Below are 70,298 nucleotides of genomic sequence, written 5' to 3'. Positions count from 1 at the left end.
TCTCCTCACTTCCCTCCTCTCTCTGGCGCAGCCCAACACAGCCCAGCAGCAGCCCAACCCTCAACCCACCTCAGCCCAGGAAACCCCCAGGGGTTTTTGGCAAAAATGCCATCTCCCCCGCGGCTCCAAGCAGGTGCCTGGCACCTCGCCGGCCCTCCGATCCCGCCACCGCGCTGCGATGCGCGCCGCCGCTCTACGGCGGCTATAAAGCCTCTGCGCCGCCGCCAAGAGGAACCCTAGCCCTGCCCCTCTCCGCTTCTTCCTCCTCTGGCTCTCTTCCGTACACGCCCGAGCCGGAACCCTAGCTGCAGGCCGCCGTCGATTCCCGCAGCTCCGGCCACCCCCGAGCTCCACCGAGGTTCCCACGAGCTCCGCCACACCGCGGCGCCCCTCCTCGCTGAAGCGCACAAGCCGGGAAGGCCCCAGCACCGCGAATCGGCTTCTTCTTCCCGAGCTCCGACCGCCGGTAACCGGCTCGTCGCCGGCGATAAGGACCTCCTCCGGCCTCGTCGGCGCTTCCGTTAGCTCCGCGGTGAGCTTCTCGTCCTCCAGGACCCCTCGGCCGTCTTCCTCCCCCTCTGTAGCATCGCCGCCACGAGCGCCCGAGCCCGCCGCCGCCAGTAGTCGTCGCCGGCCAAGCTCCGGCTGCCATACGAGAGCGGCGCCACCGCGAGGGTGCTCAGCGCAGAGCCGCGCACCTAGCGCGCCCCTCGGCGCCTCCAGGGGAGCCCCGTAGCTCCTCCTGCGCTTGCTCACCGGCGCGCCGGCCACCGTGGTTGACCACCATGGTGGACTCCGGTGGGGCCCGCCCCTTTCTCTTTTTATTTTTATTATTTTCAGAAATTAATAAATCCATGACATGTGGGGCCCATTGTCAGAATTTTAATAATTTCCGTAAATATTTAGAAAAAGAATAAAACCCTGACATGTGGGTCCAACCTGTCAGGCTTTTAATAATTTCTGGAATTTTCAGAAATGATTTAAAATGAATAAAACGTGTAAAATTCATAACTTATTCATTTTAAGTCAGAAAAATATGTATAATATATGAAATTTTCAGAAAAATGAGATCTACAATTTGGTTACAAAATCATGCATTGTTAAACAACTTTGAACCCTAGTTGTTTTAGAAGAACATAATCAACCCTTCTGAGGTTTCCGGAACTGCTAACCCTAGTTCGCCGAAACCCAGTTAAATTGATGATGTCTTAGGGTTATTTCAGTACTTAATTAACATGTCATCTCATCATACTTGTATGCGCATTGCATCGATGCCATGTGTTGATTGTTTCTTTACCTTTCCGGTGTTTGCTTCTTCGCGATCGATAGAGCAAGTGCCCGAAACGATGAAGATCGACAATGACGCAACTCAATACTTGTCCATCGACGAACAAGTCAAGCATGGGATCTTCGAAGATCCACATTGGTTTGTCAGGGACAAAGGCAAGCCCTAACCTGGTTCATATTATGGTTTCAAAATGCTTTTACTTCTGGTTCCTACATATTGCATTCGATTCCAATATGTTTTATCGGGAGATATAGTTATCCTATGTGTGTTGCATTTACCATCCTTGTAGCCTAAATACTCTGATCCACTGCTCCCAGCAAGACTAGGTTTGAGCTATGTGTGCATCGCTAGAGCCATTATATCGAATATGCTTAGCCATGCTTAGTTAACGAATTCTGATCCATCCGGTTGATGAATCAGAGCTGCGAATAAACCTAGTAAGACAGGATGACGTGGTAGGATCAGTGATGATAATAAACTTGTTAAAGGCTTGGATGGGCCGCCACATGGGGAAGTGGTGATTTGACTCGTTCTCGCCGATACTAGGACCTGAGTTCTCGCCTTCGGAACCAAGACTGAGCGTACAACCACACGGGGCCCATGGGAAACCCTTGGCCTGAACTTGCCTAGCTTACCCATGAGTCAATTAGTTTGCGAGTTCCATTTGGCATTCTGCATGGCGAAGGCGTGGAAAAGGTTTTCAAAGGTGCATCATACAGGGATGTGGCTAGGGTGAAGGATGCTGGAGGCATTGAACTGGATCCCCTGCACACAATAACCGGGACCGCCTCGGAGAATGGCTACCTACGATGACGGAGTTCCCCAGTTAGATTGACTCATGGAATAGGCGAAGCAACGGAAAGGTTTTGGTCGACCACCCTCTGCCGGCACACCAAGGAAGTGTGTAACGTACGGCGCTAAGAGTCGGTCGGCGCGTGTGGGTAAAGTTGTACACCCCTGCAGGGTAAATCTTTTCGAAAAGCCGTGTCCACGGTTACGGACGACTTGGTGATGGATTCTGTGATCATAGACAACTTAAACCTAATCGTAAAACTTGGAATCAATGTGTGATAAGGATCCCTCCTCAGGGTATCGAGGGGGTGCTCCTAGTTGTTAGGTTCAGCTAATGATGAAGATTCGGTGGATTCAATATGATGATCATTAGAGCTAGAGATATCGCTCTCTTATCCTCTTTTAAAATGATCTGAATAGACGAGCTTCTGATCCCTCTTGTTTTACAAAGGAAAACTGGCTTTCCGCAAAATAAGCTCCACATAAAGCCTCGCATACCAGCTTTGCTAAAAGGTTGTACTAAGTCTTGCTGAGTCCCTGTACTCAGCTTTGCATGCTTTGTTTCAGACGAAGACTCTCCAACAGATGAAGGTTTCTAGGTCGACATCGACGAGTAGCTTGGGATTCCCAGGTGGCAGCCTGGAATCTATGGGCTAGGACGTCGCCGTTATGCTCCTGGCCTCTTAGGCCTTTTGTTATCTTGCTATTTAGAATAGCATAACTTCGCTTCCGTTGATTGATGAATTGTCAGGTCAGTGACCTCTGCTTGTAATACTTTGGTTTTTCGCTCAGCTATGAGCTTGTATTACTCTTTGAGTCGTAGAGTCACTGTTGTGTTACCGATTCTCACCCTGTAGGCCCTAGAGATCTAGGTTAGGCTTATGCCAGATGGTGATCTGGGTTTGTCTAGCCTACGACCCCCGGGGTTGCCACAGGTTTTGGTATCAGAGCAGGACTGCCTGTAGGAAACACTTTCTATTGGTCGATGTTGAGTCTAGTGTTTGCGAAAACTATTTGAAAGCTAAAAGTATTTGCGAAAATCTTATTAGGATTCTTTTTACTCCTTATCTGGTATCGCTCTAATTCAGAGTCACCTTACATTGTGTTGATTTGAAAAAGTTTTACCATCTCTTCTGGTCTTTCAAAACTTAGGTGCCTCAAGGGCAGGTCGTTTCTTAACCAGTTGACCTAGTGTTGAGTTCTCTAAACTCTTGTGTGTTCTTTGTATCTCCTTTGTTTTGTTTCAATCGAGAGATTCCTTTCCATCATGATCTCTCTACTTTGTGGGTTCCACATAATTCTGTTCTAGGCTTCGAGGTTTCCTTTCACCTTGTATGCCTCCTTTTTATTTGCTTGGGTACTTCTAAAGCTAGGTATGGCTTCTTGAAAGTTATCTTGTGTTTACTACCTCATAGTGACCTCTGTAACACTCAGATGGTAGTTACTCATTTCTCCGTGTTTTAACCCTTGGACTTGAACCGAAGGTCCCGGATTGTGCTGGGTTCTCTTAGTGTGAATCTCAGTACATGATGCTGACCTTTAACCCAAGATCCATTCCATTGACCCCTGTTGTCCATGGTCAAACCATACATCAGGATGTCTAAATCCATTTATCTTCCAAGCTTGTGGTTATTGTCGTGATTGAATTACGGCAACAAAAGATCTTTCCTATCATTAGCTATGACAGAGGTTCTTTTATGGAACCAAACGGATCACGACAAGAGTGCTCTTTGTGAGTCTCACATATATGTCTGTGACTCTGCCACGCCTCCCTTTTCCGCATGAGTTTTGGAAGAGTGTTATCTTGTGCATCTACATCTCAGGATTTCCGATCCTGTTCATGTCCCTCCTCTTAGTTGCTTTCTGACCTTTGTCTGCTAGTTAGCAGCCAAGTTGTAATTGTGCATTGGAATCTCCTAGTGCATGTTACTCTTGTAGTCTTCCAAGACATTTCACTCCGAGATGTCAGGAGAAACAAACTCCAGTACCTCGTCCATTTCTAGGACCCGATCAAAGTGTTGTCATCCGCAGGATGTGAGGTTTATGCACCTTCTGTTCTGTTCTACCTTAGAGTATCACACTCTTTTATATCTATAGGTCGTGCTAAGTCTCATGGCCTTATTGATGAAGTGATGCTCTTGCATATCTTTACTCAACCTTCCTTCGAGTTGTCCGTGCTTGGGAATGTTGGGGTGTTTGTATTATTGTGGCCATCCGAGATTCTCAGTAATTCTCATTGCTTTGAAATCCAAGGACATTTGTGTCATTCTTAGCATGATTGTTAACCAATCACTAAGCAAAGTTTGACTGTGCTCCCTAGTTTGTTATCTAGACACACCTTCTTTGGTCAAAGAGTTAGGTTCACGCCGAAGCTCTCAAGACCACCTCAGTTGCTTTGAAAAGCAAGCTTCCCTCTCGAACTTAGTGATATATCGGTGGTTCGTGATATTCTGATTATCTGTCCATAAGTATCGCCATGTTGACACATGACCGTGTGGTCAAGTTCGTGAGTATGTTGGTTCTCTGAACCGCTACTTCTCCAAGAAACCATACTAGATATACTGGACTAGTTGGTTGAGCTTAAACAACAACTTGGAGAGTTGTAAGACAAGAGCTCTATCCGACTTGATTCTTCTTAAAATGAATGTCTAGTTTTGACCGTGTTGAAGTCAGGAAGTATCTCCTTTGTGGATATGCTATCTTCCCCATCTTTGATTTGAGCTTGGGTTATCGTCAAATCAAACTCAGTTCCAAGGACTATTTTGACGATGTTTATACTCATGGTGTTTCTCTTGAGTACATCTTCATGTCCTTTGGCCTGACCAATACTTTTGCCTTGTTCATGCGACATACGAGTCTCTCATTGGAGTATTTTGATAAGTTTGTTGTTTAGCCCATCGATAACATTCTTATTTTCTCCATGCCTAAAGAGGTTCATATTGAACAGTTGGCAGTAATGTTGGAAACTTTTAAGAACCATCTTTGTGTTATCACGAAGTATGTGTTCTGGATGTTGGAAGTGATCTTCTCTAATCCATGTGCATTTGCTGAAAGATGTCGCCGTGGATCTGAGTAGAGTTTCCTTTGTTTTCCTCGGGAATCATCGCAAGTCAGTCATGCATGTGCGGAATATTCTTGAGATGGCAGGTTGTTACCTCCATTTTCTTGAAAAGTTCATATATGCACAGTAAGCCACTGACTGGTTTGTTCAAGAAAGAGAAGAATCTTAAGAACTTCAATATCTTCTTTGATGTCCCCACAAGAACTCAACTGTGTTACGCAATCTAGCTCAATCTTTTGGGAGCTTGACATTGTAGTCTATATCTTGAGAATCTAGCGACTTTACCTTGGTGGTAACTATTGCAAATTTCAATCTGGACATGCCGAGTCTGAAATATTGTTACACCTAACCTAAGCTGAATCTCAAGCGGCAATGATGGTTAGTGTTTCTCAAGGATTCATGACATAGGTCTCTTTGTAAATCTGGCAAGATTGATGTTGTGGTTAACACAATTAGTCGGAAGGTCTAATGTCATAATCTCTTGAATCATCAAGAATAACCACTCTTCATAAGGATCTTGTGCGACTTATTCTAGGAGTTGCCCTTATGTCTTTTCAATCCGAAAGTCCGACCTTCACTTGATGACTTATTGAAGGCTATTCCGAAGCCTGATATTGGTGTCTATAACATCAATGAGAACTTTAGAAGCACAATTGTTAAATGTTTCTCGGTCAATCCCTCGAAACCATTTCTCCTATGACAACAACTCCGTTAGGACAAAGTTTCACCCCGGTGATCCTTGCTACGTTGTTCCACGATGCTTTTTCCCTTCCTTTGGATTTTACTTGAAGCTCTCTTAAATTCACACGTTGTGTGAATTCGTCAGTCATATGTGACCCCAGTACTTTTGAGCAAGCCTTAACCGAATGGCAATCCTCTATTCACATTCGAAGTTCAAAATCCTGGGAGAAGTATCCTTCCTTAGGATGCCAAATATCCGTTGTCTATTCGTACAAGTACCATGAAGTAATATCATGAACCTTGGCACTTTAGTAACCAGTGTTCTTCTCCTTCCTTTGGTTTGTACCCGAAGTTCTAATCAATTCACACGTTGTGTGAATTCGTCAGTTATCTAGGCCCCAACCTTTTTAGTAGCCAACAAATCGTTTCATGTATCTTGCCCGAAGAGTGACTATGATTTTGAAATCCAAAGTTGCTCTCGTTGGATAATCATCCATGCTTCTACGAGTCACCCTCCCTAAGAGTGTCTCGTTATGGTATCAAAGGCATTTTAACTCCTCGCTACCTTGTCCTTCGTATTCTTTTAAAGCGTGGAGAAATTTCCTACCAAAATTTGAAACTTCTTTCATCTCCTCCGTTACCTTGACGTGTTTCATGTTTCTCAACTCAAGAGTTGTTTCTAAGCACTCCTTCCATGAGTTGACCATGAGATACTCGATCTTTCTGAAGATCCGCCGTCCAGTGTCGTTCCCTCTTTCCTTTAGGGTGAAGAAAGCCAAATGAAGATCTCTTCATGGTCTTATGGACCAACTTCTTCATGATGTCGTGGATCAACCTCTTCAACAAGGAAGATTGTCGTGGTACCGACAAGATCGTTGAAGACCGGTGTAGTCCTTGTTACCTTCTCTATTCCTACCTTGGAATCTCGGGACGAGATTCTTTTAAGGGGGATAGATCTGTAATACCCCTCTTTTAGCTAAAACTAATTAGGGTTTGATTGTGCATCATGAGCATCATTGTTTTCCTAAGAAAAATGCATTGAAGTGAAATATTTGAAAACCCTGATGTTGGTTTGATTCCCCCTCTCTTTCAAATGCTCAAAATGTTCTTAAATTTTCCAAACTTAAATATGTGGCTCATTTGCATTATGTAAAGAAGGCCATGATTATTTTGGAAGTTTGAAAATAGTTTGCATTTTCAAACAGATTTCAAATTGCAAAAGAATTTTGGAAACAAAATAAAACAGAATTTTGGAAAAGAGAGAGAAGAGAAGACCAATCCCTATTTGTGTTGCAGCCCATCTCCTCACTTCCCTCCTCTCTCTGGCGCAGCCCAACACAGCCCAGCAGCAGCCCAACCCTCAACCCACCTCAGCCCAGGAAACCCCCAGGGGTTTTTGGCAAAAATGCCATCTCCCCCGCGGCTCCAAGCAGGTGCCTGGCACCTCGCCGGCCCTCCGATCCCGCCACCGCGCTGCGATGCGCGCCGCCGCTCTACGGCGGCTATAAAGCCTCTGCGCCGCCGCCAAGAGGAACCCTAGCCCTGCCCCTCTCCGCTTCTTCCTCCTCTGGCTCTCTTCCGTACACGCCCGAGCCGGAACCCTAGCTGCAGGCCGCCGTCGATTCCCGCAGCTCCGGCCACCCCCGAGCTCCACCGAGGTTCCCACGAGCTCCGCCACACCGCGGCGCCCCTCCTCGCTGAAGCGCACAAGCCGGGAAGGCCCCAGCACCGCGAATCGGCTTCTTCTTCCCGAGCTCCGACCGCCGGTAACCGGCTCGTCGCCGGCGATAAGGACCTCCTCCGGCCTCGTCGGCGCTTCCGTTAGCTCCGCGGTGAGCTTCTCGTCCTCCAGGACCCCTCGGCCGTCTTCCTCCCCCTCTGTAGCATCGCCGCCACGAGCGCCCGAGCCCGCCGCCGCCAGTCGTCGTCGCCGGCCAAGCTCCGGCTGCCATACGAGAGCGGCGCCACCGCGAGGGTGCTCAGCGCAGAGCCGCGCACCTAGCGCGCCCCTCGGCGCCTCCAGGGGAGCCCCGTAGCTCCTCCTGCGCTTGCTCACACCGGCGCGCCTGCCACCGTGGTTGACCACCATGGTGGACTCCGGTGGGGCCCGCCCCTTTCTCTTTTTATTTTTATTATTTTCAGAAATTAATAAATCCATGACATGTGGGGCCCATTGTCAGAATTTTAATAATTTCCGTAAATATTTAGAAAAAGAATAAAACCCTGACATGTGGGTCCAACCTGTCAGGCTTTTAATAATTTCTGGAATTTTCAGAAATGATTTAAAATGAATAAAACGTGTAAAATTCATAACTTATTCATTTTAAGTCAGAAAAATATGTATAATATATGAAATTTTCAGAAAAATGAGATCTACAATTTGGTTACAAAATCATGCATTGTTAAACAACTTTGAACCCTAGTTGTTTTAGAAGAACATAATCAACCCTTCTGAGGTTTCCGGAACTGCTAACCCTAGTTCGCCGAAACCCGGCTTAAATTGATGATGTCTTAGGGTTATTTCAGTACTTAATTAACATGTCATCTCATCATACTTGTATGCGCATTGCATCGATGCCATGTGTTGATTGTTTCTTTACCTTTCCGGTGTTTGCTTCTTCGCGATCGATAGAGCAAGTGCCCGAAACGATGAAGATCGACAATGACGCAACTCAATACTTGTCCATCGACGAACAAGTCAAGCATGGGATCTTCGAAGATCCACATTGGTTTGTCAGGGACAAAGGCAAGCCCTAACCTGGTTCATATTATGGTTTCAAAATGCTTTTACTTCTGGTTCCTACATATTGCATTCGATTCCAATATGTTTTATCGGGAGATATAGTTATCCTATGTGTGTTGCATTTACCATCCTTGTAGCCTAAATACTCTGATCCACTGCTCCCAGCAAGACTAGGTTTGAGCTATGTGTGCATCGCTAGAGCCATTATATCGAATATGCTTAGCCATGCTTAGTTAACGAATTCTGATCCATCCGGTTGATGAATCAGAGCTGCGAATAAACCTAGTAAGACAGGATGACGTGGTAGGATCAGTGATGATAATAAACTTGTTAAAGGCTTGGATGGGCCGCCACATGGGGAAGTGGTGATTTGACTCGTTCTCGCCGATACTAGGACCTGAGTTCTCGCCTTCGGAACCAAGACTGAGCGTACAACCACACGGGGCCCATGGGAAACCCTTGGCCTGAACTTGCCTAGCTTACCCATGAGTCAATTAGTTTGCGAGTTCCATTTGGCATTCTGCATGGCGAAGGCGTGGAAAAGGTTTTCAAAGGTGCATCATACAGGGATGTGGCTAGGGTGAAGGATGCTGGAGGCATTGAATCGGATCCCTGCACACAATAACCGGGACCGCCTCGGAGAATGGCTACCTACGATGACGGAGTTCCCCAGTTAGATTGACTCATGGAATAGGCGAAGCAACGGAAAGGTTTTGGTCGACCACCCTCTGCCGGCACACCAAGGAAGTGTGTAACGTACGGCGCTAAGAGTCGGTCGGCGCGTGTGGGTAAAGTTGTACACCCCTGCAGGGTAAATCTTTTCGAAAAGCCGTGTCCACGGTTACGGACGACTTGGTGATGGATTCTGTGATCATAGACAACTTAAACCTAATCGTAAAACTTGGAATCAATGTGTGATAAGGATCCCTCCTCAGGGTATCGAGGGGGTGCTCCTAGTTGTTAGGTTCAGCTAATGATGAAGATTCGGTGGATTCAATATGATGATCATTAGAGCTAGAGATATCGCTCTCTTATCCTCTTTTAAAATGATCTGAATAGACGAGCTTCTGATCCCTCTTGTTTTACAAAGGAAAACTGGCTTTCCGCAAAATAAGCTCCACATAAAGCCTCGCATACCAGCTTTGCTAAAAGGTTGTACTAAGTCTTGCTGAGTCCCTGTACTCAGCTTTGCATGCTTTGTTTCAGACGAAGACTCTCCAACAGATGAAGGTTTCTAGGTCGACATCGACGAGTAGCTTGGGATTCCCAGGTGGCAGCCTGGAATCTATGGGCTAGGACGTCGCCGTTATGCTCCTGGCCTCTTAGGCCTTTTGTTATCTTGCTATTTAGAATAGCATAACTTCGCTTCCGTTGATTGATGAATTGTCAGGTCAGTGACCTCTGCTTGTAATACTTTGGTTTTTCGCTCAGCTATGAGCTTGTATTACTCTTTGAGTCGTAGAGTCACTGTTGTGTTACCGATTCTCACCCTGTAGGCCCTAGAGATCTAGGTTAGGCTTATGCCAGATGGTGATCTGGGTTTGTCTAGCCTACGACCCCCGGGGTTGCCACAGGTTTTGGTATCAGAGCAGGACTGCCTGTAGGAAACACTTTCTATTGGTCGATGTTGAGTCTAGTGTTTGCGAAAACTATTTGAAAGCTAAAAGTATTTGCGAAAATCTTATTAGGATTCTTTTTACTCCTTATCTGGTATCGCTCTAATTCAGAGTCACCTTACATTGTGTTGATTTGAAAAAGTTTTACCATCTCTTTCGGTCTTTCAAAACTTAGGTGCCTCAAGGGCAGGTCGTTTCTTAACCAGTTGACCTAGTGTTGAGTTCTCTAAACTCTTGTGTGTTCTTTGTATCTCCTTTGTTTTGTTTCAATCGAGAGATTCCTTTCCATCATGATCTCTCTACTTTGTGGGTTCCACATAATTCTGTTCTAGGCTTCGAGGTTTCCTTTCACCTTGTATGCCTCCTTTTTATTTGCTTGGGTACTTCTAAAGCTAGGTATGGCTTCTTGAAAGTTACCTTGTGTTTACTACCTCATAGTGACCTCTGTAACACTCAGATGGTAGTTACTCATTTCTCCGTGTTTTAACCCTTGGACTTGAACCGAAGGTCCCGGATTGTGCTGGGTTCTCTTAGTGTGAATCTCAGTACATGATGCTGACCTTTAACCCAAGATCCATTCCATTGACCCCTGTTGTCCATGGTCAAACCATACATCAGGATGTCTAAATCCATTTATCTTCCAAGCTTGTGGTTATTGTCGTGATTGAATTACGGCAACAAAAGATCTTTCCTATCATTAGCTATGACAGAGGTTCTTTTATGGAACCAAACGGATCACGACAAGAGTGCTCTTTGTGAGTCTCACATATATGTCTGTGACTCTGCCACGCCTCCCTTTTCCGCATGAGTTTTGGAAGAGTGTTATCTTGTGCATCTACATCTCAGGATTTCCGATCCTGTTCATGTCCCTCCTCTTAGTTGCTTTCTGACCTTTGTCTGCTAGTTAGCAGCCAAGTTGTAATTGTGCATTGGAATCTCCTAGTGCATGTTACTCTTGTAGTCTTCCAAGACATTTCACTCCGAGATGTCAGGAGAAACAAACTCCAGTACCTCGTCCATTTCTAGGACCCGATCAAAGTGTTGTCATCCGCAGGATGTGAGGTTTATGCACCTTCTGTTCTGTTCTACCTTAGAGTATCACACTCTTTTATATCTATAGGTCGTGCTAAGTCTCATGGCCTTATTGATGAAGTGATGCTCTTGCATATCTTTACTCAACCTTCCTTCGAGTTGTCCGTGCTTGGGAATGTTGGGGTGTTTGTATTATTGTGGCCATCCGAGATTCTCAGTAATTCTCATTGCTTTGAAATCCAAGGACATTTGTGTCATTCGTAGCATGATTGTTAACCAATCACTAAGCAAAGTTTGACTGTGCTCCCTAGTTTGTTATCTAGACACACCTTCTTTGGTCAAAGAGTTAGGTTCACACCGAAGCTCTCAAGACCACCTCAGTTGCTTTGAAAAGCAAGCTTCCCTCTCGAACTTAGTGATATATCGGTGGTTCGTGATATTCTGATTATCTGTCCATAAGTATCGCCATGTTGACACATGACCGTGTGGTCAAGTTCGTGAGTATGTTGGTTCTCTGAACCACTACTTCTCCAAGAAACCATACTAGATATACTGGACTAGTTGGTTGAGCTTAAACAACAACTTGGAGAGTTGTAAGACAAGAGCTCTATCCGACTTGATTCTTCTTAAAATGAATGTCTAGTTTTGACCGTGTTGAAGTCAGGAAGTATCTCCTTTGTGGATATGCTATCTTCCCCATCTTTGATTTGAGCTTGGGTTATCGTCAAATCAAACTCAGTTCCAAGGACTATTTTGACGATGTTTATACTCATGGTGTTTCTCTTGAGTACATCTTCATGTCCTTTGGCCTGACCAATACTTTTGCCTTGTTCATGCGACATACGAGTCTCTCATTGGAGTATTTTGATAAGTTTGTTGTTTAGCCCATCGATAACATTCTTATTTTCTCCATGCCTAAAGAGGTTCATATTGAACAGTTGGCAGTAATGTTGGAAACTTTTAAGAACCATCTTTGTGTTATCACGAAGTATGTGTTCTGGATGTTGGAAGTGATCTTCTCTAATCCATGTGCATTTGCTGAAAGATGTCGCCGTGGATCTGAGTAGAGTTTCCTTTGTTTTCCTCGGGAATCATCGCAAGTCAGTCATGCATGTGCGGAATATTCTTGAGATGGCAGGTTGTTACCTCCATTTTCTTGAAAAGTTCATATATGCACAGTAAGCCACTGACTGGTTTGTTCAAGAAAGAGAAGAATCTTAAGAACTTCAATATCTTCTTTGATGTCCCCACAAGAACTCAACTGTGTTACGCAATCTAGCTCAATCTTTTGGGAGCTTGACATTGTAGTCTATATCTTGAGAATCTAGCGACTTTACCTTGGTGGTAACTATTGCAAATTTCAATCTGGACATGCCGAGTCTGAAATATTGTTACACCTAACCTAAGCTGAATCTCAAGCGGCAATGATGGTTAGTGTTTCTCAAGGATTCATGACATAGGTCTCTTTGTAAATCTGGCAAGATTGATGTTGTGGTTAACACAATTAGTCGGAAGGTCTAATGTCATAATCTCTTGAATCATCAAGAATAACCACTCTTCATAAGGATCTTGTGCGACTTATTCTAGGAGTTGCCCTTATGTCTTTTCAATCCGAAAGTCCGACCTTCACTTGATGACTTATTGAAGGCTATTCCGAAGCCTGATATTGGTGTCTATAACATCAATGAGAACTTTAGAAGCACAATTGTTAAATGTTTCTCGGTCAATCCCTCGAAACCATTTCTCCTATGACAACAACTCCGTTAGGACAAAGTTTCAGTCCCCGGTGATCCTTGCTACGTTGTTCCACGATGCTTTTTCCCTTCCTTTGGATTTTACTTGAAGCTCTCTTAAATTCACACGTTGTGTGAATTCGTCAGTCATATGTGACCCCAGTACTTTTGAGCAAGCCTTAACCGAATGGCAATCCTCTATTCACATTCGAAGTTCAAAATCCTGGGAGAAGTATCCTTCCTTAGGATGCCAAATATCCGTTGTCTATTCGTACAAGTACCATGAAGTAATATCATGAACCTTGGCACTTTAGTAACCAGTGTTCTTCTCCTTCCTTTGGTTTGTACCCGAAGTTCTAATCAATTCACACGTTGTGTGAATTCGTCAGTTATCTAGGCCCCAACCTTTTTAGTAGCCAACAAATCGTTTCATGTATCTTGCCCGAAGAGTGACTATGATTTTGAAATCCAAAGTTGCTCTCGTTGGATAATCATCCATGCTTCTACGAGTCACCCTCCCTAAGAGTGTCTCGTTATGGTATCAAAGGCATTTTAACTCCTCGCTACCTTGTCCTTCGTATTCTTTTAAAGCGTGGAGAAATTTCCTACCAAAATTTGAAACTTCTTTCGTCTCCTCCGTTACCTTGACGTGTTTCATGTTTCTCAACTCAAGAGTTGTTTCTAAGCACTCCTTCCATGAGTTGACCATGAGATACTCGATCTTTCTGAAGATCCGCCGTCCAGTGTCGTTCCCTCTTTCCTTTAGGGTGAAGAAAGCCAAATGAAGATCTCTTCATGGTCTTATGGACCAACTTCTTCATGATGTCGTGGATCAACCTCTTCAACAAGGAAGATTGTCGTGGTACCGACAAGATCGTTGAAGACCGGTGTAGTCCTTGTTACCTTCTCTATTCCTACCTTGGAATCTCGGGACGAGATTCTTTTAAGGGGGATAGATCTGTAATACCCCTCTTTTAGCTAAAACTAATTAGGGTTTGATTGTGCATCATGAGCATCATTGTTTTCCTAAGAAAAATGCATTGAAGTGAAATATTTGAAAACCCTGATGTTGGTTTGATTCCCCCTCTCTTTCAAATGCTCAAAATGTTCTTAAATTTTCCAAACTTAAATATGTGGCTCATTTGCATTATGTAAAGAAGGCCATGATTATTTTGGAAGTTTGAAAATAGTTTGCATTTTCAAACAGATTTCAAATTGCAAAAGAATTTTGGAAACAAAATAAAACAGAATTTTGGAAAAGAGAGAGAAGAGAAGACCAATCCCTATTTGTGTTGCAGCCCATCTCCTCACTTCCCTCCTCTCTCTGGCGCAGCCCAACACAGCCCAAGAAGCAGCCCAACCCTCAACCCACCACCGCCCCGGAAACCCCCAGGGGTTTTTGGCAAAAATGCCATCTCCCCCGCGGCTCCAAGCAGGTGCCTGGCACCTCGCCGGCCCTCCGATCCCGCCACCGCGCTGCGATGCGCGCCGCCGCTCTACGGCGGCTATAAAGCCTCTGCGCCGCCGCCAAGAGGAACCCTAGCCCTGCCCCTCTCCGCTTCTTCCTCCTCTGGCTCTCTTCCGTACACGCCCGAGCCGGAACCCTAGCTGCAGGCCGCCGTCGATTCCCGCAGCTCCGGCCACCCCCGAGCTCCACCGAGGTTCCCACGAGCTCCGCCACACCGCGGCGCCCCTCCTCGCTGAAGCGCACAAGCCGGGAAGGCCCCAGCACCGCGAATCGGCTTCTTCTTCCCGAGCTCCGACCGCCGGTAACCGGCTCGTCGCCGGCGATAAGGACCTCCTCCGGCCTCGTCGGCGCTTCCGTTAGCTCCGCGGTGAGCTTCTCGTCCTCCAGGACCCCTCGGCCGTCTTCCTCCCCCTCTGTAGCATCGCCGCCACGAGCGCCGAGCCCGCCGCCGCGGTCGTCGTCGCCGGCCAAGCTCCGGCCGCCATACGAGAGCGGCGCCACCGCGAGGGTGCTCGGCCGCAGAGCCGCGCACCTAGCGCGCCCCTCGGCGCCTCCAGGGAGCCCCCGTAGCTCCTCCTGCGCTTGCTCACCGGCGCGCCGGCCACCGTGGTTGACCACCATGGTGGACTCCGGTGGGGCCCGCCCCTTTCTCTTTTTATTTTTATTATTTTCAGAAATTAATAAATCCATGACATGTGGGGCCCATTGTCAGAATTTTAATAATTTCCGTAAATATTTAGAAAAAGAATAAAACCCTGACATGTGGGTCCAACCTGTCAGGCTTTTAATAATTTCTGGAATTTTCAGAAATGATTTAAAATGAATAAAACGTGTAAAATTCATAACTTATTCATTTTAAATCAGAAAAATATGTATAATATATGAAAATTTTCAGAAAAATGAGATCTACAATTTGGTTACAAAATCATGCATTGTTAAACAACTTTGAACCCTAGTTGTTTTAGAAGAACATAATCAACCCTTCTGAGGTTTCCGGAACTGCTAACCCTAGTTCGCCGAAACCCAGTTAAATTGATGATGTCTTAGGGTTATTTCAGTACTTAATTAACATGTCATCTCATCATACTTGTATGCGCATTGCATCGATGCCATGTGTTGATTGTTTCTTTACCTTTCCGGTGTTTGCTTCTTCGCGATCGATAGAGCAAGTGCTCGAAACGATGAAGATCGACAATGACGCAACTCAATACTTGTCCATCGACGAACAAGTCAAGCATGGGATCTTCGAAGATCCACATTGGTTTGTCAGGGACAAAGGCAAGCCCTAACCTGGTTCATATTATGGTTTCGAAATGCTTTTACTTCTGGTTCCTACATATTGCATTCGATTCCAATATGTTTTATCGGCAGATATAGTTATCCTATGTGTGTTGCATTTACCATCCTTGTAGCCTAAATACTCTGATCCACTGCTCCCAGCAAAAGTAGGTTTGAGCTATGTGTGCATCGCTAGAGCCATTATATCGAATATGCTTAGCCATGCTTAGTTAACGAATTCTGATCCATCCGGTTGATGAATCAGAGCTGCGAATAAACCTAGTAAGACAGGATGACGTGGTAGGATCAGTGATGATAATAAACTTGTTAAAGGCTTGGATGGGCCGCCACATGGGGAAGTGGTGATTTGACTCGTTCTCGCCGATACTAGGACCTGAGTTCTCGCCTTCGGAACCAAGACTGAGCGTACAACCACACGGGGCCCATGGGAACCCCTTGGCCTGAACTTGCCTAGCTTACCCATGAGTCAATTAGTTTGCGAGTTCCATTTGGCATTCTGCATGGCGAAGGCGTGGAAAAAGTTTTCAAAGGTGCATCATACAGGGATGTGGCTAGGGTGAAGGATGCTGGAGGCATTGAACTGGATCCCCTGCACACAATAACCGGGACCGCCTCGGAGAATGGCTACCTACGATGACGGAGTTCCCCAGTTAGATTGACTCATGGAATAGGCGAAGCAACGGAAAGGTTTTGGTCGACCACCCTCTGCCGGCACACCAAGGAAGTGTGTAACGTACGGCGCTAAGAGTCGATCGGCGCGTGTGGGTAAAGTTGTACACCCCTGCAGGGTAAATCTTTTCGAAAAGCCGTGTCCACGGTTACGGACGACTTGGTGATGGATTCTGTGATCATAGACAACTTTAACCTAATCGTAAAACTTGGAATCAATGTGTGATAAGGATCCCTCCTCAGGGTATCGAGGGGGTGCTCCTAGTTGTTAGGTTCAGCTGATGATGAAGATTCGGTGGATTCAATATGATGATCAGTAGAGCTAGAGATATCGCTCTCTTATCCTCTTTTAAAATGATCTGAATAGACGAGCTTCTGATCCCTCTTGTTTTACAAAGGAAAACTGGCTTTCCGCAAAATAAGCTCCACATAAAGCCTCGCATACCAGCTTTGCTAAAAGGTTGTACTAAGTCTTGCTGAGTCCCTGTACTCAGCTTTGCATGCTTTGTTTCAGACGAAGACTCTCCAACAGATGAAGGTTTCTAGGTCGACATCGACGAGTAGCTTGGGATTCCCAGGTGGCAGCCTGGAATCTATGGGCTGGGACGTCGCCGTTATGCTCCTGGCCTCTTAGGCCTTTTGTTATCTTGCTATTTAGAATAGCATAACTTCGCTTCCGTTGATTGATGAATTGTCAGGTCAGTGACCTCTGCTTGTAATACTTTGGTTTTTCGCTCAGCTATAAGCTTGTATTACTCTTTGAGTCGTAGAGTCACTGTTGTGTTACCGATTCTCACCCTGTAGGCCCTAGAGATCTAGGTTAGGCTTATGCCAGATGGTGATCTGGGTTTGTCTAGCCTACGACCCCCGGGGTTGCCACATAGAGGCTCTGGCCAAGTTGATACTTGTAACTCCAAGAGGGGGTATTTATGCTAGATTGTGGGTTCATGCCTCCATTGAATCTGGGACAGTGACAGAAAGTTCTAAGGTTGTGGATGTGATGTTGCCACTAGGGATAAAACATCAATGCTTTGTCTAAGGATATTTGTATTGTTTACATTATGCACAGTACTTAATGCATTTGTCTGTTGTTTGCAACTTAATACTGGAAGGGGTGCGGATGCTAACCCGAAGGTGGACTTTTTAGGCATAGATGCATGCTGGATGGCGGTCTATGTTCTTTTTCGTAATGCCCTAAGTAAATCTCATAGTAGTCATCATGATATGTATGTGCATTGTTATGCCCTCTCTATTTGTCAATTGCCCAACTGTAATTTGTTCACCCAACATGTTATTTATCTTATTGGAGAGACACCACTAGTGAACTATGGACCCCGGTCCATTCTTTTACATCTGAAATACAACCTACTGCAATCATTGTTCTCTTTTGTTTTCTGCAAGCAAACATCATTTTCCACACCATACGTTTAATCCTTTGTTTTCAGCAAGCCGGTGAGATTGACAACCTCACTGTTAAGTTGGGGCAAAGTAGTTTGATTGTGTTGTGCAGGTTCCACGTTGGCACCGGAATCCCTGGTGTTGCGCCGCACTACACTCCTTCACCAACAACCTTCCCGTGGTCTTCATCTCCTACTGGTTCGATAACCTTGGTTTCTTACTGAGGGAAAACTCGCTGCTGTACTCATTATACCTTCCTCTTGGGGTTCCCAACGGACGTGTGCTTTACCATCACAAGCAGCTACTTTTCTGGCGCTATTGCCGGGGAGATCAAGACACGCTGCAAGGGGAGTCTCTCACACCCAATCTCTTTACTTTGTTTATTGTCTTGCTTTATTTTATTTTCTGTCTTGTTTGCTTTCTTTATATAAAAAACACAAAAAAATTAGTTAATCGCATTTATTTTATCGGTTTACCCTCGTTTATTTCATTATGCGTCTTCCTAAGTTCACTTTGAAAGATAAATCGGTAGGGAGTGGGTCTATCATTGGAAGAGATAATATAGAAGAATTTTTCAATCATGTTAGTAAGGTTGAAGATTTTGAATATAGATCCTTGGTAGAACTTGCTCCTAATTATGAAATTGCTACTGCCTCTTTAGTGCACATGTTGGAAGCTAGATTTGTTAATCTTAATCCTATAATGCAACATATGTTTCTTACACTCCGTGATAGGGAAGAAGGAGAGAAGAAATATTTTGTTTTAGAAACCCTTCTTAAAGAATTTGGTGATGTAGCTAGAGAAGCTAGAAAAGTCTTTATTCAACATAAGATGCTTGGCTTTTATATCAATGTTGCAAATATCCTTGAAAGGATGGAAAAAGATAGGCTAAAGTACACTAATGAAGCCAATTGTGAGGGGGAGACTAAAGTGTCAATACCTTATAAGCTCATAGGAATGCATGAGGCACTAGAAAAGAATTTTGATTGGATTGTTACTGAAAATTTATTTAATGAGGATAGTAAGCCTAAAAGTAATGAAAGAGGAGCTTCTGAAACTTACATAGATAAGATACAATGCATCGTTGATAAAACCCCCAATTCCTCTATTGATGCTTCTTCTCTTGATGTTACTTGATTTTCACTCTCTGCGCCTAGCTGAAAGGCGTTAAAGAAAAACGCTTATGGGAGACAACCCATTATTTTATTTCTGCAATTTTTGTTTTATATTTGAGTCAAGGTGCTTGTTACTACTGTAGCAATACCTTTGTATCTTTATTTTCTTGCATTGTTGTTCCAAGTAAAGTTTTTGATAGAAAGTTGATACTAGGTTTGGATTTCTGCGCAGAAACAGATTTCTAGCTGTCACGGTTTTGAGTTTTTCTCTCTGTAGGAAAATCTAAAAATCTTGAAAAAATTCATGAGTAATCCTCAGATATGTACGCAATTTTCATTCAACTGGATCTTTTCCATCTGAGCATGTTAAGTGCCTCGAAAAAATTCGTCTTTACGGACTGTTCTGTTTTGACAAATTCTGCCTTTTATTTCGCATTGCCTCTTTTACTGTGTTTGAGTGTGTTTGAGTGGGTTTCTTTGCTCCATTAAATTTCAGTAACCTTGGGTAATATGCAGAAGTGTTGGGAATGATTGTGTCCTTGCTGAACATGTGAATTTTTCATTATGCACTAACCCTGTAATGAGATTGCTTTGAGTTTGGTGTGAAGGAAGTTTTCAAGGATCAAGAGAGGAGGATGATATAATATGATCAAGAAGAGTGACAATTCTAAGCTTGGGGATGCCCCCGTGGTTCATCCCTGCATATTTCAAGAAGACTCAAGCGTCTAAGCTTGGGGATGTCCAAGGCATCCCCTTCTTCATCAACAACTTATCAGGTCACCTCTAGTGAAACTATATTTTTATTCGGTCACATCTTATGTGCTTTACTTGGAGCGTCTGGGTGCTTTTATTTTTGTTTTGTTATTTTCATTCTCTGAATAAATCGGATCCTAACATACTTGTGTGGGAGAGAGACACGCTCCGCTTTTTCATTTGAACATTGGTGTTCTTCGTTTTATTTTTCATGTTCATGGCAAAAGCTGAAAGCCGCTGCACTTATTGCTATTTGGTTGGAAACAAAAAATACTTCATGTGGTAGTTGGTATATTGTCTTGAATAATTTGATACTTGGCAATTGTTTTGAGCTCTCAAGTAGATCATGTTTAAGCTCCTGCATCATGTAGTGTAAACCTATTAGTGGAGAACTACCATAGAGCTTGTTGAAATTTGGTTTGCATGATTGGTCTCTCTAAGGTCTAGATATTTTCTGGTAAAAGTGTTTGAGCAACAAGGAAGACAGTGTAGAGTCTTATAATGCTTGCAATATGTTCTTATGTAAGTTTTGTTGTACCAATTTATACTTGTGTTTGCTTCAAACAACCTTGCTAGCCAAAGCCTTGTACTGAGAGGGAATGCTTCTCGTGCATCCAAAACCTTGAGCCAAAACCTATGCCATTTGTGTCCACCATAACTACCTACTATGTGGTATTTTTCTGCCATTTCAAGTAAATACTTCATGTGCTACCTTTAAACAATTCAAAACTTTATTACTCCTTATTTGTGTCAATGTTTCATAGCTCATGAGGAAGTATGTGGTGTTTTATCTTTCAATTTTGTTGGGCAGACTTTCACCAATGGACTAGTGGCATATACATTCGCTTATCCAATAATTTTGCAAAAAGAGCTGGCAACGGGGTGCCTAGCCCCAATTAATTAACTTTCATTAATAATTCGCTTCACATGTTTTGCCCTGATTTATCAGTAAGCAAATTAATTTGCAAATAGACACTCCTCCATGGTATGTGAAATGTTGGAAGACACCCGAGGATTCGGTTAGCCATGGCTTGTGAAAGCAAAAGGTTGGGAGGAGTGTCATCTATAAATAAAACTAAAATACATGTGTAAACAAAAGAGAAGAGGGATGATCTACCTTGCTGGTAGAGATAACGTCCTTCATGGGAGCCGATCTTTGAAAGTCTGTTTGACAAGGGGGTTAGAGTGCCCACTACCATTCGTTGACAACAACAAAAACCTCTCAAAACTTTATTTTTATGCTCTCTATATGATTTCAAAACTTGAAAAGCTCTAGCACATGATTTAATCCCTGCTTCCCTCTGCGAAGGGCCCTTTTTTACTTTATGTTGAGTCAGTTTACCTACTTCTTTCTATCTTAGAAGCAAACACTTGTGTCAACTGTGTGCATTGATTCTTACATGCTTGCTTATTCCACTCATCATATTACTTTGTGTTGACAATTATCCATGAGATATACATGTTAAAAGTTGAAAGCAATTGCTGAAACTTAAATCTTCCTTTGTGTTGCTTCAAAACCTTTTATTAAGAATCTATTGCTTTATGAGTTAACTCTTATGCAAGACTTTTTGATGCTTGTCTTGAAAGTACTATTCATGAAAAGTTTTTGCTATATGATTCAGTTTTTTAGTCATTATATTTTTGTTAGCAAACTATAGACCATTGCTTTGAGTCACTTCATTCATCTCATATGCTTTACAATAGTATTGATCAAGATTATGATGGTAGAATGTCACTTCAGAAATTATTATTTTTATCGTTTACCTACTCGAGGGCGAGTAGGAACTAAGCTTGGGGATGCTTGATACGTCTCCAACGTATCTATAATTTCTTATGTTCCATGCTAGTTTTATGACAATACCTACATATTTTATTCACACTTTATAATATTTTTATGCATTTTCTGGGACTAACCTATTAACAAGATGCCACAGTGTCAGTTCCTGTTTTCTGTTGTTTTTGATTTCAGAAAAGCTAGTTTACAAATATTCTCGGAATTGGACGAAACAAAAGCCCACGGCCCTATTTTCCACAGAGTCTGACAGAAGTCCGAAGAAGAGTCGAGGAAGGTCAGCAGGGGGCCCGCACCATAAGGCGGCGCGGCAGTGGGACCCCCCACGCCGACCTATGGGGAGGGAGCCCCCTGGCTCCCCCGACGCTGCCTCTCCGCCTATTTATTCTTTCGTCGGCGAAAACCCTAGTACCGAGAGCCAAAATACGAGAAAAGTTCCAGAGACGCTGCCTCCGTCAACCCCATCTCGGGGGGTTCAGAAGATCTCCTCCGGCACCCTGCCGGAGAGGGGAATCATCACCGGAGGGCTCTACATCACTATGCCCGCCTCCGGACTGATGCGTGAGTAGTTCATCCTTGGACTATGGGTCCATAGCAGTAGCTAGATGGTTGTCTTCTCCTCTTATGTCATCATGTTTAGATCTTGTGAGCTGCCTATCATGATCAAGATCATCTATTTGTAATGCTACATGTTGTGTTTGTTGGGATCCGATGAATATGGAATACTATGTCAAGTTGATTATTGATCTATCATATATGTTATTTATGATCTTGCATGCTCTCCGTTGCTAGTAGAGGCTCTGGCCAAGTTGATACGTGTAACTCCAAGAAGGGATATTTATGCTAGATAGTGGGTTCATGCCTCCATTGAATCTGGGACAGTGACAGAAAGTTCTAAGGTTGCGGATGTGTTGTTGCCACTAGGGATAAAACATCAATGCTTTGTCTAAGGATATTTGTATTGTTTACATTACGCACAGTACTTAATGCAATTGTCTGTTGTTTGCAACTTAATACTGGAAAGGGTGCGGATGCTAACCCGAAGGTGGAGCATGCTGGATGGCGGTCTATGTTCTTTGTCGTAATACCCTAAGTAAATCTCATAGTAGTCATCATGATATGTATGTGCATTATTATGCCCTCTCTATTTGTCAATTGTCCAACTGTAATTTGTTCACCCAACATGTTATTTATCTTATTGGAGAGACACCACTAGTGAGCTGTGGACCTCGGTCCATTCTTTTACATCTGAAATACAACCTACTACAATCATTGTTCTCTTTTGTTTTCTGCAAGCAAACATCATTTTCCACGCCATACGTTTAATCCTTTGTTTTCAGCAAGCCGGTGAGATTGACAACCTCACTGTTAAGTTGGGGCAAAGTAGTTTGATTGTGTTGTGCAGGTTCCACGTTGGCACCGGAATCCCTGGTGTTGCGCCGCACTACACTCCTTCACCAACAACCTTCACGTGGTCTTCATCTCCTACTGGTTCGATAACCTTGGTTTCTTACTGAGGGAAAACTCGCTGTTGTACTCATTATACCTTCCTCTTGGGGTTCCCAACGGACGTGTGCTTTACCGTCACAAGCAGATGGCTACGCCTCAGGCAACCAGCAATGGGATGGGTGCGATGGCTACGCCTCCAAGGAGGTAAACGACGTCCAAAAACATCGTCGTCACCGGCATTGGCTGAAGCCTTGCGGTGCTTTCGCACACACCATCAAGTTCGCTACCGTCCTTGGAAGCCAAGAACCAGCGGAATCCGCTAGTCCTGCCAGAGCAAAACCGAGACACACCGAACCCCACGACAGTCAAAACTGGCTAAAGGGAATTGTACATACGGCGGGGCGCCGCCGCGCCACAACATTAACCTACCAGCCAAGGAACCCAACTCTCACGAGCAGGAGCATACCCAGGAGAGCAAACTCGGTCCCTACAAAGAGCAGCACCCGCACGTACAGGGCACACGGGAGCGGTTCGGCCCTGCGACACCAGCGTCCCAACGTGTACACGCGCGGAGCTGAGCTTGCACCCTAGCAAGTAACCCTGATCAGGCTCGTCCATACCAAGCAGCCCAGATGAGGCCCAAACCTAGGCCCGCAAACCCAGATCTAGGCCCGCCGCATCCATCCCCTGGCCACGGCCACGTTAGTCAGCAGACAGCACACCACCACCTCGCCGGAGCTACGCAACCTCCACGCCGTGGACGAGCCACCACGCCGTCGTGTCCCGCGTCGAGCCCGACGTCCCTGCCGACCGCGCCGGCCCTCGCTGCCACATCCACGCGAGGAGGAGAAGAGTCCTCGCCTCCGACGCCTCGAGGCTTTGCCCGGCGACGCCGTCTAGCGGCAGCGAGGGACGGAAGGAGGGAGGAGGGAGCTGCCGGCTTGGGAAGCTAGGGTTCGCCCTGCCGCTCGCGGAAGCGAGCAGGGATAAAAAAAAACGCTGTAGGATATGTCTATTAAAATTAACTGTAGTGAGAACAATAGATATATATGTAAGAATACTAGAACAGACAGAAAACACAGAATCATGGAATGTATCACTACAGAAATAAAAAAGAGCATTGATCTGTCAGAGATAGATCACATCTTGATTATCGTTTGGAAAGCTATTCCCGTGACATCTCAACATTCCCAAGAACTAAGCAATCGATTTTTGTATTTCCTCCAATCAATATTAGTTGTCACTAATATAGATGCATCTAGATATATTTTAGTTCTAGGTATATCCATGCTAGTGGTAAGTAATATGAATTAGAGGATGTACTGAAATCGTGATATGTGTACTTGTGCAGTCGCAGAGCTTGTGGTTCAACTGCGCTAACACTCTGAATACTATCATGGACTCTGAAGCCTGAAAATCTCAGCTACGGTATCGTTGTCTGGTTCATTCCATCACGTTTCTTGATTGATCGATCTGTACAGAATATATACAATATGACGTGACGCATCCAAATACACCAAAGAATGATCTCGTGCATACAATAAAAAGGAGTAGCGACGAAGCCGCCCCCGCGCGGTAGGGTGGGGCTGCCTGCTGGTCTCTACGATCGCCATTGCTTGATTGCTTCCCGATCTCGCCACCATCTTACCTCCCACCCCATGAAAGACAGCCACGGGCTAACCACTCCATGTCACAAAAGAACATACCTGCGACCATTGAGCCATCTGCATCTCGTAACCAAAATCGAAAAGCATGGAAACAACAGGTGTAGCAATTAACAAGCAACATTTAAATACTACTAATCCAGAATACGCATGCACGCAAGCAGGAAACGGATGCACAGCAATGTGGTAAGCTAAATACCACGTACGTAGGATAATTAGGAGGAAATTAAGTACCCATTTGCTTGTGATAAAGGTTGTAGGCTACTATATCTCAATTCTCAAATTCAAAAGATGGCAGGAAATTGATGATAATTAAATCCTACTCCCTCCGTTCCTTTCTATAGTGCCTATAGAATTTTGTCATTTGTTTCAGAATATAAGGTTGTAGCTTAGCTTTTTTTCAATTACCCCCTCCCCGTTCAGCTCCCAAATCGTTAAGGTCCCAAATTTGTTATGGTAAGTTCGTAAGATATGGATTTCCCAAATTTTACATTGATCTCAAATCGTTCAGCTAGGGATCTTGTGTACAAAATACTCTTGCGTTAATTTCCGTGCCAAAAAACTATAGGCACTATAGAATGGACCAGAGGGAGTACTAAGCAATAGCACCAAATAGAGAGAGCGGGTATGCTGGTGGAGAGGCGAGATGCCGCAACAATAAAAGATGAAAGCAGGCAAGCCAAACCAAACATAGCAAGGGGAAGCAAAGGCAAACTCCAACCAAAGGGGCACCAAACTGGTAAAGGGATAGGCTTGGTATATAGGGAGACTAGGTGGCCAGGCGAGAAGGACAGCCAAGCGGGGAGACACAGCAACCGCGAGAACAAGAAGAAGCTCCACTCCGTTTCATATAGTGGGAGCTAGCCAGCTTGTAGATACTTAGATAGAGAGCTAGCTAGCGGAGCAAAGCAAAGGATTCAAAGAAGTTTTTTGTTTACTGGGTGGATCGATCTTTCCCTGGCTTGCAAGCAAAGGCCGGCCGGCCGAGGCGGCGCGCGGTAAGTTTCCTTTAAAGCGCGGCAGCGGGAAGCAGGAGTCCGCCCAGCATGCAGCAGCGTCGCAAGTCGGTGTTCGGGTCGGCGCCGTACGCGATGAAGCAGGCGGCGCTGGGCGCGGGCGTGGCGGCGCGGAAGAACGGCACGCCGCTGTCGATGGCGGCGGTGGTGTTCTCGCTGTTCGTGTTCGCGACGTTCCTCTACAACGAGGACATCAAGTCGATCGCCGACTTCCCCTTCAGCGCCGGCGCGCTCCGGGCCAAGTCCCCCGACCTGCACCTCCTGCAGGAGGCCGAGGCCGCCGCGCACCAGGCCGTCACCACCCTCGCCAGGCGCGGCGAGGAGGTCATCGTGCGCGTCCTCGACGCGCCCGCCACGGCGACCCTTCGGCCGGCCGCCAACGGCAGCATCACCGGGACGGTGGTGGTGGCCAGGGCCAATGCCGCCCTCGCCAAAGCCAACGCCAACGCGGCCGCGAAGGAGGAGGAGGGGCAGGAGAAGGACAGGGACGTGACGCTGCCCAGAGTGCTTGGAGGCGGCGGCGCGGAGGAGGCGAAGCGGCGGGAGGACGAGGAGGTGGCCGAGAGAGCATCCACTGCCAAGGCTGCCGCGGCGACGGCGGCGCTGCGGACGGTGGTGAGCGTGCCGGAGACGTGCGACCTGTACCGCGGCGGCTGGGTGCACGACGAGGTGAACGCGCCGGTGTACAAGGAGGCGCAGTGCGAGTTCCTGACGGAGCAGGTCACCTGCATGCGCAACGGCCGCCGCGACGACTCGTACCAGAAGTGGCGGTGGCAGCCCACCGACTGCGACCTCCCGCGGTATGTTCATTTCGTTTCCCCTTTCGTTTTTTCAGAGTTTCCAGTTTAGGGTTCGGGTTCCACGCCGAAATTCAAGGCCGAAAGGCCGGAGATAATCCTTCGTTTCCGGAACATCAGTTGCGGAGAGTGATGCGGGGTTTCGCTACCGTTTTCTGTATGGCTTTCTGTATTCGTCCGAGCACGTGACAAAGTGACAAACACCACTTTACTGAACACCCACACGACCTAATAAATACGTTTCACATATTTCTAAAAAAATATAGACTAAAATCTGTCCAAGTTCATTTTGAACCTGGGACAAGCATTTAGTGCGCGAGAGGAAGTATGGTTTTTTCTTCTTCTGTGATTTGGGTACTGTATCAGTTTGTTCGGCCGATCTTGTTTAGACTCGCTTCTCAAGCCCAATACATTCCTCCAAAGACAACGTGTGTCAGAAACTAAAAGAAGTTTTATTGATCGAGATTGGTGTAGTTGGGTGGTTTAGAAGGTAGTGGCACCTTCAGCTCACCAGAGTTCAAACCTCAGGTTTAACAGATTTGATACTTTGGTGTCACCCTCGGTGCTTTTCAACAACATCAAGTTAGAGGCTAGACTTTGGGTTTTGGCGGGTGATAAGTGTATGAGTAATTTGATGCCGCGAGAGTAGCCCCCTTTTGCTTCGAGGGGGGTGTGTTGTAAAAACTATTCTTCTTCTCCTTAATTAATGGAATAGGGCAAAGCTTTTGCCCTCTTTTCAAAAAAAAAAAGATACTTTGGTGTCTCATTAAAGACGAAATATTTTTCTGGGAGGTTACGTTCCCGTCGACAGCGAGGCGTCGATCTGTGGTAACTTCATCAATCTCAAGATCCGTCGAATGAAGTTTTTTGAACGCAGTCCCTCGAAAATGCTCATAGTGTGCGTGCGTTCATAAAAGTGAATGTGTGCGTATATGTGAGCACCGTCTACGTCTATACTGTGTTTCGCAAAAAACAAAGTCTTATTTATCCGAAATGCAGGTTCGACGCGCTGCTGCTGCTGGAGCGGCTTCGCAACAAGCGTCTGATGTTCGTGGGCGACTCGCTGAACCGGAACCAGTGGGAGTCGATGGTGTGCCTGGTGCAGTCCGTGATCCCCAAGGGCCACAAGACCCTCACCAAGTTCGTCAACAATGGCTCCAGCAACATCTTCTACGCCCATGTACATACTCGTATACTTTGTAACAGTAGTGGAACATTGTACAGCTTGGGCTCATAACTAATGTCAAAATGGTGCATGTGGTGTGCAGGACTACAACGCGACAGTGGAGTTCTACTGGGCGCCGTTCCTGGTGGAGTCCAACTCCGACAACCCCAAGGTGCACAGCGTCCCCAACCGGATCATCCAGTGGCACTCCATCGCCAAGCACGCCCAGAACTGGGTCGGCGTCGACTACCTCGTCTTCAACACCTACATCTGGTGGCTCAACGAGCTCAACATGAAAGTCCTGTAAGTCTAGCCAACTGTACTACTCCCTCGAACACTTATTATAGATCGGAGGAAGATCATCTAATTGGCAACTCTGCGAGAATGTGTCACTGACATGTACATACGGTTTTGGGCTTGACAGGAAAGGGTCGTTCGAGGAGGGGGCTACCGAGTACGAGGAGGTCGACCGTCCCGTGGCGTACACCCAGGTGCTCAAGACATGGGCAAAGTGGGTGGACCGCAACATTGACCCCAACAGGACCACCGTCTTCTTCATGGGCATGTCACCCAACCACATCACGTAAGCCATTCCAGTACTGCTGCTACCACGTCTTGTTCTTTGCTTGCACTGCACATTTGCCATGTTGTCTTTGCTTCAGATTTTCCTTTCTACATATCGCCATATGGGTAGGAGTTTTCATACTTCAGTTCCGTCAGAAATGTGCAAGTGCAGTGTATGCTACCAGTAGTTTCCTTTAGAGTTGGTTCATCGAGAGAAGGAGAGGTAGATCGAGATGGCGCGCGCAACGATCTTTCTCTTTCAGTTAGGTGTTGCGTCGATCATTGCCTTAATTCGCAAAAAAAGGGGTAAAGATCGAGAGGGATTGTCAGATGTTAACCAAGAAGTCACACTTCCTTTACACTCTCCTAATTGAGTAGGTGGTGAGAGAGGACCCTTGAGCCTTTCAGAGATGCACACGCCCGACCTATTATTTCGATCAGACACACACTCACACTCATTTTCATATGTCAAACAGGCCGGAGGCGTGGGGCAACCAGGGCGGCATCAAGTGCGCGATGGAGACGCAGCCGATCAGCAACCGGAGCGCGACGCTGGACGTGGGCACGGACTGGCGCCTCTACGCCGGCGCCCAGGACGTGCTGCGGACGTTCCGGCGCGTGCCCGTGCACTTCGTGGACATCACGGCGCTGTCGGAGCTGCGCAAGGACGCGCACACCTCCGTGCACACGCTCCGGCAGGGAAAGCTGCTCACGCCGGAGCAGCAGGCCGACCCCAGGACCTACGCCGACTGCATCCACTGGTGCCTGCCGGGACTACCCGACACCTGGAACCAGTTCCTCTACGCCCACATCGTGTCCAGGCCATGGACGACCACCCAGGAAGCCTAGGCTGGCGACGACTCCGATCGATTATTAGGTGAAGCGAACGGAGCTGCAACGAGGCTCCCCTCTGGTACTGTATACTCAACAGAGGAGCGAAAAGGGCAGCTGAAAGAAACCAAGGATGCCTGCCCGCCAGCTCTCTCTTTTTCTCCTTTCACCATTTTTCTGTTGGTTGCGTAAAGCTCTGCCGTGTCGTTAACCTGAGATTCCTTTTTGTTCAAAAGAAATGGAGGGTTAGGGTAAACAAGTATTTGAGGTGGGCTGTGTTGACTCCTAGCTCATTTTCTCCTCCTGCAAAAAGGTTTTGAGATGTATAGAGTTTTCGTGTTTTACATTACACCATATACTGGTGCCCTCGACATTAAGGGAGGTATAAAGGCCGCAATGTGCACCTGTTCTTCGCTAGTGTCGATCCCTATGTTCTTTCTCTTTTCCTTTTGGTTTCCGTCGAGCGAGTAGCTGTTTGACAACTGTTGTACAAGTACAATAATGTTCAGGTAAAGATGTGCCTCAAGAGAATCACCTGCTCTGCACTTCTCTGCAGAAGATACTCTTCTCCGGGAACATAGTTCTTACCTATGCAATCAGCCAATCATGCGTATCTCCCTTTTCTCTTTACTATCCAATCATCAGATTGGTAAAGTGTCAGTTGTAACATACAAGTGTAAGGAGCAAATAATGAATGCAACTAAATCTAATCAGTCTAGTACGTCCTGGATGGTACCAAAAAGAACATTAATAGCTCAGAAGACCAGCATGGCAGGATCCATATACAAGCAGCATTTTTTCGATAAAGGGAATATATTAATATCAAAAAGATATCAATTACACCCAGCCTCTGCAACAACGCACCACCCTAATGGCACTACGGATGCACACAGCCAAAAAAAGGAAAAGAAAACTAAGAAACAAAAGTCCCGCTATAGTATCTCGGGCCTAACAACAACAATACATCCACCGCCAAGACAACACCTGAAATACAGACTCTCCAAAAACGACGCCTCCAAGAAGGGAACAGTGCTCTAACACCGTCGTCGCCCGATCAACGATCTTAGGTTTTCACCCTGAAGATAGTCCCCACTCTCAAAACAATGCCTCCAACAAGGTCATTGCCAGGCACAACCAGTTAAGGCCAGACCTTGGGTTTTCACCCTGAAAGGTAGGACTCTAAACTTCACCTATGTTGTCGCCCCCACTATCATACCGCTGTTGTGAAGCCCAGAACACCAAGCAAGTCCCTCAACAGCGCGGAGACTCGAACCTCCCTTAGCTAGTCCTCCCCTCCGGCCTTCATGAACTTCTCTTCTTCCGACTTTCATCATGGATCCATAGTCACTTGATGTCAACACAGAAAAAGAGCTTCGCGCCGCTCCCTCCAGAACCAATCGGTCGGAATAAAAGCATGGGTGCGCACGACCGAATACCACCGATCCAGCAAACTCCAGACACAAAGCACTGTTACATTCGCCGGCGGAGCCTTCCGGAACTCAACACTCCGGCTAGATCACGAGTGCAGGCCTCCGGTAGGTCTTCCTCTCACGCAAGAGAGACCCTAGGACCACATCCTTTATTCAGGTCGGACCCCCACGTCGGCGACCATCCCGGGATGGCCACTCCAACCCTCCACCGGTGACTCCGTCGCCGGCTTCCAAGCATCTCCATCTCGCCGCCGGAACACGGTGATAGATCGATAGATCCACCACCACCAACCGCAGGCCGACCCTCTCCGGCGAAAAAGAGGGCCACCTCCACCGTCGTACCCAAGGCTGCTGCCCCGGGCGACCTCGTGTCGCGGGGTGAAGCCCAAGATCGCCTCCACTCACCGGCGAGAGGCGGGGGTAAATTGGCGCAGGCCATGGGCCTGGCCGCCGCCCACCACCAGCCCTGCCGGAGTGCTGCGGAGAGCCGACGGGAGGAGGGAGCGCATACAAATTCAATCTCTTCGGTTCCATGTTCAAAACAAAAAACAAAATACTCTTCAGTTCAGAGAAAACAAACTCAGTCTCTTCAATTAAGATAATACAAATTCAGTATCAAAAGAGGCGGACGGCTTAAACTGGAGCAAAAGGAGGATGACACTGCACTGGAGCCGAACATATCAGTAGCCTGCAGGCTTTATTAAGGCATTGCATTAGGACAGGGTGTTTCTGCACCCAGGTGCATATGCACCCTTTATTTAAAATGCATATTAAATATATTTACAAATGTTAAAAAAATACAAATAAAAATTCTTTGTGTATACCTTGACATGTTACGTGCTCATAAAGTTGTTTCAGCAAAAACAGATATGTTTTGTGCCCTGTGCAAAAAACACAAATTTTTTGTGCTAAAATAGTCTATTTCTCGAATCATTGTTTGTCTTTTTTACACAGGATACAAAAATTGTCAGTTTCATGTGAAACTTTACGCGCACACATAGAACATATCTCTGTACATGGTAAATTTTTTCCCTAAATTTTTTGGTTTTTGAAATATGTTTTATACATATAGGGTGCATATGCACCCGATATCAGTTTTGGTTTTCTGATTGCATTAGAACTACTACGCAATGGGAGGCGCGCGCCATTCTCACACAGAATGTGGAGGGTTCCTCTATTTGAGAGTAACACCAGTGTCACATGCTCTCTATTCCACAGTTTTACTCATCACACCTCCATCCTTACCCATATCGTTGTCTCTAGTCGCCTACCATTTAAAAAAAACCACCGTCTCTAAATACGCATGTGCAAAAGAGATATGGCATGATTCACTAGCATCTGCATGTACCTACTCCCGTGGAAAACATTATCTTTTTTTTTTTGTTTTCTCCTAGTCGGTCTTGTAGGTAGGTGAAAACAGAAAAGATAACATGGAAGGATAACTAAAGAAACAACTTCTACATTTAGGGCCTCTTTGGTTCAACGGAATTTTGAAAGATATTTGGAGGATTCTAGTCCTGATAAAAAAATTCTATGGTGATTTGCAGGATTCAGGAAAAGCTTCTAAGAAATCATTTGACCTATATTTTGGAGGAAAATTTCCATCCACATCAACCTCTATTTACAATTCCTATGGTTTTTCTATGCTCTATCACACAACATTTATAGATGGTGAGTATTTCACATAGCATCACATTCCAATCCAACGCTTTCATTTATCTGTGTTGGTAGAATCCTATGAACTCAAGAGGCCATTAACGAGTTATATTAAGGTATATAAATGTGTTGCTATGGATTGAAGATGTTCAAAGAAATTATGGAGGAATCCAATACATGGGGATTTTTTCTTAAGGAAGCCCTTTGGATCAAAAGAATGATACATGAAACATTTCTAGAGATTTCATTCCTATGCCTCAATCCGATATGAATTTGAACATCCAATTTAACCTCTTTTTAACACTCATTCAATACTTTCCTGCGTTTCTACTATGTTCCATTCAAATGGCTATTTTCAATTCTCATCTGTTTTGCAATCGTATGTTTTGTACCTCAACCCTATTAAAACTATTCTATATTTTTTCTCTATTCCTGCGTTTTGTAATCCAGTGAACCAAAGAAGCACAAAAATATGCTAATGAAATACAAGTTGCATTCAAAAACACATGTCTCTAGTTTTAAACTAGTTTGCAACAAATTCTTTCTTAGTCTAAGATATCACCTTAATTATAGGCCCTTTTATATACACACTCCAATATGCCATACTCCTATTGTGTCTTGTTCATCTACTTTACGTGGGCTCTGTCCATGTATGGCTCTGATGCTAATACATTCTCCAAAGCTAAAAAATTGGCGCAAAAATCTATAAAGGTGGTGGTGTTTCATAGCTCTTAATCGCACGGACGATGATCATGCTGAAGCATCCAAGCCAGCTTGAGCTTCACAAAAAAAAGATAACCCATTGAACGTTTTGCCACCAATACGTGATTTAGGCTGCACATCATGAAATTACTTCCTACTAAAGTTTATTGGATTTATATTTTTAGAAATACCCGAAGTTCTCAATAAAAGTAGTTTCTATTCGTTTGTAACCCAAGCATCACCAGACAAACACCACTACCCCACTAGGACAGGTTGGGCATAAAGCCCCATCCCCGAAGTGGAACCCAAAAAACGAGAACCTCTTTAGCTAGCAATTTCAGAAATACAAAAAAAAATTAAGCACAGAAACATGAAATTTATTTGGAAAATTCAAGTTGTCGTCCTAGCATCTAAAAAACCCTAAATAGCCCAAAATATGTCTACTAAGGGCCAGCCCAATCCTCTATGCGTGGCTACATGAAGGCCCCATCTAGTTCCGAGTCTCCCAACCCACACCACTCCTAGTCCCAGGCGCCACGAGGGCACACCAGCGGTGCCTTGGCAATTCCTATTTGACGCCCATAGTATCCGCTATGAGAGTTACGCGTACCTGCAATCGCTAAATGGGCTAACCTAGAAGCAATGGTGGTTTCGGTTCCTGGTTTTGGGAAGGTTTTGGAGCTTCCAATTTTCTCTGGTTTTACTTTTTTTCGTATTCTCGGTTTTTCGATTTTCAAGTTCTCGGTTTTGGGAAACGTTTTAAAAAATAAATATGAAAAATCTTCAAAATATAAACCTTTTCAAAATGCGAACTTTTTTTCTCGAAATCTGAACAGTTATCATATCTGAACATTTTTCAAAAAAAAAAAAAGAACGAAACGAAACGAATCGCGAGAGTTACCTGGGCCGGCCCAGCCAGGGTAACGCTGCAGGCGTTGCTTCAGTAACGGACGCAACGGGCGCTGTATAGGTAGCTCCCTATGCATCTGGTTACCTGACAAATCTTCCTCCCGCCGCCGACTCCCCTCGCCTTAGCTAAAACCCTAAGGCCCAAACCACCACCCGCCGCCGCCGCTTAGCGATCCCCGCCTCTCCGACCGAGCTCTCCGCTCTCCAGTCAAGACCCCATCCGCCAGACATGGGGAAGCGGCCGAGGACGCGGCAGCCCAAGCAGGGCTTCCTCAAGTCCAAGCGCGCCGCCGAGCCGACGGCGATGCTCGACTCCGACGACGACGAGATCGACGCATGTAAGACATCATCACTCGCCCCCCTCTATTCCACCAGAAGAGCGTGCTTGTTGTTTGCTATTGCTAGTTTCTGACTCCTGTGTTGGTTTTCGCAGTCCACAAGCAGCGGGACGTTATTCCCCTTGACGTCGACGACGGTCAGTGCTAGGAATTTCGGTTTGGTTGGTCGACTCCTGCCTGCAGTTCACTCAGAACATTCATGACGTTTTGTCTTTTTCATGGGTTTCAGCGAGGGAGTCCGAGGACGATGATTTGGAGCAATCCGTTTTTGACCTTGAGGTGATTTCCGCGCTCCTTCCTAGTCCTGTTCTTGAGGATTTCTTTGGTCCACAAGTACAGATTATCATGCTAGGAAGATAGTGGCCATTTTCATTGGTGGTCTTGGTCGGATGTTGCAATGCAGACAGCGCAACCTTGCTAACCGTCATCTAGTGACCGTGCTGCCTGATATTTATTAGTCATTTCCAGCAAGCTGTAGTTGTAGTCTGCTTTCTAGCAAGCATCATTGTTGTATCCTGCTGTTAACTACCCATAATCATTTCTGTCTCCTGCCTGTTTGACAACTTTTATTATCTTGATCACTATCTTTAGGGTATTTCTGATAATGAAACCGGGGACAGTGAAGGAGATGAGGATGAAGGAGATGAGGATGGTGACATGGGCAAAGCCGATTATGCTGGATGGGACAAAGGGTATATTAGACAATGTAAGTCCAAGAATGGAAGATTACTATCCAGTTAGCTAAACTTGTTGTGACTGACTGATATGAATTTATCACTTTGTCAACGATATACAACTCAATGAATCGATAGAAGTCGACCTGATAAGTATACTTAGTTTTGGTCTGTGGTACCTTTGACCTTTGACTGAGTTAATAATAATATGTTCAAGTATGCATTAGGTTAGATGCCAATGTTAAGGTTATGGCAGGTTATTGACATTTCTTCCTTTGTGAAGAAAAAAAAAAAGAGACCAGCCAGGACTAGCCCATGGCGGCATTGAATTAAGTTTTTCAGCACACAGAAGTGCAACGGTGCGTACACGCCCGCGAGTGAGTACCGGGACTCGAGCGGGGGGGCATCACAGGTATCATCACCCTGGTAGCCATCTGGGCTAGGCCTCGGTTGCGTGAAGAAAAGAATCAGCATTTGTTCCATGACTTTCTCTGTGCACTTGGAGTTTGGAATGCCTATCAGGAAACATGCTTCTTTCTAAAAAATAGTTTGTTCCTTGGCACATATGATGTTGCAATCTTAATTTGGTGAGAACTGAGTAGTTTCCTAAATCCCGATTTTGGTCATTCCTTGATGCTCAAGGAAATGGAATCTTTTGACCCCATATCCTTCAAATAGATAAACAAATTTCTGTCAGATTGTTGCTATTCCGTGTAAAGTTAAATATCCGTGTTTTGCTTCTAGTTTCAGTATTTGTTAGTGCACCAGTCATCTATATTTTAGCTCAGTTATCTCACCATTAAAATGGTTGTGTTTGAGAAGTCAACACCATTTATTTAGTTGTACTTGTTTATTCTGATACGAGGTGCATATTTGTAACTTAAATGTGTCTTCAGTAGAAAGAGCACATAGGGAAGCGAAAAAAATTGCTGGGGATGAGGACAAGATCGATGAAAGTGAGGAAGAAGAGAAAGATGAAAACATCTGGGGTAAAGGAAAGAAAACATACTATGATGCTGGTGAACATTCTGGTGACGAGGAAGACTATGAAGAGATACTAAGGTTGAAGAAGGAAAAGGATAGTAAGCTTTCAATGGAAGATTTTGGATTAGAAGATAACAGAAGTTATGGAGAGGATAAGCCTCCGAAGGTGATTGCCTGAACAGTGCCCTTTTGTTATATTTTCTTGTTTGCTTAGCAGAGGACATCATCCAGAGTTTTTCTCTGATATATTTTGCTGTATGATTACTACTTAAAGGTACAATGTTGGTCTGCACAATATTAGTTTCACTTAAGTGACTATCTTTAACTGAACTGGTGCACTGTTTCTTACATATATTAGATTCTTTAACTGAACTGATATTTGCATATGCTTGTTCCCACTAGCAGGCATCATACATAAAATAGATTGTTTATTTTTCCAGTCCTTTTTAGAGCATCTATATTTATTGGTGCATGTCTGAATGCAAAGCTAACAGGTAATGATATTTGCATATGCTTGTTCCCCCTAGCAGGTGTCTAGCCCTCAAACCAAGGTTACCGATGATGCATCCTCTTTTGAAAGCTATGCAAAAATGAAAGAAGATTTTGCTGTGCTTTCAAGAGATGAAAAATTGAGTGCAGTATACAGGTATGCTTTCATTCTACTTTTACAATATTGAATTTATTTCTAATTTCTTGATTGTTCTGGTATTTGAACAGTAATTGATATTATAATCAGTTTACTTGTGCTGAGGGTAATTTACAAATAGTATCTGTTCTGTGCTATTGTAAGAAATATTATAAATTTGAAAATACTATCCATTGTAAGAACGGCCTTCAGACCCAGGGCTGCATGTAGGTGAATCATTGGATACCGTTTTCCAACTTGGTGATGTTTGTGATGACACTTGTCAGTATTTCCATTGTGTGGTGTCTTATATTGAATGAACATTGCTGAGTAGCCTTGCCAAAGACCTAAACTGTCAGATTTCCAGTTCCTGTGTTAATATATAATTTGGCACGTTGCAAATGGGATTGTTGTTTAGTATCCATGGTGGAATCTATATATTGAATTTGAGGCAGACTATGCAGTTTTGCTACTGAACTTGTTGTATCGACATGTATATGTTGAATTTAATGCAGTTCTGCGCCTGAACTGGTGGGATTATTGTCTGACTTAAATGAGGCCCATGAAGAGCTGAAGGCGATAGGACCAGTCACCGATGTAGCGGTAATTTGTTGTTATGCTTGCTTCTTAATTGAGTTGACTTGCTTGTTTCTTGTTCTGCTTGAATATACTGAATCATTGTTTGTTCATTCTACGTGCATGTAAGAGAGAACTGTGAAGCTTTAACTTCAAGATCCTTTTGGCTTAATTTGCATGCTACTTCGATGTTTTGGTAGTTCTATCCTTCTCAGCTACTATTTGGAAATATTTTATTGTGAAAGCTCGGCTCTCTAGCATGTGGTATCACACCGCCGGCTGCCATATGTGATCTGCCTGGTGTCAACTGGGGCGTAAGATCCTTTTCTAAACGAAAAGGGTAGGCACTCCTCCATTTACTTAAAATATAAAATAAAAAACAGCCAACTAATATTTACAAATTACAACGGCTAAAAACTTTAGAAAAATTACATTCTTTTGTCGCCAACCCATATTGGGAAATGTCATCCTTAGCTCGGAACCTGCAGGAGATGTAGATGCATTCCTCAGAAAATTCTTCTATTAAATCCCAAATGTTCCATAGCATCTGGATCCATTCCTCAGAATTCTTCTCTTTCCTTCCGAATGGTCTAGAGCATTTGAAGAAGCACCCCACTGAAGGATCTTTTCTGCTTCCCATCCATGTCCCTTGCGCTTATGTTCCGCAACTCTTCCTTGCTGATGCCACCTGAGGCAACGGAGTGAATCCCAAGCCAAAAACTAACTCTGACAAATTCTGGTAGCATCTTTGTCCTCCAAAAAGGTATATATGGTCTGTAAAATAGGTCATCTTGTGACCATTCAACAATAGCAAGAACCTATTAAAAAGAAAGGAAAGATGAAATTGTTGTTTTACCAGTAGACTACGGTAGCAGTGGCTTTAGTTGGTCGGTTTGATCTAGATAAAACATGATGCTTATTCTGCACCAGGCCAGTAAAATCTACATTGTATTAGAAAAGGAACTTCATTATAAACTGCAAATCAATGCAATTCCTAACTGATTATTTTGGTGAATTTGTGCATTGAAAGCCTTTGAGAACCCAAATGCACCTACATGGACATCAGATTGTGGCCCTTTTGATTCTTAGTGGTTAGTGCTAGTGCCTTTCCCTCGCAACGCAATCAGTTTGCACTGACTAACAAAGTTACTGTAATAGTAATATGGATGGGCATTTGGTGTGTGTGCATCCAGTTTGCTGTAGAAAGTTCCGATGTTCTTCTGCGTTTGTTTTTTTACTGCATTTTTTAAGATAATAAGATAACGATTGCTGTTGGACGACAGTTCTTTTGGCTAGTACATTTCATTGATAGTCTCTTTGATTAATTTATTTAAGCTTAGCTTCAGTTATGATTGCCCTTTGTGATAATAGATAGGGCTGTCAACGAGCCGAGCTCGAGCGAATACAAGTTTGCTCGGCTCGAGCTCGTTTTATATTTCGAGCCCATAAGACAGCTCGGGCTCGGATCGCGAGCCTAACAGTTGGCTTGAGCTCGGCTCGACGAGGGCTCACGAGCCTGTCAAACTATTTAATTAAATTTTCATTTATTTTAGCCAAAGCATATTTCGCTGCAGCGGACGCGCGCGCTTGCCCAGCGCAACTATCCACTGATCCCCTTTTATACCCTTTCGTCCAACTGCTTTTCTCTACCACAAGCGAGGTGGTACAAAACAAGTCATCGTCGCATCAAAGCTGTAGCGAGCTGCTTGCGTACCTAATATAGATGGGCCATACCAGGCTGTAAGGAAATTTCATGGGCCAGTGTAGTCTAGCTAGAGGTTGCGTTCACATTCTCTTTTGCTTTTCTTCATGAAATGGGCTATTGAATCGTAGATGTACCACATGGGTACATGGACTTTGACCTGTTTTGGAAGTCACACACACAAGCTAAGTTGAGCGATTGATTGCACGACCGATGGTTTAGCGCATGCTCATTAAAAGAAAGACAAATAAATTTAGCGATGGGTGAACTTCATCATGTGTTTTACCGAGCTTTGCCGAACTATTTGACCTCCAGCTCGAAGGGCTTGCGAGCTGTACACTAGGCTTGAGTTTGGCTTGTTAAGACATCGAACCGAGCTCGAATCAAGCTTTTAACAAGCCAAACTCAAACAGTTTGTCGAGCCCGAACTTTTTTGACAGCCCTAATAATAGACTCTGTTTTGCAGGTGACAGCTGGGCAAGGTAAGCAAAAGGGTACAATCCAGCCGTTGGAAGTAAAGCGAGCCTGTCTGCTGGCTCATTGCCAAGCTATTACCTTCTACCTCCTTATGAGAGCCGAGGGATTGCCTGTGCAAGATCATCCTGTAATTGCTCGTCTGGTAGAGACCAAGAGTATGGTAGAAAAGGTATGATTTCTACAACCTTGTCTTTTGTGTTCAGAAGAGTTACTACAGTTTCATTATTTAGGTTTTGTATCACAGTTCTTGTTTCTGACTTTACGATAAGTTCTCAAGAATGTCAGAAGTTAAATATTATCGCTTTTTTCACAGATGAAGCTGGCCAATATAAATTTTACAAGGCAAAAAGGAGACACTGATGAGCATCATGTTCCTGAAAGCAGCGCCCTGAACAAAGTGGATATCAAAACTTCTCTCGACAAAAAAGAGGGCATTGCAAGCATTTTGCCAGCACTGAATAAAGTAAAAGAGTTACTGGTTCTACTTTATTAGATTTGTCACATATAATAATCTAGCTAGCCAACTGATTATGACAAAAATTCAGGGTGGTGGAGCTTCAGAATTGACAAAGAACGATCCTTCTAATAACAGGCTTGATAAAATTACCAAAAGAAAGAGCAAGGTTGACTGCTAAGGATACTCTTTTTATATTGTATTAATTTTTCAGTTAAATCAGGGTGTAAATGGAATTAAGCTGAATAAATCTAAAATCGCAGGATGAGTACATGGGCTTGCAAAGCCTTGAAATGTTGAAAGTAAGAGCAAATCTTGAAGCGAGGTTAAAAGAAAAAGGACTGTATAAATCGATGGGGTTGAAGTCGGAGAAGCTGTCGAACACCAGAGCATCTAATAATAGGTGAGCTATTTGGTATACCATCTCTTTATGCAGTCACATAAGAATTTCCATTTTTTATGATTTTAACAAGATGTATTGTTCATATTAGGAGAGATCTGCAAACATTGGATGACTTTGATGATGAGGTGGAGAAAAATAATCAAGTGACCAGACCTAGAACGCTCTTGGTAGATGGAGCTAAATCAAACAAAAATAAGGTATCAAATATATGCGCTGTTACGTTACAGGTTTCAGTTTTTGTTGAATATTTTTATAGATAGTTATTTTTAGTTTCACTAAAATCTATAAATCTGCTTTCAAGTGCATATTTTTTCTTTGATATTCATACCAATGGTAAACATCGTTACCTTGAAGGTACACTTTCTGAAATATTTAATGAGGTTATACTTGTTGATTATTAATTTATTCTGTCTAACTACAAGCTTGAATCAACCATTTGACACCAATTACGGGTTTGGGGTATCCTTCATGATGTGCCTTTTTATGCAATTAGTTGCTAGGCTGATTGAAGCTGCTCCTAACTGTTTTCCTTATCTGGCAATGTGGCATATATTCAAGTTTGTTTCTGGGGATGATGACGTTCCAAAGAGAGATGATATTGGTGAAAGACGGCGAAAGCATGAGCTACGTGTTCTTGCAAGAGTAGGAGTTGAAGATGATGACTTGCCAGAAGACGGAGATGATGCCAAAGAGAAGCCTGACCAATCCAGTGATGAAGACGACAATGATGATGATGGAGACTCGGCAGAATCTGAAGATGAATTCTACAAGGATGTAAAGAGGCAAAGGACCGAAAAACTCTTGAGCAAACAGAGGTACTCAACTCACTGTTTGTTCTACCAACAAAACGAGATAAATACAAAACAAGATAAATATAGTAGGAGGCTCCTTTTAACTAAACCAATGTACCAACACTTTTATTTCTCTATGACAGAGTTCCTATCGGTGAACCACTGGAGGAGGAAAGTGAAGGAGATGGCAAGAGGAAGATCTCATACCAGGTAAATTCTTCTTTATGACTGAAGTGTATCGTACCTCCTATTGTTATTATTATCTTTCAGTTTCTTGATAATCTGTCTAAATAAACAAATCAAAACTGATGCAGATCGAGAAGAACCGGGGTTTGACTCGTTCTAGAAACAAGAAACTCAAGAATCCTCGGAAGAAATACAGGGTAAGTAACATGGTATACATAGCATATGGCTTGGGGGTGGATCAGTGGATGGCAGTACCGTCGTATTCAGAATGAACTCATTTGGTGTGTTATTTTGCAGCTTAAGCACGAGAAAAAGGTCACTGCTCGGGGAGGTCAAGTGCGCAAGATTAAGAAGCCTTCTGGTCCATATGGAGGCGAGCTGTCGGGTATCAATGCAAATGTCAGCCGTAGCACTAGGCTGAGGGGTTGATGGCATTAGCTGCAAATGCGTCACCTATGATGACATGATCATCTCGAGCAGGTCGAGATGAAATTTTTGTTCGGTGTTTGTTCCTTGGTTGCTAGTGTAACATGTTTTTTGTGTGTATGGAATATGAACATTTGTTTGATCCTGATTTAAAAGTTATGCATGAGAAGAATACATGCATATTTGTTCACTTGTCGTGCGGAATATAACTGAAAAATATTGGAACGGCAGGTCGATCTAATATTTGGGACAGCAAACATAACATGGTTCTCTGAACTGAACATAACAAAGATTAGAGTTTTGCCTTTTTTTTAAACAAAGATTAGTGTGTCAAGATACGAAGTGGATCCATCCTCTTTTTGTGTGTGTGACAATACGAAGTGGAAAGATCAGAGTTTTGTGCGGTGTCAAGATACCAAGGGCGCGTTTGGTAGCCTGTGCCTGATTCCTGGATTCCTTCCTGGCTAATTGGCGCAGCGGTGTAAACACACTTGCGTGTCTAGGACGAGCCACAGGCTAAAATTGACCTATTGTTTGGTAGGTCGGGCTGCATTTGCTGGGCCAAAAAGGTCTTTCTGTTTGTTTGCCTGCAACCAACCTAAAATCTCGATAGAGATGAGATTAGGCATGTTTGGTACCATCCAGGCATGTCTAAGGTTACATCTTCTCTACAACGGGTAGCCTTACTATGCTCTCACCTCTCATCACACATAATCATGCTCTTACCTCACATCACACATAAATCACAGTTCATGATAGTTGCAAACTTACAAAGTATAACAGTTCACGAAAATCAGCCCTAGCTACTACAAATGGTAGTTCATAACACGATGCTCCCTAGCTATTACGAATTGTAGTTTATCAAAACAAGGGTGCTCAACATACGGTGATCGAAAAGGGGTTCGAGAAACAGGGGATGGGGGGGGGGGGGGGGGGGTTCTTCTTCTTCTTCACTTCTTCACTTCTTCTCAGATTGTGGTGTTGCCTCTGGCTTCCCACATTGCGTCTGCTCACTCTTGCCTCTTCACCTTCCAGGCATCATTTTCGCCTGCATTCACGCCATGGCCGGTCTCTACTTCATCAAAAGTGACAACCTCTTCGAAAAACTCATCCTCGCCCCAACCTAGGATCTAGTTGTGAAGAATGCAGCAAACAAGGACCTGCTTTACTTGAGTGTCAAACGTGTGGAACGGTTTCCGGTCAAGGACCTTGAACCTGTTCTTCAATGCAACAAAGGCCCTCTCAATGGTGACTCTAAGGTTTGAGTGTCTCAGATTGAACAACTCTCTCGCATTCAGAGGTCGATGCTTCGCAGAGAACTCGTTGAAGTGGTACCTTGTTTTCCTAAAGGGAGGTAGAATTCCAGGTCGGCATGCATATCCAGCATCTCCAAGGTAGAACTTACTCTCAGGGATTTGCAACCCATCAGGCCTTGACAAACTGTCGGCCAGGATGCTCGCATCATGAGCTGAACCCTCCCACCCAGCAAGCACGTAGGTGAACCTCATATCGAAATCCACAGCTGCTAGCACGTTCTGGCTGGTGTAGTGCTTCCTCCCGCGGAATGCTGCAGACATTGATCTCGGTACCTTTGCAGTGACATGAGTACCATCAATTGCTCCAATGCAATCCTGTAAAATAATTAGCACACAATCATTTTTCTGACAGTAGAAGGAACATGATTTTGTACTCACCCTGAAATAGGGGAACCACCTGTAGCTGTTCTTGATCTTGGGTGGTGTGTTCAGTGATGTTGGCTTGATCATTTCACCTATGAGCTTACCAATTGCGTAAAACACTTGCTGAACTGAGAGATAGTCTCCGTGGATCGCCTGAATGTGCTATGGATGACTCTAAACCTCTGGCTATGACCCACGACATGAAGAAACATCGCGACTTGTTTTTCGACAGAGGTGTGGATGCTATCAGTCAGCAGTCATCTACCCCTGAACGTCTTCACAAATGCATAGAAAGGGGATCTTCTCATCCGTAGCATCTGGATAGCCTCTACGTCGTTGCAGTTGTAGATGTGGTTTTGGTTGGCAATCCTCTCCTGATCTCGTTGTATCATAGAACCGTAAGTCACACGAGGAAAAATAGCATGCCTAACTGCTCTCTTGTGCACCATCAGGATCCAGCCTTGGATGCAAATGATGAGTGCTGCGGCGTGATGCACAAGCTGGAGCTGGCCGGTCTACTCAAACAAGATCTATGCATTACGAACGGTCTTATCGAACCCAACTTGTTCTATCAACATGAATCTAACACTACAGTAAAACAGAGGAGTTTCCCCTTACCTCCGTCATGGCGGACGAAGGACACAGCCGAAAGCCGCCGCAGATGTGCGCAGGCTCCGCCGCGGCTGGAGAAGAGGATCCTGGTCCGGCGCCGAAGACCGAAGGGAGATGCGCGCTGCTAGATCTGGATCGCCGCCGCCGGTGCGAAATTTTGGGTAAGGGAAAATTTGGGAGGGGGTTAATGGAGAGGGTAACCGAAGAGGGAGGTTACCCCTACCTTTGCCGTGCAACACCGCTCGGATTTCGGCTTCTCCCGTCATGCCGAGGTGGAGCTCCCGCGCGAACAACATTGTCGATTTTCGTCTCGCTAGGGCTGACCCTGGAGAAACTGTCAAACTGGGCGTTCCTCCGGGAACTGTCCCAGTGGTGCTTTGAGATCCGTGCTATGCACGAACGCGACTGAGCCAAGGGAACCAAACGGCCCAAAAATGTTGGGCTGATGCGAGCCAAGGACGTGCAGGGTACCAAAGGCGTCCCAAGTGGATTCATCTTTTGTTTTTTTTGTGAGAACACGAAGTGGATTCGTACCGCAAGTTGCAGTAAAGTTGGGGAACGATGGAGTGAGGTGAGCCCACGGCCCAGTTCTGAATGGCGAGTATCAGAATATCGAGTGCGGCCTAGAATCCTGAATACCACGTTCTCAGAAAAGAAAAAGAAGCCTAATCCCAAGGTCAAAAAAAAAAAAAAAAGAAGCCTAATCCCCGAGCATGCGCGCCGGCCTCCATGGCTGCACAATACTACTAGGTCCGCCGACGCCGTCCTTCTCCCTACCATCCCGTTCCATGGCGCCGCCGCTACAGCATTTCCATCCGCGCCGCCTCCTCCCTCGCCTCCGCCTCCCCACATCCGGCCGCCTCTTCCTCCACCTCAGACCCCTCTCCTGCTCCTCCTCGCAACAAGCCTCCGCGCAAACCCCACCTCCTCAGCCACCGCCTCTCCACAGCCCCACGCTCCGCCGCGGCAGGCGGGCCGCTCCCGACCACCCCGAGGAGGACCCGCTCCTCTCCTTCGCGCGCACCTTCGACCTCGCCGCCCTCCGCGTGCCCGCCGCCGCCTGCGCGCCGCTCGAGCGCCGCCTCCGCGGCCACCTCCTCAACTGGCCCCGCGTCCGCAACATCGCGCGCCTCCCCAACGACGACGGCCACGCCCTCCTCCTCCCCCCCTCCGCGCCCGCCCTCCCCGCCTCCCCGCTGACCGCGGTGGCGCGCCGCGACAGGCTCGCCCGCCAGTTCAACGCCCGCGGCTTCGTGCAGTTTCCCAACCTCGCCAAGATGTCGCGGCCGTCCGCGCGGGCTCAGAGGGACAAGAAGGGGGAAGGAAGAGGTGGCGAGAAGGAGGCCAGGCGTGAGAAGGACGCGGTGTATGTTGTCAAGGTGCCAGGGGAGGAGGAGGACGACGACGACCAATGGAAGGGCTTGGTCGGGGAGGAAGGGTTTGGGAGCGGTGCCTGGAGAGGGGAACCCACCAGACTGCTCCTGCTGGACGAGAACTACGCAAACAGGAGCGTTCACGAGCTCCCAGAGGCTGTCAAGGTAGCACTACTACTAACAATTTCCATAATAACAGTTGTTGAACTAGAGACTGTCTAGACCAGAATCGTTGACTGCATATAGTGCAAACTCTGTTTTTAATATCAAATGAGGAAGATCACACGTGGGCCTAGTTGTCAGTATCGTACTTGATTTGAACTCAAGACGCTATGATTTTTAATAAACTCCCAGGCTTTAGGGAGCTGTACATGAATGCCACACCAAGAGGAGATTTGGAGAAATGATGTAGTATCTTACTCATGTATCATGCACTCTTGTTGCTGTTGACTACACATTTGGCTCACCATGTTAGGCCACAACTTGATGATCATCTAGGAGAACAATCCAACCTTTTATTTCTATGAATTTATTCTGATCGTGTGGTTAATTTGTATTGTACCTATGCACTCTACTTCGTCCAAGCGGCAATTTGTTAACTGGTTTTGGTCACTTCTCCAGGTTGTGTTAGACGATGAAACCAAGCAGGGTGGATCTTCCGCCTATGAGCTTGTACAATGTCAGCTAACTTTGTTCTATAATTACTGGCCAATGAATGAGGTACCTACACATTTGTTCACCTTCGTTATATATATATTTTTCCTTATTTTAAGTTATAAATATAGTTTTCTCGGTTACCCAAGATAAAGAAACGAGAGAATTCTCAGAACAATCAGAGTTTCGTACCATGCAAATAAAGGAAATATGATCTTTGTTTTTTGAACCTGAAACCAGCTTAAGAAGCATGGTTGATCCTTTTTTCAACACAATTCACATTTTTTACACGCTCAATCTTATACTCACAAACTTGCTCCAGGATCAAACAAATATTGGTTTACAAAATTACTTTATATGGGCAGTGTTACCTAGACCTGGCAAAACTACTTACCTTTTTGAAATGTGTGAAAACTCAAAAAATCCACTCTCTTTTTTTTCTTGTGAAAACCGTACTAAAAGAAAATTCTGAGTTCAATGCTGATGAAAATTTAGCATTATATATATTTTTAGCTTGGTTGATTCCGAATTCTTGAAGTGTTATGAGTATTCTAGAGTCCTCATTAGTGGAACCTGATTTGTCGGACCTCTAATTTATGTTGGTATTAACGCTTGTGCTGTCCAGGTAACACTGCCCTTGCAAATTCAGGATTCTGGCAAAAAAATCAATCTGGCCAGGTTAGATTGCAATATTGTAATACCTGTGTCTGTTTCTAGTGCTGGTAAAATCTGTGTTCACTTTATGTTCGGATATATGATCCAAGAAAATGGCATCAATATATCCTTTTGTGTCATTGTATTGACAACAAAAAAATCTGCAATGTTTGTTTTCTATTCAGAAGTAACGCACTGTGACAGAACATCTATCAATATCAGTTGTATGTTAGTACATCATTATTCTGCTAGATATGTTGATCAACGTTGGTGCACATAGAAGAATCTGCATTGTGCTCTTTGTTGTTCTGTCCTTACATATTATTTTATCTATTTTGATTCCCAGCGTATCTTCTGTAGGTTTTAGAGGCATTACTTCCTGAAGGAATAATCATCCCTGCAGGCTTTGAGACAGTAGGGCATATTGCCCACTTGAACTTGAGGGATGAACACTTGCCTTACAAGGAACTTATAGCTCAGGTAATATCTGATCGCATAATATGTTGGATTCTCAACCTTATTTTGAATATATTCTGTTGAATTATAATATAACATGATTCAGAGTGCAGGTGGTGCTAGACAAAAACAAGCCAAAGATCCGAACTGTTGTCAATAAGACTGATGCTATTCAAAATGATTACAGAACAATGCAACTTGAAATTTTAGCTGGTCATGATTCCCTTGTCACAACAGTCATTGAGAGTGGCCTTCGTTTTAAAGTTGATCTTGCGACAGTGTATGCTCTTATCCTTACCTGCCTTGTATTTTTCTCTGACAATATTTCAGATTTTTTCCATCATAAAGTCACCAGAGATTTTCAGTGTTAGCATACAAAAATAATAATTTTATCTATAATTGATGCTAAGCCTTCAATTTCAGTCATGTGCGGGGATTGGGGGCGCTAGGGTTAGGCAGTTCATTCGTTGTGTTTTAGTTTGACTTTTTTGGGCTGAAAGTGGGATCCCATTCTGTGGGCTGCTGCAGTCGAGTGGTTGTTCAGGTGCATCGGGCCTGTCGGGTACCCGGGCTTCACATCCGATTTTGCCAAAATTAATTCGGGTTTTGGGATCTGTATTCCAATAAAACACCCGATTTGTCTGGTCCGGGTCAAACGGGTTCGGGTGTCGGGTTTTTCGGGTGCGGGTCTGGGGTCTTGGGTTTTATGCCCACCTTGACTCCAGATAAAGTTGGAGTAATAGTCATAACGTCAATAATATATTTACTAAATACACAATTCACGAAAAAGAACTGCTAGTTGATGCAAAATATCACTAAAAGGGGGAATAATGAGAGAAGTTCCACAAAAGATGCAAATGTTTAACTTGATCCATGATTTCGGTATAATATTTCAACAAACAGGAAATTTCAGCTCTAGGAGTATTTTTAATTGCTGGTTTGCTTTGATCATGAGACATGCACATTTACATCTTTTGGTTAAAAGCTCTGAAATAACTGTAATAGAAATTTGGTTATCCATGATTGCATGTTATTATGATATGGGGAATTCTCTTGATACATCCTGTGGTTCCCTAGGTATTCGTACTGGCACTTTCTTATCCTAAATTTCCCACATGGAACTGATTTCAACAAAGACCAGATCTTGCTGGGCCAAACTGTGCTGACCAGCTGGGCAGTAAACAGATTCCTTAACTGTTACATAAATTGCAACAGTAGTGAAAAATGCTCTCAGTGCTTCACCAGCCTGCACCTTCATATTTTTCCTGGTTCAGGATGCAGTACCATTCATTAAGCATGACTACGAGAAAATGATAGCTTCCGAGTTGTGAATGAAAATAGTAATGCAAAATTGAAGTATTTTTAGATAAAAATAGCACCTGCTTTTAGATTATGCTGGCAAAAAAGTTGCGTTACATATTATTGAGGAAAAGGGTGTCTGGGTCGCAGTATCCATGTTCACGGCGCGTGAATTCCAGTTTGCTTGAAGAGTGATGACCAAGACATTGGAAACACAATGCTCTATGTTAAACAATTCTCAATCTCACAACTGTCTACTATAGCCTGGTTCTTATTGTGTTTGTATGATTTCTAGTATCAAGTATGTTTTCTCCTTATACATTCCTTCATGGTTCAACTGTTTCTTTGATCTCTTATCTAGTAATTATCTGATGCAGCTATTGGAATTCTAGATTAGCAACTGAAAGGCAGAGGCTTGTCAACAGCATCTTTACAAGTTCTGATGTTGTCTGTAAGTTTCTCTGTACATCTTGTGAGTACTAGATGACTTTGTTGCTTTTGTAATTAGGGCCGTTGTGTATTATGCTTTTTAGTAAGATATTCCTTGTAGAATCTACTGATTCATCATTTAGAGCAATTCGTATAATCATCTATGCTGAAAGGTTATACACCATATTGCTTTGCTTCTTGGCGTTGAAAGTATTTTACAAAAGCACTGTGAATTCACACTTGCCTTCACACCTAAAAAAAGATATTTGATAAAAATGTACCGTTTTCCGGCAAGTTACCAATCATTATAAAATCATGTTTGCCACTGATAATCTATCTGAATGCATACTTTTGATCATGACTATGTTCTGTTAACAAACTTTGTGCCACTAGTAATCAGTAGACTCGTCAATTATGGGTTCTACTCTGGCAAGCTGTAGATCATTATTGGTGCTTGTTTGCATTTTAGAATTTCATGGTGTTACATGCTGAAACTACTAATAGTAATATGGTTTACATTCATATTGGGCCTAATGTATTGTGTATTCTTAGTGAACCGCAGTGTAGAGCAATCATCAACCATTGCTAATGTCATATTTTGTGGTTGACCATTTAGTTAAATTCAGAAGGTTTTACTTAACCACATAAGTAACTATTCGTTTTTTCCTTCCGGATGCAGGTGATGTGTTCTCTGGTGTTGGTCCGATAGCAATTTCAGCTGCGAAAAAGGTCACATATGTCTATGCAAATGACTTGAACCCAATTGCAGTTGAGTACCTTGAAAGAAACATTGTTCTTAACAAACTTGAGAGGAAAATTGAGGTAATTTGACAATCAAACTTTGGAATATTACTATATACCACCAATATTTCTTCTGCTAATCTAGTACTACAATTATCAAGAAGTTACAACTAACCATTTTGAAAATTTGCGTTTTCTGTGGATATAAAATACCACAATTCTCTTGGGTTTATGTTCGGTTTGTACTGATGAGTGGATAGTTTGATTTTTGTCCTTTTTATTGTCCTGCATGAATTTTAGCTAGAATGTTCTAATGGTATTTTATTAAATCAGGTATTTAACATGGATGCTAGAAGGTTTGTTACTGCAATATACTCAAGCCAACACGTGCGTCCGATCACACAAGTGGTAATGAATTTGCCCAAGGATGCTGCAGAATTTTTAGGTGATTATAGTTTTCTTGAATAATTTACAATTTTTTTCTCTCGAATGGTACTCTTAGGTGAACCTTTCCTTTTGGCTTTGTACTTCAAAGGATCATATTCCACTACACACACAGTGCACATGGATGCAGGTACACTAAATTTTACGGAGGCGCAAACACAATTCAACACTGAACACACACGTGTGTGCTCTATTTAATTTGTAACATGTTGTATCCTCACTGCAGTCTTGCTATTACCATACAATTTTTGACTCTGCTGGCTCCCTTCTTTCCACCTAGTAGAATAAGTAAGTAAAAATAACGAGCAGATGTTGATGAGATAGGTAAGGGGCCCATTCGTACTACCACCAATCCATTCTAGAGAGGGATTGGATCAAGCAACTGACTATGTTATATGAACTGGTTCGAGAATGAGTTTTTCCAAGAGACATGAGATGCTATTCCACTCTGAGCAGCGATTGTGGACACGACCATCCCTGTTTTCGAGCACTACTAATAATGTTTTTAGAATAGAAGATGCCATACTGTTGGAAATGCTCTAATAAAGAAATAATTAACCAGCCTTTTCATATTCCTCCAGGCCTTTTTTTTAAATAAAACTATTTTTTTGCATTCTCACGATAGAATTATCCTTATGGTCTTCGTCTCCGTTTTTTACTAGATATCTTCAGAGGGATCTTAAGAAACCGGCAAGCAGGACAACCTTGTGTCATGCCGAAGATCCACGTGTATGGATTCTCCAAAGCCGAGGATCCTGAGTATGACTTTAATGAGGTAAATGTGATGTGGTAATAGAACATTATTCTTTCTGCTGGAATCACTTATTTGCTTCACTCTGTTAACCAAATTAACACATATGCCCAAAATTGCAGAGGATAAATCTAGCATTGTGCGATAATGTGGCCAACATTGAAATGCACAGAGTACGGCTTGTTGCTCCTGGGAAATGGATGCTCTGTGCATCTTTTACCCTTCCAGAATCTGTTGCATTGGCGAAACCAAATTACATTATGTGTTGAGTGTTTGTACCTGCCTACTACCTAGAAAACGCCCCCTTTCTTGTAAAATTACATGTAAATTCAGTGAAACTTAGCATTTATGTTTGCAAGTTTTCTGGAATAATGCCCTTAGGGTAGGAAGCACAATTAGAGGAATTTATGTGACCATTTGTGGCCAAGAAGGAATATTTGCTCATTGTTTCTAGGATGTCTTTTCATTGGCCACCCCCAGCTCTGCTCGGCACCGCCCCCGCACCGTTTATGTCCGGCTCCCTGGCGTGTCTTGCCGGCTCCTGCCTGAACCTCGCCCCATGCTGCTTCGGCCGGTGCTTGGCCAGACCTCGCTAGCGATGCCCTGCTTGGACGTTGCCCCGCGCTGCTTGGCTGGACCTCGCTCGTGATGCCTTGCCTGGCGCCGCTTGGCCGGGCCTCGCCCGCGACCCCTTGCCCGAACCTCACTCGCGCCACCCTAGTGTGGCTGGACCTTGCCCACGCTGCCTGCCCGAGATCGCCCACGCTACCTCGCCACCGGCCTTGGTCCTGTGTCTATTCCAACTATTATAGCGAGCACAGAGGGGCGACGCTGGCGGTCGGGCACGGAGGATGTGATATTGGCGGTAGTACACCTCCCTGTTTCCAAATACTTTTAGAGGAGAGAAGAGATTTGATGATAAGTCGGGTCCCTCTAATTTAACAGGATAACCCATAACTTGAACTAGTCTCTCGTGCCTCTCCTTTAAATGTTTTTGGCTGCCACGACAGCCTGTAGGACCCACCTGTTAGTTATATGATTAAACAATTGTTAGAGATGAACTGGTGCTATCTGTTATGTGTTAATTGTAGAGTGGTGGTTTTCTGAAACTCTAACGTAAAGTGGTGGTTTTTTGTTACACATTCCTGAAATGTGGTTGTTTTTTGTAATTATCTCCCCAAAACTCGGAGTAAACCTCTTTGTCGCAAATCCAGCGATGCATCTCAAGGAACTACTAAGTAAATTCTCCAGTCTAACTATTGCTAATAATTCAGGATTGTCTTGCTAATCACCGTGGTGCCGGTTCGATGTAAAAAGGAACAGCTCCATTCGGATGTTGTGTTTTTGTTGTAGTGTGTAGCGGGAAAGTATCCAATCGAAACCTATTTTAAATTTTTCATTGGAAACTTGGAAAGCTAAATACATGCACTGGATCTGAAATGCACAGACGAGGTGAGATACAAGTACAACCCAGACAATGGAATGCTACCAAAAGATGCCCGCGTTGCTTGTTCCATCCTTACGCAAAACACCTCCTCTATCGTCCCCGTGTCAATATTACCACCAAATCCACTGGACATTTTCAAACACCGGGTGCGGGATTTGTGGGTCAAACAAGCGACGGTACGGGGTTGGTGAAGGCGAGTTCCGTCTCCCGGCCGTGGCCATGGAGGGAAAAGGTAACCTCAAGTTCGTCGGTGTTCATGACGCCGGACAGCTCGGATGCACCTCGAAGCCGGTAACCTCAGGTTCTTCTGCGTTCAGGACGGCAGAAAGTCGAGGAGGACGACGTCGATCTGGAACTGCCAGTCTCGAACCAAGCCAGTGAACTGGGAGACGAACACCTTCCGTGTTCCGTCGCTCGTCTCCTCGTCGACGCATGTCGTATCTGTATTCTGTAGCACTGACTCTCGTTTTCCAAAAGAGTTTGCAAATTCCACGGGAGGATCCCAAATATAGTTTGTTGGAATTCTGTGACTACTTATCCTTGGCGATCACGCATTAATTCCCGTAACCGTGGCGACCAAGTATATTAGGTTTCGTTGCGGGCGCGTTTCTATTTCGTTCGATCGATCGCTGTATATGTACCGTCCGCGGAGTGGCGCAGCGCACATCCCACTTCCCATCTCCAGCACCACGACAACCGACGATGCAGATATTCGTGAAGACGGTCACCGGGGAGACTCTCACGCTCGAGGTGGAGAGCAGCGACACGGTCGACAGCATCAAGGCCAAGATCCAGGAGAAGGAAGGAATCATCGCCACCTCTGACGACGACGACGACGACGAGGAAGACAACGAGGAAGACAACGAGGTCCAGATCCAGCTACCGTCTCTCGTCTTCGCCGGGAAGCAGCTAGATGAGGAGGAGGGCCGAACCCTGGCCGACTACGGCATCTGCAAGGGATCGACGCTGCACCTCGCGCTCGGCCTCCGCGGCGGCTTCCGGGGCGGCTACGCGTATTGCATGGAGCCCGGCCTCCGAGATCTTGCGCTCAGCTATAACGAGAACAAGCTGGTCTGCCGCAAGTATGTGCATATATACGCTTAGATATGCTTTTTTTTTCCTTCTCGGTTCATTGATTTTCACCGCCGTTGATTCGTACTCAATAAAATTAGGTGCTATGCACGCCTTTCTCCGAGGTCTACCAACTGCCGCAAGAAGAAATGCGGCCGCAGCAGCGACGTAATTTTTTCTCTCCATGTGTTACCAGTTTTTATTTCTACCAGTTTTATCTACCTGTTCATTCTGTGATCTGATGTATTTTGTTTTTCTTCAGCTGAGGAAGAAGAAACCGTTTGGACGACATCGTTGGTGAAGCAACGTTACCAGGGCAGCAGTGACACGCATACTACCTGCAGAAGCCACCGGCCTCTCACAAGGAACGGTGGATCTGCGTTTCTTTCCTCTACACCCAATGATCTACGTTTCTTGCTTCCTCGATCTGCACCCAATGATCTACGTTTCTTGCTTCCTCTGCACCTGATGATCTGCGCCAATGATATGCGTTTCTTGATTTGCATACATATATATGTAGAATTGACGATGTAACATGGTTGTTTCTATCGTACCCCAAGCATAACGATATTTCACATGTGGTGTGGCATTACAACTTCATCTTCTCAATTTTGAGGACTTTTGTAGTTTTTTTTTTGGTCAGTTTCATGCACCAAACTACTCGGGTTGGGACGGAGTAAAACACATCTAAGGTCCCTGTACTTGTGAGATTGACCTGATTTAGTCCCAGACTCAAGAATTGCAACATTGTTACCCTAAAGTTGTTGTGGTGACTTAGTTTGATCCTAAACCAGCCTAGCCCTGCAAGGGAGAGATAAGCTTCCATGGAATTTATGCGAAAATCACCTCCTCCCTACCCTAGAGATCCTCCTCCACCACGCAGGCCACGACCACATAGTGATGGGGTGTAGAATGCTAACAAGGAAATGTGGTGGAGGGGCACACGAGGGAGATTGGGGAGGTGCGGATCGATGATGACAACGGCATGCACACAAAGGATAGGGTCGTGACGCCGCCTCCCGTATTTTACTCTCGAACTCAAGGAGCGGTACAAATGCATAGGAGGTGCACTACTAGTGGCGCACCACAGGTTTGCGCCACTTGTATTTAGGGTGTGCCACTAGTATTGTGTATCACTGCTATTTACTAGTAAAGGTGCATGTGCAATGAACGTCTATTCAATCACGTCAAATTTTATTGTCGTACTTTTTTTTATTATGTGTGCCTTGTCCCACCACCTTTCTCTACCTATGTATGAAGAAATGTCGTCTATTTCTTGGTGATGCTCATAGTCACACTTTGATTCACAAGTGAGGCGGCGACACCACGCGCAGTCGTGACAGCCAAATTGGATGTCAACTTATTATGCAAGCACAAGAGCCGCCAAAAACGCCATGTAAATCCTTTCCAGGGTCCTTCCACATCACCTAGTAGAGAACCTATTTATGATGTGCCTACATCGATACTAAATTTCTAAAGTAAGGGTTCCAAAGGCACCACTTCTCTATAAACACCGCCCCAGACTGACAAGAGATTAACTTGTCAATGCCTACGGATTGTAGACTTAGGGTTTCGTAAAAAGTAGAGGGCAAATAGATCTTAAAGGTTTCAGCCGACAAAGGTGTTTCGACTAGAGTTATGGTGGTTCTGTTAACAATTGATCCGATCCTTTTCTCTTCCCTCGGCCCCCCCTTTATATAGGAGGTGGAGCCGAGGCTTTTCGTGCCGTGTAAGTTACAAACTGCGAGAGGCGTATCGAGCCTTTCCTACATTGCTAGATTACTCCTAATACAATTCTACTTTCCCTATCCGAATTTCTCTAGGCTTCTGGGCCTCCAAAACTTTGGGTCGTGGGTCTCACGTCTTCTCCAGATAACACAGGTGCTTTATTCGACATACCCATGTCAGTAGCCCCCGAGATTTTGCTTGAATCGCAAAGTCGAGTAAAATCCATTATACCATTCATCTAATGACATAACCTTGTTATTAATGACGTGATCTTATGCTACGCTTATTTGGGTGTGTGTCCATTATACCATTCATCTAATGACATAACCTTGTTATTAATAACATCCAATGTTCATGATCACGAAACCATGATCATCTATTAATCAACAAGCTAGTTATACAAGAGGCTTACTAGGGACTCCTTGTTGTTTACATAACACACATGTCGAGGGTACTCCTCGGCAATGCCCTCCGATTGGGGCTTAGGGTTGATGGAATCCTGTAGGCTGACATGAGACATCGGTTAACAGACAAGCGGGGAGAGCGATTTACCCAAGTTCGGGGCCCTCTATGAGGTAAAACCTTTACGTCCTGCCTGTCTGATTTTGATTATGAAAATATCGGGTTACAATGGGGTGCCGAAGGTTTCAGCTGTGGTTTCGTCGAGAGGCTAAGTGCTACGTGGACCTAGCTCTAGACTTGCGGTGGCTTAAGTTGCTAAGATTGATTGTGTCCCTCGGCAGCCCCTCTCCTGGCCCTTATATAGGGGGCCAGGTCTCAAGAGATCTGTCCGGGTACGACTAGGTTACAAAAGCCCTAGATCTAAACTTTCCTCGTTCGGTTCCTCTTCGTCTTGTCCTTCAAGGAATCTTCTTCGGCACCGCTGATACGTCTCAAACGTATCTATAATTTCTTATGTTCCATGCTAGTTTTATGACAATACTCACATGTTTTATATACACTTTACATCATTTATATGCATTTTCCGGCACTAACCTATTAACGAGATGACGAAGCGCCAGTTCCTGTTTTGTGCTGTTTTTGGTTTCAGAAATCCTACACAGGAAATATTCTCGGAATTGGACGAAACGAATGTCCAGGGTCTTATTTTTCCACGGAGCTTCCAGAAGACCGAAGAGGATACGAAGTGGGGCCACGAGGCGCCCTAACCATAGGGCGGCGCGGCCAGCATGGGGCCCGCGCCGGCCTATGGTGTGGGGCCCCCGTGCCTCCTCCGACTCTGCCCTTCCGCCTACTTAAACTCTCCGTCGCGAAAACCCTATTACCGAGAGCCACGATACGGAAAAAGTTCCAGAGACACCGCCGCCGCCAATCCCATCTCGGGGGATTCAGGAGATCGCCTCCGGCACCCTGCCGGAGAGGGGAATCATCACCGGAGGGCTCTACATCATCATGCCCGCCTCCGGATTGATGTGTGAGTAGTTCATCCTTGGACTATGGGTCCATAGCAGTAGCTAGATGGTTGTCTTCTCCTCTTGTGCTATCATGTTAGATCTTGTGAGCTGCCTATCATGATCAAGATCATCTATTTGTAATGCTACATGTTGCGTTTGTTGGGATCCGATGAATATGGAATACTATGTCAAGTTGATTATTGATCTATCATATATGTGTTGTTTATGATCTTGCATGCTCTCCGTTGCTAGTAAAGGCTCTGGCCAAGTTGATACTTGTGACTCCAAGAGGGAGTATTTATGCTCGATAGTGGGTTCATGCCTCCATTGAATCTGGGACAGTGACAAAAAGTTCTAAGGTTGTGGATGTGCTGTTGCCACTAGGGATAAAACATCAATGCTTTGTCTAAGGATATTTGTGTTGATTACATTACGCACCATACTTAATGCAATTGTCTGTTGTTTGCAACTTAATACTGGAAGGGGTGCGGATGCTAACCCGAAGGTGGACTTTTTAGGCATAGATGCATGCTGGATAGCGGTCTATGTTCTTTGTCGTAATGCCCTAAGTAAATCTCATATTAGTCATCATGATATGTATGTGCATTGTTATGCCCTCTCTATTTGTCAATTGCCCAACTGTAATTTGTTCACCCAACATGCTATTTATCTTATTGGAGAGACACCACTAATGAACTGTTGACCCCGGTCCATTCTTTTACATCTGAAATACAATCTACTACAATCATTGTTCTCTGATGTTCTTCACAAGCTAACATCATTCTCCACACCATACGTTTAATCCTTTGTTTACAGCAAGCCGGTGAGATTGACAACCTCACTGTTAAGTTGGGGCAAAGTATTTTGGTTGTGTTGTGCAGGTTCCACGTTGGCGCCGGAATCCCTGGTGTTGCGCCGCACTACACTCCTTCACCAACAACCTTCACGTGGCCTTCATCTCCTACCGGTTCGACAACCTTGGTTTCTTACTGAGGGAAACTTGCTGCTGTACGCATCACACCTTCCTCTTGGGGTTCCCAACGGACGTGTGCTTCATGCGTTATCAAGCATAAATTTCTGGCGCCGTTGCCGGGGAGATCAAGACACGCTGCAAGGGGAGTCTCTCACATCCAATCTCTTTACTTTGTTTATTGTCTTGCTTTACTTTATTTTATTTTCTGTCTTGTTTGCTTTCTTTATATAAAAAACACAAAAAAATTAGTTACTTTCTTTACTTTATTTTATTTTCTGTCTCGTTTGCTTTCTTATATCAAAAACACAAAAAAATTAGTTACTTGCATTTACTTTATTTTGTTAGTTTACTCTTGTTTATTTCATCATGCTTCACCCTAAGTTTACTTTGAAAGATGTATCGATCGGTAGGGCATGGGTCCATCATTGGAAGAGATAATATAGAAGAATTTTTCACTCATGTTAGTACGGTTAAAGATTTTGAAGATAGATCCTTGATGGAAATTGCTCCTAATTATGAAATTGCTACTGCCTCTTTAGTGCACATGTTGGAAGCTAGATTTGTTAATCTTAATCCTATAATGCAACATATGTTTCTTACACTCTGTGATATGGAAGAAGGAGAAAAGAAAGATTTTGTTTTAGAAACCCTTCTTAGAGAATTTGGAGATGTAGCTAGAGAAGCTAGGAAAGTCTTTATTAAACATAAAATGCTTGGGTGTTTTACCAATTTTGCAAATACCCTTGAAAAGATGGAAAAAGATAGGCTAAAATATACTAATAAAACCAATTGTGAGGGGGAGATTAAAATACCGATACCTAATAAACTCATAGGAATGCATGAGGCACTAGAAAAGAATTTTGCTTGGATTGTTCCTGAAAATTTATTTGAGGAGGAAAGTAAGCCTAATAGTAATGAAAGAGGAATTTCTTACATAGATAAAATACAATGCATAGTTGAGAAAACTCCAAACTCCTCTGTTGATGCTTCTTCTCTTGATAATACTTGATTTGCACTTTCTGCGCCTAGCTGAAAGGCGTTAAAGAAAAGCACTTCTTGGGAGATAACCCATGTTGTCTTTTTATTTTGCTACTGTTTTGTTGTGTCTTGGAAGTTGTTACTACTGTAGCAACCTCTCCTTATCTTTACTTTATTGCATTGTTGTGCCAAGTAAAGTCTTTGATAGTAAAGTTGATACTCCCTCCGATTCATATTAATTGACTTTGATATGGATGTATCTAGAACTAAAATGTGTCTAGATACATCCATATTAGAGTCAACTAATATGAACCGGAGGGACTACTAGATTTGGATTGCTGCGCAGAAACAGATTTCTACCTGTCACGAATTTGAGTAGATCTCTCTGTAGGAAACTCATAAAATGCTGCAAATTTACATGCGTGATCCTCAGATATGTACGCAACTTTCATTCAATTTGAGCTTTTTCATCTGAGCAAGTTAAGTGCCTCTGAAAAATTCGTCTTTACGGACTGTTCTGTTTTGACAGATTCTGCCTTTTATTTCGCATTGCCTCTTTTGCTATGTTGAATGGATTTCTTTGTTCCATTAACTTTCAGTAGCTTTGGGAAATGTCCAGAAGTGTTAAGAATGATCATGTCACCTCTGAATATGTGAATTTTTTATTATGCACTGACCCTCTAATGAGTTTGTTTTGAGTTTGGTGTGGAGGAACTTTTCAAGGGTCAAGAGAGGAGGGTGATACAATATGATCAAGAAGAGTGAAAAGTCTAAGCTTGGGGATGCCCCCGTGGTTCATCCCTGCATATTTCAAGAAAAATCAAGCATCTAAGCTTGGGGATGCCCAAGGTATCCCCTTCTTCATCGACAACTTATCAGGTCACCTCTAGTGAAACTATATTTTTATTCCGTCACATCTTATGTGCTTTACTTGGAGCGTCTGTATGTTTTTATTTTTGTTTGTGTTTGAATAAAATCGGATCCTAGCATTCTTTGTGTGGGAGAAAGACACGCTCCACTTTTTCATATGAACACTGGTGTTCTTAGCTTTACTTTTAATGTTCATGGCGAAGGTTGAAAACTGCTTCGTTCATTGTTATATGGTTGGAAACAGAAAATGCTTCATGTGGTAATTGGTATATTGTCTTGAATAATTTGATACTTGGCAATTGTTTTGCTCAAATAGATCATGTTTAAGCTCTTGCATCATGTACTTTGCACCTATTAATGAAGAACTACCATAGAGCTTGTTAAAATTTGGTTTGCATGATTGGTCTCTCTAAAGTCTAGATATTTTCTGCTGAAGTGTTTGAACAACAAGGAAGACAATGTAGAGTCTTATAATGCTTGAAATATGTTCTTATGTAAGTTTTGTTGTACCGGTTCATACTTGTGTTTGCTTCAAACAACCTTGCTAGCCAAAGCCTTGTACTGAGAGGGAATACTTCTCGTGCATCCAAAACCTTGAGCCAAAACCTATGCCATTTGTGTCCACCATACCTACCTACTATGTGGTATTTCTCTGCCATTCCAAAGTAAATTACTTGAGTGCTACCTTCAAAATTTCATTCCTTGTCTTTGCAATATATAGCTCATGGGAAAATAGCCTTAAAAACTATTGTGGTAAAGAATATGTAGCTTATGTATCTTATTTCTTATAAGTTGCTTGTTGAGCGGTAACCATGTTTCTGGGGACGCCATCAACTATTACACCTTTGTTGAATATCATGTGAGTTGCTATGCATGTTCGTCTTGTCTGAAGTAAGGGCGATTTATCATGATCAAATGGTTTGAGTATGCATATTGTTAGAGAAGAACATTGGGCCGCTAACTAAAGCCATGAATCATGGTGGAAGTTTCAGTTTGGACATTAATCCTCAATCTCTTATGAGAATATTATCTGTTGTTGAATGCTTATGCATTAAAGAGGAGTCCATTATCTGTTTTCTATGTTGTCCCGGTATGGATGTCCTTAGTTGAGATCTATCAAAAACGAGAAATCAAATGCGATCTATCTCCTTGGACCTTTGTACATGCGGCATAGAGGTACCCCTTTGTGACACTTGGTTGAAACATATGTTATGCAATGATAATCCATGTAAATCCAAGCTAATTAGGACAAGGTGCGAGCACTATTGGTATTCTATGCATGAGGCTTGCAACTTATAGGATGTCTTATGCATAACATATATGAATTATTACTACCGTTGACAAAATTGTTTCTATGTTTTCAAAATAAAAGCTCTAGCACAAAAATAGTAATCCATGCTTCCCTCTGCGAAGGGGCCTTTCTTTTACTATATGTTGAGTCAGTTTACCTACTTCCTTCTATCTTAGAAGAAAACACTTGTGTCAACTGTGTGCATTGATTCTTACATGTTTACGTATTGCACTTGTTATATTGCTTTATGTTGACAATTATCCATGAGATATACATGTTGAAGTTGAAAGCAACCGCTGAAACTTATATCTTCGTTTGTGTTGCTTCAAAACTTTCTACTAAGAATTTATTGCTTTATGAGTTAACTCCTATGCAAGACTTATTGATGCTTGTCTTGAAAGTACTATTCATGAAAAGTCTTTGCTATATAATTCAGTTGTTTAGTCATTGTCTTTACCATTGCTTCGAATCACTTCATTCATCTCATATGCTTTACAATAGTATTGATCAAAAATATGATAGCAGCATGTCACTTCATAAATTATCCTTGTTATCGTTTACCTACTCGAGGGCGAGTAGGAACTAAGCTTGGGGATGCTTGATACGTCTCAAACGTATCTATAATTTCTTATGTTCCATGCTAGTTTTATGATAATACTCACATGTTTTATATACACTTTACATCATTTATATGCATTTTCCGGCACTAACCTATTAACGAGATGCCGAAGCGCCAGTTCCTGTTTTGTGCTGTTTTTGGTTTCAGAAATCCTACAAAGGAAATATTCTCAGAATTGGACGAAACGAACGCCCAGGGTCTTATTTTTCCACGGAGCTTCCAGAAGACCGAAGAGGATACGAAGTGGGGCCACGAGGCGCCCTAACCATAGGGCGGCGCGGCCAGCATGGGGCCCGCGCCGGCCTTTGGTGTGGGGCCCCCGTGCCTCCTCCGACTCTGCCCTTCCGCCTACTTAAACTCTCCGTCGCGAAAACCCTATTACCGAGAGCCACGATACGGAAAAAGTTCCAGAGACGCCGCCGCCGCCAATCCCATCTCGGGGGATTCAGGAGATCGCCTCCGGCACCCTGCCGGAGAGGGGAATCATCATTGGAGGGCTCTACATCATCATGCCCGCCTCCGGATTGATGTGTGAGTAGTTCATCCTTGGACTATGGGTCCATAGCAGTAGCTAGATGGTTGTCTTCTCCTCTTGTGCTATCATGTTAGATCTTGTGAGCTGCCTATCATGATCAAGATCATCTATTTGTAATGCTACATGTTGCGTTTGTTGGGATCCGATGAATATCGAATACTATGTCAAGTTGATTATTGATCTATCATATATGTGTTGCTTATGATCTTGCATGCTCTCCATTGCTAGTAGAGGCTCTGGCCAAGTTGATACTTGTGACTCCAAGAGGGAGTATTTATGCTCGATAGTGGGTTCATGCCTCCATTGAATGCAGGACGATGTGAGAAAGTTCTAAGGTTGTGGATGTGCTGTTGCCACTAGGGGTAAAACATCAATGCTTTGTCTAAGGATATTTGTGTTGATTACATTACGCACCATACTTAATGCAATTGTCTGTTGTTTGCAACTTAATACTGGAAGGGGTGCGGATGCTAACCCGAAGGTGGACTTTTTAGGCATAGATGCATGCTGGATAGCGGTCTATGTTCTTTGTCGTAATGCCCTAAGTAAATCTCATATTAGTCATCATGATATGTATGTGCATTGTTATGCCCTCTCTATTTGTCAATTGCCCAACTGTAATTTGTTCACCCAACATGCTATTTATCTTATTGGAGAGACACCACTAGTGAACTGTGGACCCCGGTCCATTCTTTTACATCTGAAATACAATCTACTGCAATCATTGTTCTCTGTTGTTCTTCACAAGAAAACATCATTCTCCACACCATACGTTTAATCCTTTGTTTACAGCAAGCCGGTGAGATTGACAACCTCACTGTTAAGTTGGGGCAAAGTATTTTGGTTGTGTTGTGCAGGTTCCACGTTGGCGCCGGAATCCCTGGTGTTGCGCCGCACTACACTCCTTCACCAACAACCTTCACGTGGCCTTCATCTCCTACTGGTTCGACAACCTTGATTTCTTACTGAGGGAAACTTGCTGCTGTACACATCACACCTTCCTCTTGGGGTTCCCAACGGACGTGTGCTTCACGCGTTATCAAGCAACCGCCGTAGTGGCCCACCTTGCCATCGGGTGTCTTCATGGGCCTCAAGTTGGGCCGTACAGGATAGTGTTGGAGATATGCCCAAGAGGCAATAATAAAGTGGTTATTATAATATCTTTGTGTTTATGAGAAATGTTTGCATACCATGCTATAATTGTATTAACCGAAACATTAATACATGTGTGTTATGTAAACAACAAGGAGTCCCTAGTAAGCCTCTTGTATAACTAGCTTGTTGATTAATGGATGATCATGGTTTCGTGATCATGAACATTGGATGTTATTAATAACAAGGTTATGTCATTATTTGAATGATATAATGGACACACACCCAAATGAGCGTAGCATAAGATCAAGTCATTAAGTTCAAATTGCTATAAGCTTTCGATACATAGTTGCCTTAGTCCTTCGACCATGAGATCATGTAAATCACTTACACCGGAAGGGTACTTTGATTACATCAAACGCCATTGCGTAAATGGGTGGTTATAAAGATGGGATTAAGTATTTGGAAAGTGTGAGTTGAGGCATATGGATCAATAGTGGGATTTGTCCATCCTGATGACGGATAGATATACTCTGGGCCCTCTCGGTGGAATGTCGTCTGATTAGCTTGCAAGCACATGATTGGATCATGAGAGATGACATACCGCGGTACGAGTAAAGAGTACTTGTCGGTAACGAGGTTGAACAAGGTATGGAGATACCGATGATCAAACCTCGAACAAGTAGAATATCGTGTGACAAAGGGAATTGGCATCGTATGTAAATGGTTCAATCGATCACTAAGTCATCGTTGAATATGTGGGAGCCATTATGGATCTCCAGATCCTGCTATTGGTTATTGCTCGGAGAGGAGTCTCGGCCATGTCTGCATAGTTCGCGAACCGTAGGGTGACGCGCTTAAGGTTCGATGTCGCATAAGTAGATTCGAAATATGAGTTGGAGTCCGAAGTTTTTGTTCGGAGTCTCGGATGGGATCCAGGACATCACGAGGAGGTCCGGAATTGTCCGGAGAATAAGATTCATATATGGGAAGTCAATTTCCGGGGTTCGGGAAAAAGTCCGGTGTTTTGACCGGAGCTTCTAGAAGGTTCTAGAGGGCCACCAGTGGGCCCACCACCCCGGGAGAGGCCACATAGGTGCCACATGGCATAGTGGGTCCAGCCCAGCATGACATGTGGGCCCAGGCCGGCCCCCCTTAGAGATAAGATCTATCTCTAATTTAAATGGTTTAAATTTAGAGATAAGATCTATCTCCTAAAATAAAGTGTTTAAATTAGGAGATAAGGAGGAAGACTTGGGGGAGGAGTTGGCCCCTCCCCATGCGCCGGCCAAGGGGGCAGGTGGGCCCTAGGGGAAACCCTAGGCCGACCCCCCACCTATATAAAGAGGGGAGGGGGTGGCCGGCCAAGGCCCCCCATCCATAACCCTAGCCGCCCCCCTCTCTGTTCCACCTCCATACGCTGTGCAGGCTTAGGCGAAGCCCTGCAGCAACTCTTCTCTACCACCACCACCACGCCGTCGTGCTGCTGGGATTCCGTGGAGATCTACCACACCTCCGCTGCCCGCTGGAACGGGAGAGGAAGGAGCTTCATCGACACCGTACGCGCGACCGAGTACGGAAGTGCTGCCGGATTGCAGCACCGGGGATGATCGTCTACACCAACAACGAGATTAATCTCGTAGGCTTTGGAATCTTTGAGGGTTAGTCTCATCTCCATCTCGTTGCTTCAATCTTGTAGATTAGATCTTGGGTGTTCCATAGATTAGATCTGTTGGTTTTATTCGTCTTGCGGTAGGAAATTTTTTGTTTTCTATGCAACGAACCCCATCAGTGGTATCAGAGCCATGTCTATGCATAGATCTGTTGCACGAGTAGAACACAATGGTTTTGTGGGCGGTGATGCTTTTGTTGCTTTAGTTTGTGTACTTTGCTTCTTGCGGGATGGTGGGATGAAGCGGCCCGGGCTAACTTTACATGACCGCGTCTCATGAGACTTGCTCCACGCTTGACATGCAACTTGTATTGCATCAGTGGCTTTGCGGGTGTCTGTCTCTCCCACCATAGTGAAGATTGTAATTTGCACTTCTATTGTCAACACTAGTATCACCGTTGTGGTTCATGTTCGTAGGTAGATTGGATCTTACTCGAAAACCCTAAACCACGTAAAATACGCAAACCAAATTAGAGGCGTCTAACTTGTTTTTGCAGGGTTTGGTGATGTGATATGGCCATGATGTGATGATGATTATATTTGATGTATGAGATGTTCATTATTGTATTATGGCAACCGGCAGGAGCCTAATGGTTGTCTTTAATTTTTGTTAAAGACATGCGTGTCTATTCATCATGTAATAGCTTTATTTCAAGTAGTTGTTATAGTAGCTATAAGTGATGGACAACCATGAAGCGGCGCCACTGACCTTGACGCCATGCTGGTGATGATGGAGATCATGTCCGTGCTTTGGAGATGGAGATCAAAAGCACAAGAAGAAAGGCCATATCATATCACACATTATGAATTGCATGTGATGTTAATCCTTTTTATGCATCTTATTTTGCTTAGATCGCGACGGTAGCATTATAAGATGATCCCTCTCACTAAATATCAAGATAATAAAGTGTTCATCCTTAGTATGCACCGTTGCTAAGACTTGTCGTTTCGAAGCATCTCGTGATGATCGGGTGTGATAGACTCTACATGTGCATACAACGGGTGCAAGCCAGATTTGCACACGTGGATACCAAGGTTGCCTTGACGAGCCTAGCATGTACAGACATGGTCTCGGAACACGGGATACCGAAAGGTAGAGCATGAGTCATATGAATGATATGATGAACACTTTGAGTGTTCGCCTTTGAAGCTACATCTTTTCTCGTGAAGATCGGACTTGGTGTAGTGGATTTGGTTCGTGTAATCACTAAGACAATGCGAGGGATGTTGTTTTAAGTGGGAGTTCACCTAGTTAATTTAAGAATTAAAATTGAACTCAATTTATCATAAACTTAGTCTAAACTCTTTGCAAATATGTTGTAGATCATGGCGCCCCCCTCCATCAATTTTAACCAGTTCCTAGAGAAAGAAAAGCTTAAGGGCAATGGTAGCAACTTCACTGACTGGTTCCGTCATGTGAGGATCTTCCTCACTGGTGGAAGCCTGCAATATGTGCTCGAAGCACCGCTAGGTCCCCCACCACCTCCTGCAGTATCCGAGGACATAAAGAATGTTTATGAGACTCGGGCTATTCGGTACTCCGAAGTTCAGTGTGCCATCTTGTGTAGCTTAGAGGCAGAGCTCCAAAAGCGTTTTGAGCACCACGACCCATGTGAGATGATGCGTGAGCTCAAACTTATGTTTGAAACTCATGCGGCCGTGGAGAGCTATGAGGCCTCGAAACAGTTCTTTAGCTGCATGATGGAAGAGGGCAGCTCCGTTAGTGAGCACATGTTCGCCATGTCCGGACATGCGAAGAAGCTCGGTGACATGGGGATGATGATCCCTAACCAGCTGGGTATTCATCGTGTCCTTCAATCACTGCCATCAAGTTACAAGAACTTCGTGATGAACTACAACATGCAGAACATGAACAAAGATTTACCTGAACTCTTTTCCATGTTGAAGTCTGCTGAAGTAGAGATTAAAAAGGAGAATCAAGTGTTGATGGTCAACAAGACCACCAGTTTCAAAAAGCAGGGCAAGCCTAACAAGGGTAACTTCAAGAAGGGCGGCAAGAAAGTTGCAGCTCATCCTGAGAAGCCTAAGGCTGGTCCTAAACCTGAGACTGTGTGCTATTACTGCCAGGGGAAGGGGCACTGGAAGCGTAATTGCTCCAAATACTTGGCCGATCTGAAGAGCGGCCACGTCAAAAAGAAAGGTATATTTGATATACATGTTATTGATGTCTATCTTAATGGTTCTCGTAGTAGTGCCTGTGTATTTGATACTGGTTCGGTTGCTCACATTTGTAACTCGAAACAGGAACTGCGGAATAGACGAAGCCTGGCAAGAGACGAGGTGACGATGCGCGTTGGAAATGGATCCAAAGTCGATGTGATCGCTGTCGGCACGCTCCCTCTACATCTACCTTCGGGATTAGTTTTAAACCTCAATAATTGTTATTTGGTACCTGCGTTGAGCATGAACATTATATCTGGATCTTGTTTAATGCAAGACGGTTATTCGTTTAAGTCTGAGAATAATGGTTGTTCGATTTATATGAGTAATGTATTTTATGGCCACGCACCTGAGATGAATGGTTTATTCTTGTTAAATCTCGATAGTAGTGATACACATGTTCATAACATTGATGCTAAGCGAATTAAATTGAATGATAATTCTACTTATATGTGGCACTGTCGTCTTGGTCATATTGGAGTGAAGCGCATGAAGAAACTCCATTCCGATGGACTTCTTGAGTCACTTGACTTTGAGTCACTTGACAGATGCGAGGCATGTCTAATGGGAAAAATGACTAAGACTCCATTTTCTGGTACAATGGAGCGAGCTACAGACTTATTGGAAATCATACATACCGATGTGTGCGGACCAATGAGTGTAGCATCGCGCAGTGGTTATCGTTATGTTCTAACCTTCACGGATGATCTGAGTAGATATGGATATATTTACTTTATGAAACATAAGTCCGAGACTTTTGAGAAGTTCAAGGAATTCCAAAGTGAAGTAGAAAATCAGCGTAACAAGAAGATTAAGTTTCTGCGTTCTGATCGCGGAGGCGAATATCTAAGTTATGAGTTTGGCATGCATTTAAAGAAATGCGGAATACTTTCACAGTTGACACCGCCGGGAACACCACAGCGAAATGGTGTGTCCGAACGTCGTAATCGAACTCTCTTAGATATGGTTCGGTCTATGATGTCTCTTACCGATTTGCCGTTGTCATTTTGGGGTTATGCATTAGAGACAGCCGCATTCACTTTAAATAGGGCACCATCTAAATCCGTTGAAACGACACCGTATGAATTATGGTTTGGGAAGAAACCTAAGCTGCCGTTCCTTAAAGTTTGGGGTTGCGAAGCTTATGTAAAGAAGTTACAACCTGACAAGCTAGAATCCAAAGCGGAGAAATGCTTCTTCATAGGATACCCTAAAGAAACAATTGGGTACACCTTCTATCACAGATCCGAAGGCAAAATCTTTGTTGCCAAGAACGGATCCTTTCTTGAGAAGGAGTTTCTCACTAAAGAAGTGACTGGAAGGAAAGTAGAACTCGACGAGGTTGATGAACCTTCTCTCCTAGATCAGAGTAGCGCAGTGCCGGAAGAAGTTTCTGCGCAGCCTACGCCGATAGGAGAGGAAGCAAATGATGATGATCATGAAGCTTCGAACGAGGAAGCTACTGAACCTCGCAGATCGACGAGGGAACGTACCACTCCTGATTGGTATGATCCCTGTCTAAATATCATGATTGTCGACAACAATGATGAGGACCCTGGGACGTATGAAGAAGCGATGATGAGCCCAGATTTCAACAAATGGCAAGAAGCCATGAAATCCGAAATGGGATCCATGTATGATAACAAAGTATGGACTTTGGTAGACTTACCTGATAGCCGCAAGGCTGTCGAGAATAAATGGATCTTCAAGAGAAAAACAGATGCTGATGGTAATATTACTGTCTATAAAGCTCGACTTGTCGCAAAGGGTTTTCGACAAATTCAAGGAGTTGACTACGATGAGACTTTCTCACCTGTAGCGAAGCTAAAGTCTGTGAGGATTTTGTTAGCAATAGCTGCATTTTTCGATTATGAGATTGGCATATGGATGTCAAAACGGCGTTCCTCTATGGTGATATTGAGGAAGAGTTGTATATGGTACAACCCAAAGGTTTTTTCGATCCTGAAAATGCTAACAAGGTATGCAAACTTCAGCGTTCCATTTATGGACTGAAGCAAGCATCCCGGAGTTGGAATCTACGCTTTGATAGAGTGATCAAAGACTTCGGTTTTATACGGACTCATGGTGAGGCCTGTATTTACAAGAAAGTGAGTGGGAGTTCTGTAGCGTTCCTGATATTATATGTAGATGGCATATTATTGATTGGGAATGATATAGAACTATTAAGCAGCGTTAAAGGTTATTTGAATAAGTGTTTTTCAATGAAAGACCTTGGTGAAGCAGCGTACATTTTAGGCATCAAGATTTATAGAGATAGATCAAGGCGCCTAATAGGCCTTTCACAGAGTACATACCTGGACAAGATTCTAAAGAAGTTTAGAATGGATGAAAGCAAGAAAGGGTTCTTGCCTATGTTGCCAGGTAAGGTCTTGAGTAAGACTCAAGGTCCGGCTACGGTAGATGAAAGAGAAAGGATGAGCAAGATCCCCTATGCTTCGGCAGTAGGCTCTCTCATGTATGCCATGCTGTGTACTAGACCGGATATCGCACATGCTGTTAGTTTGACCAGCAGATATCAAAGTGATCCAAGAATGGAACACTGGACAACGGTCAAGAATATCCTGAAGTACTTGAAAAGAACTAAGGATATGTTTCTTTGTTATGGCGGTGACCAAGAGCTCGTTGTAACTAGTTACACCGATGCAAGTTGGAACACCGATCCTGATGACTCCAAGTCACAGTCTGGGTACGTGTTTATATTGAATGGTGCGGCAGTAAGCTGGAGCAGTTCCAAGCAGTGCACGGTGGCGAAATCTTCAACAGAATCTGAATATATAGCGGCTTCAGAGGCTTCATCGGAAGCGGTATGGATGAAGAGGTTCATTGTTGAGCTTTGGTTCCTAGTGCATTGGACCTGTTAGTCATTTATTGTGACAACACGGGTGCCATCGCCAATGCAAAGGTACCAAGGTCACACAAGAAGCTGAAGCATATCAAGCTGCGTTTTCATTCGATTCGCGAGTACATCGAAGATGGTGAAGTAGAGATTTGCAAACTACACACAGATCTGAATGTTGCAGATCCGTTGACTAAAGATCTCCCTAGGGCAAAGCATGACCAACACCAGAATGCCATGGGTGTTAGGTACCTTACAATGTAATCTAGATTATTGACTCTAGTGCAAGTGGGAGACTGTTGGAGATATGCCCAAGAGGCAATAATAAAGTGGTTATTATAATATCTTTGTGTTTATGATAAATGTTTGCATACCATCCTATAATTGTATTAACCGAAACATTAATACATGTGTGTTATGTAAACAACAAGGAGTCCCTAGTAAGCCTCTTGTATAACTAGCTTGTTGATTAATGGATGATCATGGTTTCGTGATCATGAACATTGGATGTTATTAATAACAAGGTTATGTCATTAGTTGAATGATATAATGGACACACACCCAAATGAGCGTAGCATAAGATCAAGTCATTAAGTTCAAATTGCTATAAGCTTTCGATACATAGTTGCCTTAGTCCTTCGACCATGAGATCATGTAAATCACTTACACCGGAAGGGTACTTTGATTACATCAAACGCCATTGCGTAAATGGGTGGTTATAAAGATGGGATTAAGTATTTGGAAAGTGTGAGTTGAGGCATATGGATCAATAGTGGGATTTGTCCATCCTGATGACGGATAGATATACTCTGGGCCCTCTCAGTGGAATGTCGTCTGATTAGCTTGCAAGCACATGATTCGATCATGAGAGATGACATACCACGGTACGAGTAAAGAGTACTTGTCGGTAACGAGGTTGAACAAGGTATGGAGATACCGATGATCAAACCTCGGACAAGTAGAATATCGTGTGACAAAGGGAATCGGCATCGTATGTAAATGGTTCAATCGATCACTAAGTCATCGTTGAATATGTGGGAGCCATTATGGATCTCCAGATCCCGCTATTGGTTATTGCTCGGAGAGGAGTCTCGACCATGTCTGCATAGTTCGCGAACCGTAGGGTGACGCGCTTAAGGTTCGATGTCGCATAAGTAGATTCAGAATATGAGTTGGAGTCCGAAGTTTTTGTTCGGGGTCTCGGATGGGATCCAGGAC

The 70,298-nt window shown here is 44.1% G+C and overlaps 5 protein-coding genes across 5 annotated transcripts; 4 read left to right on the top strand and 1 right to left on the bottom strand.

Moving 5' to 3' along the window:
• Positions 1-25,240: 25,240 nt before the first annotated feature.
• LOC127295835 (xylan O-acetyltransferase 6) lies at positions 25,241-29,348 on the top strand. Its single transcript, XM_051325823.2, has 5 exons — positions 25,241-26,369; positions 27,366-27,546; positions 27,635-27,834; positions 27,956-28,114; positions 28,572-29,348. The coding sequence occupies exons 1-5, from the start codon at positions 25,600-25,602 to the stop codon at positions 28,942-28,944; spliced, it is 1,683 nt and encodes a 560-aa protein (XP_051181783.1). The 5' UTR covers positions 25,241-25,599; the 3' UTR covers positions 28,945-29,348.
• Positions 29,349-33,734: 4,386 nt separating this feature from the next.
• Positions 33,735-41,500, top strand: LOC127295834 (protein THALLO). Its single transcript, XM_051325822.2, has 16 exons — positions 33,735-33,961; positions 34,057-34,098; positions 34,191-34,240; positions 34,553-34,667; positions 35,532-35,785; positions 36,150-36,265; positions 36,760-36,847; positions 38,989-39,168; positions 39,313-39,462; positions 39,545-39,622; positions 39,717-39,856; positions 39,945-40,053; positions 40,415-40,671; positions 40,791-40,857; positions 40,962-41,030; positions 41,131-41,500. The coding sequence occupies exons 1-16, from the start codon at positions 33,853-33,855 to the stop codon at positions 41,260-41,262; spliced, it is 1,956 nt and encodes a 651-aa protein (XP_051181782.1). The 5' UTR covers positions 33,735-33,852; the 3' UTR covers positions 41,263-41,500.
• An 889-nt stretch (positions 41,501-42,389) lies between these two features.
• LOC127347736 (protein ALP1-like) lies at positions 42,390-43,025 on the bottom strand. Its single transcript, XM_051373898.1, has 2 exons — positions 42,954-43,025; positions 42,390-42,890 (listed from the first exon to the last, which is right to left on the bottom strand). The coding sequence occupies exons 1-2, from the start codon at positions 43,023-43,025 to the stop codon at positions 42,390-42,392; spliced, it is 573 nt and encodes a 190-aa protein (XP_051229858.1).
• A 1,313-nt stretch (positions 43,026-44,338) lies between these two features.
• On the top strand, positions 44,339-50,802 carry LOC127347735 (tRNA (guanine(37)-N(1))-methyltransferase 1). Its single transcript, XM_051373897.1, has 9 exons — positions 44,339-45,088; positions 45,545-45,643; positions 46,592-46,711; positions 46,801-46,967; positions 48,364-48,437; positions 49,095-49,237; positions 49,490-49,601; positions 50,263-50,375; positions 50,474-50,802. Exons 1-9 carry the CDS (start codon positions 44,339-44,341, stop codon positions 50,618-50,620), a joined length of 1,725 nt encoding a protein of 574 aa, XP_051229857.1. The 3' UTR covers positions 50,621-50,802.
• A 1,649-nt stretch (positions 50,803-52,451) lies between these two features.
• On the top strand, positions 52,452-53,467 carry LOC127295832 (ubiquitin-ribosomal protein eL40z fusion protein). The gene is made up of 3 exons (XM_051325820.2): positions 52,452-52,880; positions 52,971-53,037; positions 53,132-53,467. The coding sequence occupies exons 1-3, from the start codon at positions 52,501-52,503 to the stop codon at positions 53,168-53,170; spliced, it is 486 nt and encodes a 161-aa protein (XP_051181780.1). The 5' UTR covers positions 52,452-52,500; the 3' UTR covers positions 53,171-53,467.
• The last annotated feature ends 16,831 nt before the right edge of the window (positions 53,468-70,298 follow it).

Source organism: Lolium perenne, chromosome 4 (genome assembly GCF_019359855.2).
Source record: "Lolium perenne isolate Kyuss_39 chromosome 4, Kyuss_2.0, whole genome shotgun sequence".
Taxonomy (NCBI): domain Eukaryota; kingdom Viridiplantae; phylum Streptophyta; class Magnoliopsida; order Poales; family Poaceae; genus Lolium; species Lolium perenne.
This window is presented reverse-complemented; position numbering and strand designations above follow the sequence as displayed.

What these genes read in the sequence shown, in the direction of transcription:
- LOC127295835 (XM_051325823.2), top strand. Translation starts at nt 25,600, where the DNA reads ATGCAGCAGCGTCGCAAGTCGGTGTTCGGGTCGGCGCCGTACGCGATG. An exon ending in ACCGACTGCGACCTCCCGCG is followed by an intron (nt 26,370 to 27,365) that starts GTATGTTCATTT and finishes TCCGAAATGCAG; the next exon opens with GTTCGACGCGCTGCTGCTGC. An exon ending in ATGTCACCCAACCACATCAC is followed by an intron (nt 28,115 to 28,571) that starts GTAAGCCATTCC and finishes TATGTCAAACAG; the next exon opens with GCCGGAGGCGTGGGGCAACC.
- LOC127295834 (XM_051325822.2), top strand. Translation starts at nt 33,853, where the DNA reads ATGGGGAAGCGGCCGAGGACGCGGCAGCCCAAGCAGGGCTTCCTCAAG. An exon ending in GACCAGTCACCGATGTAGCG is followed by an intron (nt 36,848 to 38,988) that starts GTAATTTGTTGT and finishes TCTGTTTTGCAG; the next exon opens with GTGACAGCTGGGCAAGGTAA. An exon ending in ACCAGAGCATCTAATAATAG is followed by an intron (nt 39,857 to 39,944) that starts GTGAGCTATTTG and finishes TGTTCATATTAG; the next exon opens with GAGAGATCTGCAAACATTGG.
- LOC127347736 (XM_051373898.1), bottom strand. Translation starts at nt 43,025, where the DNA reads ATGATCAAGCCAACATCACTGAACACACCACCCAAGATCAAGAACAGC. An exon ending in GGTGGTTCCCCTATTTCAGG is followed by an intron (nt 42,891 to 42,953) that starts GTGAGTACAAAA and finishes ATTATTTTACAG; the next exon opens with GATTGCATTGGAGCAATTGA.
- LOC127347735 (XM_051373897.1), top strand. Translation starts at nt 44,339, where the DNA reads ATGGCGCCGCCGCTACAGCATTTCCATCCGCGCCGCCTCCTCCCTCGC. An exon ending in AAAGTTGATCTTGCGACAGT is followed by an intron (nt 46,968 to 48,363) that starts GTATGCTCTTAT and finishes TATCTGATGCAG; the next exon opens with CTATTGGAATTCTAGATTAG. An exon ending in AACTTGAGAGGAAAATTGAG is followed by an intron (nt 49,238 to 49,489) that starts GTAATTTGACAA and finishes TTATTAAATCAG; the next exon opens with GTATTTAACATGGATGCTAG.
- LOC127295832 (XM_051325820.2), top strand. Translation starts at nt 52,501, where the DNA reads ATGCAGATATTCGTGAAGACGGTCACCGGGGAGACTCTCACGCTCGAG. An exon ending in AACAAGCTGGTCTGCCGCAA is followed by an intron (nt 52,881 to 52,970) that starts GTATGTGCATAT and finishes CAATAAAATTAG; the next exon opens with GTGCTATGCACGCCTTTCTC. An exon ending in AATGCGGCCGCAGCAGCGAC is followed by an intron (nt 53,038 to 53,131) that starts GTAATTTTTTCT and finishes GTTTTTCTTCAG; the next exon opens with CTGAGGAAGAAGAAACCGTT.